Below are 50,794 nucleotides of genomic sequence, written 5' to 3' on the forward strand. Positions count from 1 at the left end.
AAAAACCTAAACACTGCGCCGGCACACAAACGTGAATGCCACGGACTGTGAGTTAGCTCCAACCTTGGCAGCCCAATTCCGCGGCCAGGTTCTTTTTTAATTAAAAACTGAAAACAGCCATCAAGTGAGAATGGTCCAAGAGCGAGGTGTGAGAATAGTAGTGTGGCAAATATCCTATATATATTATGTAAATTCATTAAGTCATTCTAGTTTTAAGCACTACACTTAATTCAATTATCGACAAAGTTAAGAGCACTTATTCCAACGCTCCTCTTCTTATACTTTCCTTTTACTTCACTTTCCTGTTTTATTTAAAAATGAATGCTTGCCAAAAAAAATTACAGAAATTAATAGAAATTTAGACAGATATATTTGCATTTAAAAACTAAAATCTGTTTAAGATACGTTTTTGAAAATCTTTTATGAATGAAAAAACACATATAAAGAAATACATATTTAGAAATAAACAACTAAGAAAACTACACTCGAATGTATTCTACAAGTATACTAAAAATATGCCCCAAAAATGCTAAAATATACCGATGACTATATAATATTTGGTATATCAATATTGTTCTACTATGCCATGCGTTTTTTGCCATACAAAAATATTTCTTAAATAACTTCTACAAAATTTGTAGGAATCATAAATTCTGTAGCTATTTTAGCATGTGCCAAAAGTCATGAAAGTAAAAAAATACATATGAAGAGAGTATATTTGGGAAAAGTTTAAAGAGATTTGGAAAAACTAAACTAACTTTAGAATTTATAATAATTACTCAATTTGGGTAAAATATCAAGAAGATATTGGAAAGATGTACTTAAAAACGAAAGTTAGCTTAAGGTACAATTTAAAAAATATACATATATTTCAAAAAAGTACAAAATACATATTTGGGAAAGTTTAATATGATTTAAAAAAACATTTTCGGTTAGCTCAGATAGCAATTTAAAAATTACTTATAAAAGAGGAAAGAAATATATCAAACATTGCTGGCATCTCTTAAATAAATTCTAATGCAGCTGACCCCAGCACCTTTCGCCAATTAGTGGGTATTGAAGCCAACCATTTAGGCTCACACTTGAAGCACCCTTGGGCAATACTTAGAACAAGCACTTATTCATATATACTCTTTACTACCATATCGTATGTATACAAAACCTATGCTCCTCCCGTCCATTTGGGTTTTTTGGGGTTCGTTCGCTGATTAACAATAATAAATTTTTCGGCGCGTTGGAATAGCAATTACTTTGGACCACAGAGTCGCCATTTTCATAAAGCTTGATGGCCGCAAGCGTGTGTGTACTATGTGGATTGTTGGATGGGTGTGTGCGAAAATATTTAACACCCACTGTGCGGAAGTACTATGTGCTATGCTATGCGCTTGTTATCAACTTTTGCACTTTAACCTCAAATAGAGAGAAGCCAAATGCAGTCCCCCCGTCACTGTTTCTGCCTCTGCCCACTTTTTGCCAACTCTCAATACAAAGCTATAGTTGTATGATGGTGATATAGGAGGCAGGAAGGGGAAAAGGAAAAAGGGGGCGTCTACCACTTGTAGCCACAGCGTGCAGTCGGTTCTATGAAATGCCGTCGAGTCAAAATTGGGCTGCTGCTGCTCATGTTTTATGGGTATATTCGTTTGGCGTTGCATGTTCGGTGGCACTGCTTTTAATTGCTTTACATTTTGTTGTTTATTTTTCTGCCATTTCGCACTATGGGCCAAAGGTCAATTTGACGCGACATTAATTAATAACTGCCATGTTTAAACATAAATATGTTGATTTTTAATTTTTTATTTAGCTTTGTCGGTCGCGTAGCCGCAAACAATTTTTTGTAAATAATGTGCAAATTAAGCTAAAAGTCATCTTAATAAAAATATAATTACAATAGAAATAAAATAAATATTCATAAATGAACAAAGTATATATTAAAAAGTAAGAAAACTACAGTATACTCGACTGTGAAATACCCGCTGCCCAGTATAAAAATATACCAAATGAATTCTGAAAAATATACTTAAATATACAAAAGGATATAATTGGTATATTGATATACATATATAGTACTACATTCAAAACATACCAAAATACCATCCCAATTTATATACTTTAGCTAGTAATTCTAGGAAGGAAACAGATAACTAATATTTAATTAAAAATAAAATATATAAATTACAACATGTATATTACATACATGCATATATCTTTTATAAACGTTTATTTATTTAGGGAACAGACTTCAATTTCTTCTATTATTAGTTATTATTATTCTATTATTAGTTAGTATTAATATTAAAAATGTATATAACATATATATAACATATAATATATAACATATATGAAGACATTTAATTTTTTTTGTATTGACTATCTTCAAATTTAAAAAGGTTTCAACATGTTCCTTAACTATAACCATGTGCCGCAAATCATAATAATGATAACTGAAGTTCGAGTAATTTATTCCATAGTGCACTGTCAACAGCTGCATGTGTGTGTTAGCTGTGTATGTGTGGTTAGTAATGAAGACCAGTCTCGGCCTGCATATTAACTGACAAACTCGCAACGCTTTTAAATGCATAGTGCGCCTCATTTCAGTTCAACTTCCCTTCCCTCGTCTCACCCCTTACATCATCCCTAAGCATATTTAGTGTTATTGTCGTACAACGAAAACAGAGCGTCAGGTTGTTGGCCAGAAGAGAGAGAGCGAGAGAAAGAGCAAGCGAGGGCTAGCGACGACAGAAGCTAGCGAAAACAAATTTTAAGCACGGCTTTCATTGTCTGTCATAAGCATAAATGGTTATTAATATTAAAGTTCATAACAAGCCATGGAACGCTGCTCATTTTGCAGGCTGTTGCCGTGCCACTTTACGAGCATTCGCTGCTGGCCTTACACATTGATGTGTTTGCCCATTAAACACACCGCCTCCATCTGCGCAGCGCATGAAACAGCTGAACAATTAATGCAATTGCACATTTGAGCCTTATTATGAGCAGTGAAAAAACTGTGCTTCTAAAATAATGCAAAAAAATAACTACAAATAAAACGTTAGCATAATTTGCTAAAACAACTAAAAAAAATATTTAGAGATTGAAGGAGAATCTCAGCTTAATGATAGTAAATATTTAAATTTAATTTAAGTACTTTTGCAAACTATATATTTTACATTATAGTAACATACATAAAATAAAAAAAAAAGAATCTAAGCTTAATTAAAATCGTTTTGTTGCTAATTTTGTTGTTAGTTTTTATTTTTTATTAGTATGATCCATTCACTTGCATAATAATATGTTTCTTTAAACGTGTTATTTCACCAATTTAATTTAAGAAAATTAACCATTAAGAAATGACTCATTATATTTGCCATCAAATTACAATATCTAAAATATTAGAAATCTCGAAACTATAGCAAATTAGAATACCATTTAAAATGAAATAACATAGTTAAAGTGAAACACAAAAAAACAAATTACAAATGACATAGAATGAAGTTTTATGTCAAGTTATTATTATTATTTAAAGTATTTTGCTGCCCCTTCTCTGCTCTTCTAGCCCACAATAAGAAAACCTTTGATGCTTTTGATAAAATTACTGAAATTCCAATTAAATAAAAGCATACCAAAAGCCCGCTACTCTTCGTCAGTAAATTTCCGCCGCACAATTGTCAAGTGGGTCAATATCATTGCATTGGCAATCAATTAAAAGGAAATTAATGCAGACCCTGCATGTCAACTGATTTCGGACTTAAGCCGCTTTATGTATAAAATATGAAGCGTTAATTAAATGGGATATGGAGAACGTGTTAAATGCGAAAAATATATATTAAATATCAATTAATCATCGCTGGCCGGCATTGTAATGCCAGTAGATTGTTTTTACCAGTGGAACATTTAACTTGAATCTGGTCAACGTTGAACAGATGAACAGCGGAAAAGCGGAAATGCCGCCATGCTGTTAATGTCTTGCGGCAACACGGTTCCGGCTGCTTGTTTTCCGGTCAACTGAAAATTAAAACACACTATGAAATGATTGTCTAAATTAAAAAATAATTGACAGTTAATCAAAATATTTTAAACATCCGTTTATAAACAAATGAATTATTTATTCAACTTATTAATTTTCTATGCTCATATAAAAATAACAATAATATTTATAAGCTTAATTCTAGTTTGTGAATTTTATGCTAATTTCAAATATTTAGACTAAAATTTCGCTGGGAAGACATTGCTAATCACTGAATGAAAATTGAATTGAGGAACGTTTTTGTGCGTCTTAGTTGCTTTAAAGTAGATGACTTAATCTTAGGGAAAACCAAAAAAATCTAATCTTACTTAATAAGTAAAATATATATACAATTGTATAGATACTATATACTCAATTCTTATTAAATAAATTGTATATCATATTGCTCGAAATTATTATCGAGCTGCTGCTGCGTTTGATTCTGAGTGTTGCACTTGGGTGTTTCATTTGTGAGCGGGGTGTCGAATGCATCCGTTAGATACTTTCGCACATATTCGAAAGATACAAACTCATTTAATTGGCATTTATTGGCAGTGGAATCGAATACGTTGACAACATTTTGCTCCTCGCGATTGCCAGCTAACAATTGTTCAAGTTCATTAAATTTATTGAAATTTTCCGTATTGCACGAGTCGCTGTTGTTGTTGGGTTTGTAATTGTTGCAGTTGCTGTTGTTGATATTGCTGTTGTTGCTGCTGCTGCAATTGCTGAGCGCGTCTGTTTCCGTTGCCATCCCGCTGCCATTGTAATAGCTGAAGCCGGCATATGTTGCCGCACTTGTTGTTGTTGTTGTTGATGCTGTTGTATTTGCTGTTGTTGCTGTTATTGTTGTGTATCGACTTGCCACACTTTCACAGCTGTTTGTCGTCGTGGACGTCGCAATCGCTGTTGTTGCCGCCACCTCATTTGGGCCGTGCTCAATGATGACAATGCAATTTGACAACTCATTAAATTTCATTGAATTGTTATTAGTTGCAACATTGTCCATACTGCAGGCATTGCGGTTGCCAATTCCCGTTAGCCTTTGCCCAAGCATCTCCTCATCCTGAACGCCACTCTGCATCAAGAGCGCCGCTTCACTGCAACTATTGCTGCGCTGCGAGCGTTGCTCACCTGCTGCCATGCTGCCACCAACACTTCCCTGCCCCTGACCCTTCTGCAACAATGCCGATTCCGAATGTCGTCGAGTCTTGGCCGTCTTTTTGCTGCACGTTGTGGTGGTGTTGCTGGTGGTTGTGGCAGCGCCACTGGCAGATTTGCGTCGCATTATTCCATGATTTTTCACATGTTTACGCAGACTCGAGGGATCCGTGTAGCGCTTGGTGCAACCGGGCAGCTGGCAGGCATAAGGTTTCTGTTGAGTAGAAGAACATAAACACAGCAATTTTAGTTTTGCGTTCCCGTGTTTTTCGCCTATTATTTGCCAACTTCAAATTGAAGCCTAGACGCAATATGAAGTTGCGCCCAAAAGTATGCAATTCATTTTGCTAGTCTACATTCTTTGTCTCTCCATCTCTCCATCTCTCTCTCACTCGCTCACTCTTTCACTGCAGGGCAGAGGTCATGGATATTTGCCTTGTGAAATCGTTGCGAAATGCCGCGTTGCATGTTGCATTTGTTTGCACTGGCAACGGGCGCAACAATAGAAAAGGCAGCGCAGCTGAAAACCACACGCATTCATGTGTATGTGTGTGTGAGCTTTGTGTGTGTGTGTGTGTGCTTGATTGGGCTACTGCTCATTGCGTTGAGAATGAAAGTAACTCGTTTAGTTTATTCGATTTGCCCGCTATTCGCTGCCCGCCACTTGATGTTGGCAATTTCAGCTCACACACACACACACACACACATTGGCAGCTGGTTTTCAACCTTTTTTCCGGCTGTCATGGCGAATGCCTCGCCTGACATTCGGCCTAACGCAAACACACGTAAAAACTATAAATCAATCAGGCAACGAAATGCGAAATGTGCACATGTCATGGCGCCAACAGCAACAGCAGCAACAGCGACAGCGACAGCAACAGCAACATTGGCAGCATTCGTAAGAGCAACATTTTTAGAAATTGTGACTCAGTCTCAGCTGGCGTTGCTCTGCTTGCTGTTTGCCTGCGACTTTGGCTTAAGCTTAAAAGCTGCAACACGGCGACCACAACGGGGCGAGCATCAACGATAGCGACATCAACTTCAGCTTAAAGCCAAAGCTGCAGTTACAGCTAAAAAGATGGAAACAACTCGCGCGTCGCCGCTGGCTCATCAATTTCCCTTTGACACGTTGCCGCAAATTGCATGCAAACCACACACAAACACAGAGAGAGAGAGAGAGAGAGATGGAGAGGGACAAAGAGAGAAAGCGTACTCTTCGTAATATCTATCGAGGCATACGCGGCGTATACTCACCGTATCGTAATGGGTTCTTTGATGCTTGGCCCGATCCGAGCTATTGCTGAAAGCTTTGAGGCAACCTTTATATTGGCAGCCATAAGGCCGTTCGCCGGTGTGCGAACGTTGATGAATTTTCAAATTTTCCAGTCGTGAAAACGCTTTATTGCATCCCGGAAACTGTAATGAAAAGTGGTAAAAAGTCGTCAATTGAATGTGAAACCATTACTCAACTCAGCTCAACTCAGCTCAACTCAACTCGACTCGAGTCTCGAGTCCTTTCTCGCACCACCACCAAAAATTGAAATTGAAATTCAAATTGCAAGCTCGCGGCATGCAGTTGGCACAAAGAGTTTGCAAAAAAAAGAAAATTATGGTGGCAAAAAAACAAAACTAGGTTGTGAATCAGTTTTAATTGGCTTGGCAGCCCTGGCAACCCTTTTTCGGTCTAATCAAAGGGAAAACCAAATCTTGCACTCAGTGCACATTATGATTATTTTTGTGTGTGTGTCACCAAAAACTCAAGTGGCAACCGCCTGTCAAAGGCCGTTGTGATGAATGGCTTTCGGATGCTCTAGCATAAACAACACGTGCAGCATTCTGTGTGTTGTTTATATACAGCATAAACAATAACAACAACAACAATAGCACAAATATAGTTGTAGTACAGTCAACTTACGGGACATTTGTTCGGCTTCTCGCCGCTGTGGACACGCATATGGATGAGCAGCTTGTAGCGAGCGTTGAAGGGCTTGTAGCGCCTGGGGCAGTCGAGCCAGAAGCACGAGAAATCCTCGCCCTTGCGCACATCCACATGACACTTCTCGATGTGCTCCACGAATATCTGTTGCTGCGGAAACTCCATGTCACAACCTGTCCAGCGGCAGATTAGCGGCAAACTCGCCTCCGTGCCCTCCACCTCGAGTTCACATCGTTCGGCAGCTGGCGGTGCAAATACCTCGTTATCAATGTCATTGTCCTCATCCTCCTCCGCACAGTCGTCGTCGCCGATACACTCTTCGTCACTGTCGCCGGTAGTTAGTTGTTCAGCTGTTGTTACGGGCAGACTGTCCACCAAATTATCCAACTCAGTCTTTTGATGGTCACCCAAATCCAGTTCATCCAATTCATCGATTGTCCAAATGAATTTGTGTTCACGATTTGGTTTCTCGATAACTTGCGAAATATTGTGCTGGAAATTGTCGCTGGCAAAATCATCCATATTGCCACCGCCGCCATAGAGGCAGCCCGCATCCTGCAACGCAGCGGCGCCACTCTGATAGAGATTCGAATAATCGTCATAGTTGTTGCCGCCACACATGGGGGCACACTTTGGTGTGCCAAATGTCGAGTTCATTGACGGCAGCTTCGTTGCTGTCTGCTGCTCAACTTTAATGCCTGTCTGTTGATGTTGCTGTTGCTGCGGCTGTGGCTGCAGTTGCAGCTGCTGCTCGTAAATGTTGCATAATTTGGGAGAGGCATCGTTGCATGGCGTTTCAGACGTTGACATTTCACCAAGATTGAAATTCAACCAGGCCTCCAAGTGAGGCGAGGAGCAAGGAGATTGATTTTTTGATTGGCAATTAACTTCGTCATAATTAAAATAATCAATGTCCTGATTGAGTAAGTCCTGCGCCATCATTTCGCCGCCACCCGAGGCCACCAATTGTGTCGGCTGTGCACTGCACGGTGTGTACGGTGTTTGAGGCATCTGCAACAAACCAGCCAGCTCATCATAGGCATTATTGCCACTGCCACTGCCACTGCCACAACCATTGCTGCCATTGCTGCCACTGCTGCTGTCAGCCGTGAGTCGTGCAATGTCCTCGGGCTCAAAGCGAAAGACATCCTCGCGATTGAGCTGTGTGTACTGACCCTGCTGATAGGGCATTCCCGTCTGCTCCTCGGCCGAGGCACACACAATATCATCGCGATCCTGTTGCTCTGGTCCCGTGTAGCTCTGGCATTCGCTGAACACCGAATTCGGCGTCTCGGTGGCAAAGCAAAGGTGCGAAAAGTCCGGAAACTGCATCTCGCCACAGCCAAAACTCGTCGCCTCCAAGCCGGCAATAGAGTTCACTGAAGAGGAGATGGAGCCAACGGCTTTGGGTGCCTGAAATGGCTCCTGTTTGACACCGTGAGTGATGCCAATGCTGGCACTCAACGGTGGCGACATGAAGGCATCGTAGCACATGTCATGCTCATCGTATGTCTTGTTGCTTAACGGCACTTTGCTTTTGCCGTGATTCGAAATGGTCAGTGGCAGTTGTTGCGGCTTCATCGTCGAAGACATTTTCACTTTTCAATTTGCAAATTTTCCCTTTCACCTATGCATGTGAGTCTGTCTGTGTGCAATATACTCGTATATCTGTATACAACTTATATATCTCAATGCTGTCACATTCGCACTTCCGGCACAAACACTAAACGACTGTCTGTCTCGGTTGCTGCTCGGCCAATTGCCAATTTAGTGTAGTGTATTTATTTATTGGAGCGACAGAACGCGGGAAATCCCATGCACACACGCACACACTCATTCACACACAGACACAAGTTCACGCGACTTTTTCTTCTATTCGTATATTTTGTGTGTTTGAGAGATTTTCTTATTTTGGCTTTTCTTTTGTAGTTCACTTGTCTTTTTTGTTGATGCTCACGCCACCGCGTTGCGTCTGTTAATAACCCGCTGCTCGGTGTCTGCACGTTATTTAAATGCCCGGAACGGGAACATTGAATCCTGCGCTCAGTCTCTGCTCCCGCCGGCTGCCGCTATTGCTGCTGCTATTGCTGCTGCTGCTGCTGTGTCTGCTGCTGCTTCTGGTGCTGCTTCTGTCACAGCGACACCCTGTCATGATCAGTTCACTTTGCTGCATGTTGTTGTTGTCTTGGATTTTTCATCTTTACACGCACATGTGCGTCACTTTGCCCTCTACCTCTCGCTCTTGCTTTAGTCTTTGCCTTCACTCTCTCTGTCGCTCCCTCATATGCTGTGCCCTGATCGACGCACTTTTCTGTCTGTCTGTCTGTTCGCCCGTTCGCTGTAGTTTTGTAGTTTTTCATTTGCATATATTGGAATAAAAAAAGGAAGGCAACAACTCACTACGAAATTAGCTGGAGACGGCTGCTATTAACTCAGCTTCAATTTGATGCGATGAGTGTAATATTTAATAACTAAAGTATTGTATTATATGGCAAATGGAAAATGGAAAGCATCGGTTAACTACAAATTATCTAATCTAAAAATTAGTTAGTTTCTTAATCACATTTATTTGTAGATATCTCTTAAACACATAGTATAGAAAAGTATGAAGTAAATAGTAGGATTTTCTCATATGATTAGATTCACGCATTTCTTGATAATTTTGTTCATAGATTTATTTTATTTGCAAACTATCCGAAGGCAATAAGAAAATGGTTTATTTTAATTTCCTTTTCATAACTTTTCTTTAAATGTATATTTTATTGAAATCTTACACAAAAATGAAAACTAGTATTCCTTCATAATTGAATTAATATTTATGCTTGTTTATAACTACAAGTTTTTCACTGGCAAAGAGCGCGCGTGACCGTGGACCTTTTTTCAGCGAACCGCTGCAATGATCTTGGCATCTTGGCACTGGCACACATGGTGCAAGTCTGTTTTAGGTTGCCCAGCCACTGCCCCTCCCCCCTCTCAGCAAGTTGGAGCGCTGCAGCTGCTAGACGGTGAACGCTTGTCGAATGTTTTAGCACTATTTTTTATTGCCGAGTGTTGCTGCTGGTGCTCCAGCCACATCCCATCCACAGTCCACAGTGCAGAGAGTGGAAAGACAGAGCATTAAAATACAGTATGGCATGACTATGAGCTAAATTTATTAACGCAACTCATTTCCCAACAACAAGCATTTCATCTGCGGCATGAGACAAATAACGCACAGCCCAAAAGGCACTTCCACACAAACCAAAGGCAGAGAGCGCAAACGAGAGAGAGAGAGAGAGATGGAGAGAGCAAAGTGTTGATGCTGATCACTTTGGCCTGTCCCTGGCCTCAAGTGCATGCGACTTTCCCTCCGCCCCAGCCCCGCTGTATAGTATACGAGTATAGTATATGCTTATGCACACACGTATGTTTTGTGTAGTACTTATAACTTCACATTGCTCGTTTTTGGCTATTTTTAGTATTTTATCCAGGCGAGGCAAGCGGCCTGACAAAATGTTTTTAATTTGCGCTGCAAAAAATGCATTTGCCGCACAACTATTTTTGCTAAGTGCAATTTTCCATTTTTGCCATTTTTATTCTTTACCATTGAAATTGGAAAATGAACTCTAACCTTTATAAAACTATTTCCGCTGCACTTACTCCAATCGTATCAGGTGGCGTTGGCCTCAACACTTTAATTTTAGTCAACAACATTTTGCTTGATTTTTTTGAGCAGGTGACACGTCTACTATTTCATTTGAAAGCCAGCCAAATGATTTGACAGTTCATCTTAAAAATTATGACATTTATAAAACATTTTATATCGTACTCAATAGGAATATAGAAATGAATTCATGTGTATAATATACTTGTCTAATCATTAGAGATGCGCAGAAGTGAATCACTATCTGGAAAATAGAAATAAATATATTTTTCTCAATTTATCGAATTAAATATTTAAGCCATTTTATAATATTAAAATAACCGATGGATAACTTTTATTAAAATTTTATATTTATTTCAATATGAACATTAATTTGAAATTGCTTAAATCGATGATTTTCAAAATTGCCCATTTTAAGTACATTATCATAAAGTTAATTGGAAATTAGAATATGAAATATTCTTTTCATTTTTACTAAAATATACAAACATATTTATATGTATGTATATACGACAGTTATGAGCACGTAAGTCGTATTTAATTGAAATTTATTTTTTGGCAAACGTCGTGGTTTGGCGCACGTTCACCCGGCTCAATGACAGCAGCTGTTTGCCCCACTGTGATGTGGGCATCAAGTCAATTCAAAAACGTTTAACACACAACATTTTACCACTTGTGCGTTTGTCATTTATCCGCAAGCACAGTGGCGTCGTAGAGTATTTAATAAAGAGGAATTTCCTTATTAAAATAGTATGTATTGATTATAAAAAACCTTGAAAAATTACTTTTATAACTCTATAATTTTGTATTGATAACAAGCACACCTTGATCATCCTTTTTAACCCCCTTTTCTACGCCACTTTTCAATTTCACTGGCGATGCCAATTCTTTGCTTTACTTCCCAGAATGATGTTTGCAAAGCGAAAAAAATGAAATTGGGCGCGTGTCCAAAAGCAAACAGTGTGAACACTTGGCCCGACGACGATGTCCGAAAAGTGCGACAAGTTACATCATTGTTAAAATTAGTAGACTTTTGGGCACACTTTGGCGTCACAGCCAACGGCTACTTGTCGATGTGGAACTGAGATAAGGACCAGTTGCTTGATCTGCGAACTAATGTGATTTCTATTTATGGACCACTGCAGCAAAGTGTGTTGCTTCTGTCGTCTACTGTGCAATACACACTTGAGAAGAGTATCAACTATTCGACGATTGTTTTGTTTTGTTCGTATTTTCAGTAAATGACGCGAGCTGTTTGTTGTCTGCGTTTCTTGGGAAAATCTTAACCATTTCCGTTTCGTACTCAATAATTTTTCCCACTCAGTTTTGAAACACACATTATTAATTTTCACAAAATAAAAGGTAATTTGTCTTTTTGCGTTGGCGGCAAAAGCGTCTTCTTCGGACGGTCTGCGATCAAATTATGAGGATCCAACGCAACTTTAATCATCAAGCTGTCATGTTGTGTGCGTCTCTGTGTAAAACATGTGAAATTTATTGATGCGATAAACTTGCACTTTAACTGAATGGCCATCAATCGGGCACAATGCGTAATATTTTCATTATTTTTTCCTTTTTTTTTTGTTCTGTTCTGTGGCAAACAGTGGCAATGTAAATGTTTCGTATTTATTTACTGAAATTTGTGGAGTTAACACAACGACGACCTGTTTGACCACCGCTGAATTGCCTGTTTGCCATGCCGCACCGAGCTTTACAACTTTAATGGAGGCGGTGTCCGGGGCTGTGGGGCACGGAGCACGGGGCAGGAGCATGCTTCGCATGGCTGCTTTAATGAAATCGTAAATAAAACACAACAACAAAAACCAACGAGAATACACAATTGCTTAAAACAATTTTATTTTTTCAACATAACGGCAATGCACAGAGTGACGATTTGTTAATGAAATTTTCAGATTTATGTTTTCCCGGCTTACAGTTTTTTTCCACCCCTCCAAATGCATTTGGAGTTAAATCGACAACTTAAATTAGTCGCTCGATACTTAAAGCACATTAAATGTGTATTAAACGAAAATCATTACGATACGATAAATTTGACTAAGCCGCAGCATGTGATGAGCAATTTTTAATCAAAATAATTTGATATAATTTAGGAGATGCAAGACAAAGAAGTTAATAATGGAAAATGCGGTTGCAATTTGTTTTTAGTCCGACAACTGCATAAATAATTAATATTAATGATTCGCCATACTAAACTGTGTATGTGTGTGTCTACCACAACATTTCTATCGTTAAGCATATTTAATTTTGTTTACCAGAAACTTGACACATCGGCGAATTTGTCATCCTTTAATGCAGCACGAAAACAAAAAACAACAGCAACTCAAATTTCATCGACAACTCCGTGGATTTGTCTGGCCCCAAAGTACTGTTCAACTATATAGAATTTGTAATCGGAGCCACGAGTTGAACTTGAACAAGGCTCATACACAAAATATATGCATTCATAGGGATGGATGTGTCTGTCAAAATGTCAAATGATTGCGCTGACATGCGTGTCATGGTCGCAGTAAAAGTTGTTTGCGTTTGCATTTGCGTTTGCCTTTTGCTTTGTGCACATTTACAAGATTGTTTTAATTTAAAACAAGCAGCTCTACATGCTGCTAGTAGTAGACTAGCATATACCCTTTAGAGTGGAAATGAAGAAGGAAGTGCATTAAGGGGAAAATGCAATAGAAAATGAATTCAATTTGTTTTATTGGCATTTTTTTCCGCTTTGCCTCAAGATGATTAAATTTATATTCAAATTAATTTATTCAAGTGAAATTAAAATGTTTATTTTCACAGCTTATTAAAAAACATTTATGACTTTTTTAAGCGCTTTTCTAAATATATTTATATTATTATTATTATTTGTTTTGTTTTTCCTTTATACTTGTACATATTTTTTTTTTTTAATTTTTTTTAATTGTTTTTTTTTTTTGTTTCATATATTTTATTTAATTCATTTTTTAATTTTTTATTTTATTGATTTCTTATTTTTTTTATTTTAATTTACATATTTTATTTATTTTCTGTATTTTGTGATTATTTAAATTATTTTATTGCTTTCAGTTAACTTATAATTACAATAGAGTACTGACCACTATGACCTCCTCTACTCTTTCAATTTACTTTATTTTATAGATTATTTACTTATTATTCTTAGTTCTTAATTAAAGTACCTACTGCACATATTATCTTTTCCTACAGGGTATAAGAGAAAGAAATTTCTATTTAGCGCTGGAAAAGTGTCACTCTGTCACTGGCGGATCACACCAAAGCAGCATGCACTATAATGCGCTGGTGCTTTGACCTCTTGATATTCTACTACATCGTACATCACACACACACACGCACACTTACACACATGTATATGCACACCAACAGACATGTGTGAGCCGAATAGGAGACGAAGTCGAACTGCAACATGTGTGCCTAGTTCAAAAGTTGACAGCAAATTGACTGTATTTATAAACATTTAAATGCCACGCTCAATACGCACACAAATGACTGTGTGTGCGTGTGTGTACGCCTCCAAATGCATTTTAATATGCAATTTTTATGATTATTGTCCCAACTACCAAAAACGAGGCAGTTGAGCAACTTTACGAGCATATCCCATATTCCCATTTGGGAGGGAGCGTGTGTAACTTCAGATTTTCGGTTGCATTTCGCTTACTCATTAAACCAGACAGTTCATCTGTCCATATGTCCGTCCGTCTGTCTGTCTGTTTGTCAGTTGACCCCCAGATCAGTATTTACTGTTCCGTTTAATTAGGTAAACATGTGATTTATGTGCTTGGCAATAGCAGTATTAGATTCGTAGCATAGATCTCGCCGTTGCACTTGACAGTGCCTGGAGTGGAATCGCTGTGGTCCTATCTGTCTGTGTTTTGCATACCAAATCAATTGGATATCAAAAGTTTGCTACATTCTGCCCATCCAGCAGCCAAAATGTCATTAACCATTTTTAATTGGTTTTCCAGCACACGAGCAGGACGGAATAAATTCTAATCTATTTGCAGATGAAAAACACGGCGACAATTTAATGACTCTTCGCATCGGACATTCGACTTAACAGGTTGCAAACTTTAATGTGCACTCAAATTTGAAGAATTTTAGATAATTTCAAAAATTCACTTCAAGTATCTAGTGTGAGTTTCTCATATTCTTTTACCACTTAATATCTTTCCAATATCCGCTGAGAATGACACTTTTCAGTTGTAGCATCCCCAGAACAAAAGTTATCATCACAAAATATATTTCAAAGGGAATCACTAGTAATCCTTTAGTCACTCAACAGGTATCCAGTTGATTTCCATATGTGCTAGGGACCTTTATTTGACAGGTAAGCGGGGAAATCATAACATACTTCTGCAGCAATCGCACAAAACTTCCCACGCACTGGGGACGCACTCATAATTCACGCCATCGTCAAAACGAGTGAAAATCGAATGTCTCCCAGCGGAGATTGGGTCGATAATCAGGCAAGGAAATGTGCCTCGTTTGTCCGCAGCCCCTAAAGATTACAAAAAAGTGCACGTTAGTGTCAAAAGACAAACAATAAACACCCAGCAAAGTTGTCGACTTAGAGAACTCTGCTGCCATCCCCTCGCCCTGCCGCTGACGCCAAGCACATTTCACTTTTCAATCAGGCTGCCATTGAGGCGTTCCATGTGACACGTCGGGGACTCAACAGTCTATGCATCATTAACGCCTTTTTAATAGGAAATCAGAAATTATGCAAAGTCTAAGCAGTCGAAGCAGCAGAGAGACGTTCTCGTGGGGACAACATAATTGTGAGAGTCTTATTAGCCAATGTTTTCCCACAATTATCGCAGAGTTGTGCTTGTGTTTTTATTGGATTAGTCAAGGGAAATGGGAAGAAGTAAGATGTGTGATTTAAATCAGATGTGATAATTAAATCTATATGGAAATGACAACATTATTTTATACACTAATAAGACATTTGATAATTATGCAACAGTACTTTGCGTATCAAAAAAATGAAATATTTGCTGGTCTGTGGAAAAACCTATGTACAGTATTATTTTTCGTAACTATCTTTCATATATTTCTACTCGCATATTCCTGACACAGGCTTAGCACTCTTGCTTTCTTTTATGGAGTAATTTAAAAAAACATACTCAAGGCGACACAATTTAAAGCAGAAGCATATGAAACACAAAGTTCATGCTGGCATCAGACTTGTTTCTTTTTATATTATTAATGCATTTTATAGTATTATTTTTTCATTTGGGTAAAGCGTTTCTTGCTTGTGTATTTTTTATTACTCTTAATTTTGCTAAAACTTATACTCGTATGCATATCCTTGCATGCTGCGACCTGCAATATGAGTAAAGGCGACCCACATACATATTCCCTCCTCGTTGCTCACATATATTTCACTGACTCAAGGAAACGCAGACGCAGCAGGAAAATAATACTATACAGGCACGTCGTCCATCCTTGTTGCCAGCATCTGTAACGATATACACATGTATACATACATATATACGAATTTCAAGTTGCATTGATAGCAAAAAATGTTTTAAATACTTATGCAACAAAAAAAAAGAGAAAAGAAAAGAAAACCGAATATAAGTAACAACATCTAGGGAAATGCAGGAAACATACAACGAAGTCGCACAGAGAGCAGATGCCGTAGCAGAAGGTGAAAATATGCAAAGAACGCATGACAGCAGCACGACTAAAAGTAAATGAATACGTATCTCTTTACGTTACGGCCAAATTAAACAATGAGCTAGAAATACTCTCACTCAATAAAAATACTAAATCAAATTTAATTGTTTGGTGCTAAATTTTTATATAGACCTCTTCTAAAATAATTGAGAAAAATATTTAGTTTTATTTACAAAAATGTTGCACATCACTTGAGAGAATTCTTAGGACTCTCCCTGTCAGTGTATGCAGGAAAAGCTTCATTTTAGCTGCAGCTCTTTAGCGACAACTAACGTTGACGGTGACGGAAGTGCTGGCAACATTTTTCTTAATGTGTTGCATTAATTCTGGAAGCATAAAGATACGAAATGCAGCAGCGGAACTGCAAGGCAGTTACATTTGCTTACGAATGCGTTGGCATTCATTTATTTATTTTTTTTTTGAGGCCAGGTAAAATCACTTTGGTATTATTACAACCAAAACAACATTTGAAAGAGTGGTTATTGTGCGTGGCCCCCGAAAGCTGTCATATCTAATGAGTAATGCACGCTAAATGGGCGCCATTGTGTATGCAACAAAATGGGGCAGCTTTACATTAGTGCAAATAAAATGCAAAATCGTGTGATGAAATGTATAAGAATCACTTTATTAAGCTTTTTAATTTATTTAAATATGTATATATATATAAATCACGGTCTCCCTTATTGACCCCATAAAAGCTGCATAATGAGCAGCAAGCTGCATCGAGCACAGGCGACAATCCACACACAAAAACAAAGAAGACCGAGAGAGGGAGGAGTGGAGTAGGTGGAGCGTTGTGTGTCTGCTGACAAGTTGATTGCATGTCGGTGCTGCTGCACAGTAACTTCAACAGCCACCAGCCAGGCTGCAGTCAATGCAACCAAGCTGCCAAGCATTCAGGCTGCCAGCTGGCAAATGCAGACAACAAGGCCATAAACGCCTGCCTGAGATACAAAGCCGAACCGAACCACAGAATGAAGCATAATTATTTGTTGAAAAACAAAAACAAACTGCGACTGCGGACCTTAAGTATCTTTAAAATGTTTTTGAAATGAAATGAAATGAAATGAAATGAAATGAATTTGCTTCTTTAGACAGAGATTCGTAGGCTATATAAAGACAATTTTGCAATCATATATACCATTTAAAATTACATATAGTATTAAATGAAAGGTATATCGCCTTTTTAACATTTTAGTTTACAGAATAGGTGAAACATTAAAGCATATCTCAAGAGGCAAATTTTAATTGCAATCAGTTAAATTTTGTGCGAAGCCATCAATAGTCTCACATACAAATCAATTTCTTAATTGTCTAAATGGCAAAAAAGCGCTATGGTTTAATTAACTTTATATATTATACTTGACATAGCATAACTTAACTTACTTAGAGTCTTCTAGATAACATATGTTCGATCTTTACTATGTATTGATCAATCTGGACTGTGAACAAGTTTAATGACTATTAGATTGCGTTCGCTGTAAATTTTCCGGTTTTTATGCTATATGCGTGTTAATTGTAAGCATTTTTTTATTGCAAAGCTCAATGCAAACCTCCAAAGACTCATAATTTTTCTTCACGTAGTTTACATAGTGCATTTATGAAAACCTAGTCGACAGACAAGCTCAACAACAAACTCAATTAGTTTATGCAGAAATGCAAACCAACTACACTAATTGTGATCAACAACAATTTTTGATTAGTTATAAATATAACACATATAGAAAAATTAATTTTTCAGTAAGTATTTTCTCTTCCGTTTTCAATAAGCTGTTACTGGACACCCAAGAGAAACAAAATGAGCGAACAACAAACAGTTTAGCAACAAGACAATGTATATTTCGATATTAATATCTCACCAATCCCAATACGTTATTAAAATGTTATACACCAAGTATCATCGACTCTTCTTGCACCTCACAGAATGATTGAAACATTTTGTATGTGACCAAAAGAAACAGTCTCTCTTGCCAGTTGAGGGGGAAGTAAGCTACAAACAATTTAAATTAATAAAGTAACCTTATTAACCATTGTCAACTTACTTCCAAATTCGATGTAATATATCCAAAATATATGGTAGTTTGATTTCCCTTTCTCCAGCGAGCATTCCCTTAACTATCCGACGAGCTGCCGTTTTTCCTTTAATCAAGGGATAAACTCGATTCGCCTTAATAGCACAGCCAAGTTTAGAGACCTCATCGTTGGTGTCCAGAAACATTGGCAATACCGTTGTGACATGGATGTCATTCTGTTTCTCCAGAGCTAATTCCAAGCGCAGCGTCTTCATATGAGCGGTTGCACCACATTTGCTGGCAGTATAAGCAGTATTGTAAGCCAAGGGAAATAGACCTGCAGAAAATGAAAGTTATCACAAAAGTCATTTAAAAACAAAGTATTGTAATATTACTGATCGCTGAGGTTATGGTTTCTATATGTCCTTTGCGCAATCTCTTCATAGTGGGCAGAAATGCAGCCTTCGTCTGTAAACGTTAATGAACATTTAGTTATAAAGCCATCACATACTCGTTACGAGTCATTTGTCTCACCCAAAAGTGCGAAGTCAAATTAACATTAATCATTCGTTGCACATCATCCGGTTCAGGATCTAAAGGATTGTGCAACAAAATTACGCCTGCATTGTTAATAAAAATTGTAACCGAACCAAGATCTCGCACAACATTTGCCTCAAGATCAGATACTTCAGCAAAACTGGTAATATTCACCTTAATTAAAAATCCCAATTAAATTTATTGATAAAAAAATAAACTTAATTATTAATAATTCACATAAAATTGGACTGCAATATTTACCTTATAAGCTTTGGCTTTTACTTTGGATATCTCGTGAATTTGTCTAACGGTTTCCTCGGCGCCTTCTATGTTAACATCTACCACGGCTATATGGCAACCGAGTTTGGCAAGTTCAAGTGCTAAAGCACGACCTAATCCACCTGCAGCCCCGGTCACCTTCATTATTTCGGATTAGAATAAAATAACTTCAAATCTTTCATATTTTTTAAAAGTAATCTTAAAAGATAAAGTGGGAAGTAACTTCAATGGTATTTAAATTATTCTTTACATTTTTAGCTGAAAATTTTTTTACATCTTTACATATCTATCTCACATTGATTGCAGCATTAATTCATATGAGCAATAAATTAAGCAATTCACTCGAAATAAACTTAAATGAAGCTTTCTTAACATTTCCGTACTTACCACAGCCACCTCACCTGCGATGCTTTTGGTGGATTTGCAAATGAAACATTCACAAATTTTGGTTAAGATTGCGACTAATAGTAGTAGCGGAGTAGACAAAACAATCAGAATTGCACATAAAGTGCTCAATAGTTTAATCAGCATATTAACTGCTTCCATTTTCTAAGCAATAGCAGCAAAAAACTCTTTTAAAAATAATTGATTATTTATCTCTGCGATTTCTTGCGAAAATGTTATGTTGACTGCGCGACAGTTTAATATCGTGTGAGGCATGCTAGATAACGATTTGAATACTCTCGGTGAACGTGTACAACAAACTTCTTTAGCAAAAACTCGTTTTAAAACTACTATTCAAATTATTTTTTTGCAGACACAAACAAAGTCGTCTATGAAGCATTTTCTGGTATTGCAAAGAAATGTGTCTAGATAAATTGCAATTGTATTTTAATTTACAATTTACAAAATTTGTACACTGAAATTAAAAAAAAATTTATGATATAAAATAAATGTTTCTAATCTATCAAATTATAAAAACTTCTTTAAATCTATTAGCAAAGAAATTAATAATTAATAAAGGCTGCCTGTTTAGCTATTTAGCCAGCACCTACCATTTCGTGTAGAACTTTGACATCTTTATGTACTTTTAAGTCATTTTTAATAAATGCATTTATCATATCACTAGGGTTAATTACAAATCTTACGAATGATTTGAGCTTGGACAACTCTTTTGGAAAAAAAACTTTCCCAAATCGATTATCAAAGAAATAAGAGTTACTACAAAAATTATATAAAATAAATCTGCTATACATGTTATATGGCTGCTTAAATGTATTAAAATAAAACTAATAGAATTCTGAGTAATTCGTTTGATTGAAAATAAATTTATTAGTATTTCTAGCAAAAAAAAAACGCAGATTTGGAAGTCAAACATTCAAATATCTTATATATTATATAAATAATTACTATGGTGTTATGTACTACACGAAGTTTTTTTTAAATTTAAGAAATAATTTTGAGGTAGTTATGAGAATCAGTCCCTCCTGCCATTTGATAGGAAGTAAGCTGTAAAAAATTTCAAATTATTCCAATGCCATTCTCAACCATTCTCGACTTACTTCAAAATGCGATGTAAGGTATCGACAAAATATGGAAGTTTTATTTCCCTCTCCTCAGCGAGCATTCCCCGAACTATGCGATTAGCTGCCGATTTCCCTTTAATCAAGGGATACACTCGATTCGCCTTAATTGCGTGAACCATCTGAGAAATCTCATCGTTGGTGTCCAGAAACGATGGCATTACCGTGGTGACGTGGATGTTATGCTGTTTTTCTAGAGCTAGTTCCATTCGCAACGCCTTCATATGGCCGGTGGAACCAAATTTCGATGCAGTATAAGCAGTATTAAAGGCCAAGGGTAATATACCTTCACATAATACAAGTCTATGTTAACTTAAAAAAAGTCTTCTCATGTTAAAAAATACTTACCTCCCACTGAACTGATGGTAACAATGTTTCCCTTTCGCAATTTCTTCATTGTGGGCAGAAAAGCAAATTTCGTCTATATATGATATGTATATTTAATTATTAGGCCAATACATACTCGTACAAACATTCAACTCACCCAAAAGTGTGATGTCAAATTGACGTCAATCATCCTTTGCACATCTTCTGGAGCGGGATCTAAAGGTTTACTGTGCAACAGAATACCCGCATTGTTGATGAGAATAGTAACCGAACCAAGATCTTGCTCAACATTTGTCTTAAGATCAGTAATTTCAGCAAAACTCGTAACATTTACCTTGAACGCAAATCAAATTAATCAATATCAACTCTCGTCAAATTGGAGCCTTCTAATTACCCTATAGGCTTTAGCTTTTACTTTGGATATTTCGTGAATTTGTCTAACCGTTTCTTCAGCGCCTTCTATGTTAACATCCACCACTGCTATGTGACAACCGCGTTTGGCAAGTTCCAGTGCTATAGCTCGACCTAATCCACCTGCAGCCCCGGTCACCTATAAAATATAAAATGAAAAAATGTGCCAAGTATTTATAATGAAAAAAAAATTACTACAGTTTCGTGCCGTGTTTTAGTTGTACAAAGTTCATACCGCACCATACAAACTTTTAAATTCATATTATTTTTCCAAATACGATTAACAACAATTCATGATAAACAATATGAACATAAGTACAATAAAGTTATGTATATAGTTTATAATTTTCCAAAGAATTGGGTACTTACCACAGCCACATCATCTGCGATGCTCTTGGTGGGTTTGCAAATGATACATTCCCAGATTTTTGATAAAATTATGAATAATAGTAGCAGCGGACTAAATAAAACTAGCATAGTTATCAGCAATGCAGTCAATAATATAATAAACTGATTTTCTCTCTCCATATTCAAAGTAACACGGCTAAAAGTTTTTTAATTCTTTCTGTAGCCGAAAGTATGTGTTAATCACGCAAGACTTAAGACTCGAATGCCGATACATTATAGCACTTACCTCTACTGCGCTTAGCACAAATTTTCATAAAATGATTCATATTAACTCAGAGCAAGCCGAAAGTAATAGTAGAGCATAACACGATAGCTGTAGATAGCTACTTTGTTTATAACACAAATGTATTCAAACATTTAATTATTTTAGAAGTCAATGGCGTTTATGGTGCAGGTCATTTTTATAATTATTGTAAAAACAAAATCGTATAATATCACGATAAACAAAAAAATTGCCATCGAATATGCTCGACTCTTAGATACATAAAAAATAATTAATCCACATTTTTATGCGATTTGCACTGAAATCCAATCCAAAATTAAATTGTCAAATCACGGTTTGGGGACATTAGCATTCAAGCCGATTTCTTTATACGACAGAAACATATTAGAGGCAGATATGAGAATCAGTCTCTCCTGCCAGCTGAGAGGAAGTAAGCTGCAAATAATTTTAAATTAATTAATTAATTCTAATATCATTATCAAACATTCACAACTTACTTCAAAATGCGATGCAAAATATCCAATATAAATGGAATCTTTATTTCCCTCTCTCCAGCAAGCATTCCATTAACTATCCGACGAGCTGCCGTTTGTCCTTTAATCAGGGGATACAGTCGATACATCTTGGTAATGTTGGCAAGGTCAGACATCTCATCGTTGGTGTCCAGAATCATTGGCATTACCGTGGTGACATGGATGTCATGTTGCTTCTCTACAGCTAATTCCAATTGCAATGCTTTCATATGCCCGGTAGCACCAAATTTGGTTGCAGTGTAAGTGGTATGATAGGCAAAGGGTAATAGACCTGGATTTATTGCAATTTAACACAGAAATAATTAAAAACAAGCAAGAAAGCTACAGTCGAGTGTGCTCGACTGTTAGATACCCGCTACGTATTTTTAATAAAAGCAAAATATTACGGTAATAATCTCAAAATATTAAAAATAAATATGCATGTATTCTCGATCGGGATTTGAACTCGAGCACCACCGACCGGGTGGTTAAAAAAAAAAAAGTTTGTACCTCGAGCGGGCTCGAACCACAACATGCTCGGCTTGCACTCTACCACCTGAGCTATCGCATTGCTTAAGAAGCCCCTATGCATACAGATACGCATACATACAATACATACATAGCAGGCGGTTTTGCCCATACAAAAGTATTTCTTTAATAAAATCCACAATTTTTATTTATAATTGTTGTAAATACAATTAAAAAAAATTTGTACCTCGAGCGGGCTCGAACCCGAGTTCCCCGAGTACCACAACACGAATATGCTTGCACTCTACCAATAGTGCTAGCGCAGTGCCTCTATGCATACAGATACAAATATAGAGGCGAGCGTGTATATACGTATACGCTTACATACAACACCTGCATAGAAGGCGTTTTTGCCCATACAAAACTATTTCTTTAATAACTTAAACAATTTTTATCTGATCGCAACCAAATTTTCAGGAATCACAAATTGTCACACCATTGTTGTTATTGTATATACCAAAATTGTCACGTCTAGCCTTAATATTACTCTTGTTATTATTGATTTGCAGGAGCGGGAGTGGGCGTGGCAAAAATTTGAAATAAACATGATCTGCGTACAAACATAACAAATACTCTCGAAAAAATATTATAGCTCTATCGCTTATAGTCTCTAAGATCTAGGTGTTCATACGGACAGACGGACAGACGGACATGGCTATATCGTCTCGGCTATTGATGCTGATCAAGAATATATATGTAGGGTCGGAGATGCCTCCTTCTACCTGTTACATACATTTCCAGCCAGCACAAAGTTATAATACCCTTCTACCCTATGGGTGGCGGGTATAAAAAGCTCTTGAAATTAAACATATACCGATTAAGCAACACTTACTCGCCGCTGAACTGATGGTAACAATGTTTCCCTTTCGCAACCTCTTCATTGTAGGCAGAAACACAGTCTTCGTCTACATGTATTAAAAAGAATCTAATTACTTGACCAAAAATACAAAACTTGTATCAATCATTTGACTTACCCAAAAGTGCGATGTCAAATTGACATCTATCATTCGTTGCACATCCTCCGGTGCAGGATCTAAGCGATTAGGTAGCAGCAGAATACCCGCATTATTAATAAGAATTGTAACCATACCAAGATCTCGTGTAACTTTAGCATTAAGATCAGTTATTTCAGTAAAACTGGTTACATTCACCTTGAATACAAATCAATTTAATTACACTTAATTTTCTTATTAAATGAAATATCTCAAATTACCTTATAAGCTTTTGCTTTTACTCTGGAAATCTGGTGAATTTTTTTCTACGGTTTCCTTGGCGCCATTTATGTCAATATCTACTACGGCTACATGGCATCCGAGTCCGGCCAGTTCCAATGCTATAGCCCGACCTTGTCCATGAGCAGCCCCGGTCACCTGTAATATATAATATAAATAATAATATAGCAACTAGATTAATGTGAATTCAAAAAACTTAATGGTGATAAATCTCAAACTAATTTCCCAATAAAGAGAATAATCTTGTCTGTGTGCCCTCGTAAGCTTCGGCCCTATCTACCTATTAAATCAATCGCTATATCAATGATTTATATATATGGGTTTTTTAATCGCTGTAGGCACTTCGCTTGCATATTTATAAATATGTATTAGCTTTAATACTTAGAACTATATTACAATTGTACACAGTTCCAAACGATACCTCGTAATAAATATATTATTAATAATCAATTCATTATTAATACCAATATTATAATTTTCAAAACAATTAAACACTTACCACAGCCACCTCGCCGATGATACTCTTGGGGGGATTTATATTTGAAAAATTCGCCGATTCTTGATAACATTACTGCTAATAGTAACACTGGAGTAGATAGAGCAAAACCAATTATCAGCAATGTAACCAATAGTTTAATCAACTGATTTTGAATCTCCATTTTCAAAAACAAAAACAGCAAAACTTTTTTATTTATTTTCCGAACTATGTGTTGATCGCGCGACAGTTAATCTTCGAATGAATCGAATCGCGCTAAACTCTGATGCGAATTACATTGATCATTGGCTTAAATCGAGATGTGTTCAAACACATTCTAGAACAATTAGAAACTTGATTTTAGTTAGTTGGCCTCATTAAACTAATTTGTTATTACTAAATTCTTTATTTAATAATTTAAATCAAGCATAAGAATAAATTTAAAAATTAGCTTCACGTATACTCGAGTATTAGATACCTGCTACATTTAATTGATGTATACAAATTAATTGTTAAGCGTATCAAAATAGAGATTGTAAAGATTTTCTTAATAAATTTGCGAATAAAAATTTGCGGAATCTTAATGAACATACAGTAGGCTATACGCTAATAGTGCAGAGGAGTGGGAATTGTAAAAATAATTGACAGTGGACAACGTAAATAGAATTATGACCAATCTTTATCTTTCAAGCATCACTAACGAAAACTTAAGACTTCTCTGATCTGCAAAAGCACAAAATCACAATTTGAGTAGTTGAAGCTATTCATAGCACCCTGTATCATTTAAGACTAGTAGAACACTAAATGCACTTGTTTATATTAAACTTAATCAATAGCGCAAATTGTCGATTACTCTCAGACATACATTTCTACTCACTTGTACATGTTTTGCCAGGCATAAACAATATACAGCACATTATTTAAATTTACACATTTCATTTAATCACGGGAATCAGTTTTTGTCCCGCATAAGCATGGATAATCTCAATCATCTCATTGTTGGTGTCCAAAAATATTGGCATTGCCGTGGTTACATTATGTTGGGCTGTTTCTCTAAAGTTAGCTCCAAGTGAAGTGTTTTCATATGACCAGTTGAACCAAATTTACTCGCAGTGTAAGCGGTATTATAGGCCATGGGGTCTGCCCCATCTACATTGATCAATTGAAAGTTAATGCAAATTTCAAAAACATTCTGATCGAAAAACACTTACATGAAGCTGAACTGATGGTAACAATGTTTCCCTTTCGCAGTTTCTTCATTTCATAAAAGAACAAGTAAGAAAGCTACAGTCGAGTGTACTCGTCTGTGAGATACCCGCTACCCATTTTGAATAAAAGAAAAATATTTTGGGTATTTTTATTAAAATATACCGAATATACTACAAAAATACTAAAAATGTACCAAATGGTATATTTGGTATATCGATTTAGTACCGCATTCAAAATATACCATAGACGGCACAATATACCAGATTTTCATCCAAAGCAACAAACTCCTAGTAAGTAGGCGTTTTTGCCCATACAAAAGTATTTCTTTAATAACTTCGACAATTTTTATCTAATCGCAACTAAATTTTCAGGAATCATAACTACTAGAGTAATTATTATCTATAAATAAATTCGCAACTCTAGCTTTAAAATTACGTTACGTTGTTATTCGATTTTTTTGATTTGCGGGGGCGGAAATGGGCGTGGCAAAAATTTGAAACAAACTTTATCTGCGTGCAAATATAACAAATGCTGTCGGACAGACACACAGACGGACATGGCTATATCGTCTCGGCTGTTGACGCTGATCAAGAATATATATACTTTATAGGGTCGGAGAAGCCTCCATCTACCTGTTACATACATTTCCTGCCGGCACAAAGTTATAATACCCTTCTACCCTATGGGTAGCGGGTATAAAAAGCAATCGTTATGTTAATAAGTTTGGATGAAGCAGGTGAAATTTCTGCAGTGATCCATATAATGATCAGTCTTTAAACTATGACACTTGTTAAAAAAATTGTGAAAACGCAAATTTGTTTTAAATGATGATAACAAATATCTCAATTTACAACAAATTGGTATTATAACAAGATTTTATTTTTTGGTTTACGGAGTAAGATTTCATCAACACTAATTTATTGATTTATTAGATTCACGACCAAAGCAATTTAAAATTCTTACCACAGCCACCTCACCAACGATGCTGTTGTTGGTTTTGTAAATTTACAAATAATAATAACAAGAATAAATAGGAATAACATGGGAATATCTTTTAGTAACAATTTGGGGGTTGCATTTTTTAGTATTCTTTTTACATGGTGCTTGTTTAGCTATTTAGCCATTATGTGAGACATCCAATTATTCTTAAGCACCTACCATTGCATGTAAAACTAATAGAATTTTGAATAATTCGTTTAACTAAATGTCAAATTAGCAGACATTTAACGAGTGTATTAGTGTTTCCAGCAAAGTCAGGGGGAAGTGGGAAGTCAAACATTTAAGTGAAATTTTTTTTAAATTTAAGAAATATTTTAGAGGTAGTTAAGAGAATCAGTCCCTCCTGCCAATTGATCGGAAGTAATCTGGAAACAATTTCAAATTATTTCAATACTATTCTTAGCCATTCAAAACTTACTTCAAAATGAGATGTAAGGTATCTACAAAATATGGAAGTTTTGTTTCCCTTTCTCCAGCGAGCAGAAACGATGGCATTACCGTGGTGACGTGGATGTTATGCTGTTTTTCTAGAGCTAATTCCATTCGCAACGCCTTCATATGTCCGGTGGCACCAAATTTTGATGTAGAATAAGCAGTATTAAATGGCAAGGGTAATATACCTTCTCATAATACAAGTCTACGTTAACTTAAAAAAGTCTTCTCAAAGCAAATTTCGTCTGTATATGATATGTACATATATTTAATTATTAGGCCAGTACATACTTGTACAAACAAAAAAGTCACCCAAAAGTATGATGTCAAATTGACGTCGATCATCCTTTGCACATCTTCTGGAGCGGGATCCAAAGGTTTACTGTGCAACAGATTACCCGCACTGTTGATGAGAATAGTGACCGAACCAAGATCTTGCTCAACATTTGTCTTAATATCAGTAATTTCAGCAAAACTCGTAACATTTACCTTGAACGCAAATCAAATTAATTAATTTCATTTTGAACAAATTGGAGTCTTCTAATTACCTTATAGGCTTTAGCTTTTACTTTGGATATTTCGTGAATTTGTCTAACAGTATCTTCAGCGCCTTCTATGTTAACATCCACCACGGCTATATGACAACCGCGTTTGGCAAGTTCCAATGCTAGCCCCGGTCACCTATAAAATATAAAATGGAAAATTTTGCCAAGTGTTTATTACACAACAAATTACTACAGTTTCGTGCGTAATATAATAAACAGATCTTCTCTCTCCATCTTCAAAGTAACACAGCTTAAAGTTTTAGAATTCTTTCTGTATCCGAAAGTATGAGTTAATCATGCGATATTTAAGACTCGAATGCCGATACATTATAGTTATGATACATACTTTTAATTTCATAGCAATATTATTTTCCCAAATATAATTAACAACAATACATGATAAACAATATCAACATAAGTACAATAAACTTATGTATATAGTTTATAATTTTCAAAACAATTGGGTACTTACCACAGCCACCTCATTTGCGATGCTCTTGGTGGGTTTGCAAATGATACATTCCCAGATTTTTGATAAAATTATGAATATTAGTAGCAGCGGACTAAATGGAACTAGCATAATTATCAGCAATGCAGTCAATAATCTAATAAACTGATCTCTCTCCATATTCAAAGTAACACGGCTAAAAGTTTTTTAATTCTTTCTGTAGCTGAAAGTATGTGTTAATCACGCAAGACTTAAGACTCGAATGCCGATACATTATAGCACTTACCTCTACTGCGCTTAGCACAAATTTTCATAAAATGATTCATATTAACTCAGAGCAAGCCGAAAGTAATAGTAGAGCATAACACGATAGCTGTAGATAGCTACTTTTTTTATAACACAAATGTATTCAAACATTTAATTATTTTAGAAGTTAATGGCGTTTATGATGCAGGTCATTTTTATAATTATTGTAAAATCGTATAATATCATAAACGATAAACAAAAAAATTACCATCGAATATGCTCGACTCTAAGATACCCGAAATTAAAAATAGTTGATCACCATTATTCTCCGATTTGCACGGAAATCTAATCCAAAGTTAAATTGTCAAATCACTGTTTGGGTACTTTAGCATTCAAGCTGTTTTCTTTATACGACAGAAACATATTAGAGGCAAATAAGAGAACCAGTCTCTCCTGCCAGCTGAGAGGAAGTAAGCTGCAAGTAATTTTAAATTAATTAATTAATTCTAATATCATATAACATTCACAACTTACTTCAAAATGCGATACACAATATCCAATATAAATGGAATCTTTATTTCCCTCCAGCGAGCATTCCCTTAACTATCCGACGAGCTGCCGTTTTTCCTTTAATCAGAGGATACAGTCGATTCACCTTGGCAATGTTGGCAAGGTCAGACACCTCATCGTTGGTGTCCAGAAACATTGGCATTACCGTGGTGACATGGATGTCATGTTGCTTCTCTACAGCTAATTCCAATTGCAATGCCTTCATATGGCCGGTAGCACCAAATTTGGTTGCAGTGTAAGTGGTATGATAGGCAAAGGGTAATAGACCTGGATTTATTGCAATTTAACACAGAAATAATTAAAAACAATTAAGAAAGCTACAGAGTGTGTTCGACTGTAAGATACCCGCTACCCATTTTTAATAAAATCGAAATATTCCGGTATTATTTTCAAAATATACCGAAAATACTATAAAAATACTAAAAATATACCGAACGGTATATTTGTTATATCGATATAGTACCATGATCAAAAAATACCATAGACGGCACAATATACCAGATTGTCGGCCAAAGCAACTAAAAGCCCTAGTAAGTAGGAGTTTTATACAAAAGTATTTCTTTAATAACTTCCACAATTTATCTGATCATAATCAAATTTTCAGAAATCATAAATATTATAGTTATTATTGTATACACCAAAATTCGCAGCTCTAGCTTTAAAATTACGCTTGTTATTTGATTTGCGGTGGCGGAAATTTGAAACATAAACATAAAAAATGCTGTCGAAAAAAATTATAGCTCTATCTCTAATAGTCTCTGAGATCAAGGTGTTCATACGGACAGACGGACAGACAGACAGACGGACAGACCCATGTTCGTCTGTCTAGATCGTCTCGGCTATTGATGCTGATCAAGAATATATATATAGGGTCGGAGATGCCTCCTTCTAACTGTTACATACATTTCCTGCCGTCACAAAGTTATAATACCCTTCTACCCTATGGGTTGCGGGTATAAAAAGCTCTTGAAATTAAACATATACCGATTAAGCAACACTTACTCGACGCTGAACTGATGGTAACAATATTTCCCTTCCGCAACCTCTTCATTGTGGGCAGAAACGCAGTCTTCGTCTACATGTAATAAAAAAGTATATAATTACTTAACCAAAAATACAAAACTTGTATCAATCATTTGACTTACCCAAAAGTGTGATGTCAAATTGACATCTATCATTCGTTGCACATCCTCCGGTGCAGGATCTAAACGATTACGCAGCAGCATAATACCCGCATTATTAATAAGAATTGTAACCATACCAAGATCTCGTGTAACTTTAGCATTAAGATCAGTTATTTCAGTAAAACTGGTTACATTCACCTTGAATACAAATCAATTTAATTATACTTAATTTTCTTATCATATTAAATATCTCTAATTACCTTATAAGCTTTTGCTTTTACTCTGGAAATCTGGTGAATTTTTTCTACGGTTTCCTTGGCGCCATTTATGTCAATATCTACTACGGCTACATGGCATCCGAGTCCGGCCAGTTCCAATGCTATAGCCCGACCTAGTCCATGAGCAGCCCCGGTCACCTGTAATATATAATATAAATAATAATATAGCAACTAGATTAATGTGAATTCAAAAAAACTTAATGGTGATAAATCTCAAACTAATTTCCCAATAAAGAGAATAATCTTGTCTGTGTGCCCTCGTAAGCATCGTCCATATCTACCTATTAAATCAATCGCTATATCAATGATTTATATATATGGGTTTTTTAATCGCTGTAGGCACTTCGCTTGCATATTTATAAATATGGGCAATTCTCAAAAAATGGTAAACCACGACCGAAAAAAAAAACCTTCACATTCATCGTATTTTTTTGTATAATGTCATAAAGAAATATCCAAATTTTCATAATACAATGGATCCGTAGCATATCTCCGTTGTTTTTATAAACAAAATTTGCCTGCAAACTTCACTTTCAGCTCCTTTTGTATGCAATTTTATGTTTTATTATTTCACAAAGAAAACATATGATATGTTTGCTCTTTTTCTACCAAATCTCTTAATAGCAATCCAATAATTAGATAAAAAATGCAAAGTGAGCGAAAAAATGTTCAATTAACTGTTTATTTTATTTTGCTTCTTATCTATGTTCAAATCGTACGTTCGCGACCGAAAACATCATTTTATTGTAATTGCTTCGCATTAAGTGCAAGCAGGTGAATGAAACTTCGCGTGTTAAGTTATTTTGGTATATATATTTTAAATATAAAAAATCGTTGGGGTTACTCAAACCAATCTTTTTTTATTGATTGTCAAAGTAGCTTACGTTCGCGACCTTACCTATAATCCTATGTCGATTTTTACTAGCGTTGCATGGATTTAAAAAAAAATTTTTTTTTTTGTTTTTGTTTTTGAAAACTATGTCGTTTGCAGTTACTTGTTAATTATTACTTATTATTTATTACATATTTTTCTTGCTATTAATAAATTTCAGTACATTTTTCATATTTAATAAAAATTTATTTTTTTTGCTTTTAAATGTTATTAGACACATTAAATTGAGTTAAATCCGTTTGTTTTTATGAAATATGAAGTTATTAATAAAAAAAAGTTGTGGTAAAAATAAAAATTTAATAAATAAAACAACATGGAAAAATCGGAACTTAATTAAATTAAAAATAAATAAATGGAGATATTTTCTTGGGAGTAGACTTTAAAAGTAAAGTTATTTCTTTAAAATATTCCGTCTCAATTCGCAGAGTTTTGCATTTTACTGTATTAAGCATGTTTTCTGACAATATTATGAAAATTAAAAATCGATAAGCCCCATAATTTACACTAACCAAAGAGCTAAACAAATGCTATCGAAGAGTAAAAAAAAAGTTTCAGGAAACGTTTGTTTTCGATTTTATTTTTTTAATTTATCTCGTACGAACGTACGTTCGCGACTTTCAGAAATGCCCATATGTATTAGCTTTTATACTTAGAACTGTATTTCAATGGTACACAGTTCTAAACGATACCTCATAATAGGTATATTTTAAATAATCAATTCATTATTAATACCAATATTATAATTTTCAAAACAATTAAACACTTACCACAGCCACCTCGCCGATGATACTCTTGGGGGATTAATATTTGAAACATTCGCCGATTTTTGATATAATTACAGCTAATAGTAACACCGGAGTAGATAGAGCAAAACCAATTACCAGCAATGTAGCCAATAGTTTAATCAACTGATTTTGAATCTCCATCTTCATGTTTTAGTTTTTTTATTTTCCGAACTATGTGTTGATCACGCGACAGTTAAACTTCGAATGAATCGAATTGCGCTAAACTGTGATGCCTATTGCTTCGTCCTTTGGCTTAAATCGAGCTGTGTTCAAACACGTTCTAGAAAAATTAGAAACTAGATTTTAATTAGTACGCCTCATTAAATTAATTTGTTATTACTAACATCTTTATTTAATCATTTAAATCAAGCATAAGAATAAATTAAAAAAATTAGCTCAAAGTATACTCGAGTATTAGATACTTGCTACATTTAATTAATCATTTAAATCATGGATAAGAATAAATTAAAAAATTAGTTCACGTATACTCCAGTATTAGATACCTGCTACATATTTAAATGATGTATACAAATTAATTGTTAAGCGTATCAAAATAGAGATTGTAAAGATTTTCTTAATGAATTTGCGAATAAAAATTTGCGGAATTTTAATGAGTGGGAATTGTAAAAAATAAATGACAGTGGACAACGTAAATAGAATTATGACCAATCTTTATCTTTCAAGCATCACTAACGAAAACTTAAGACTTCTCTGATCTGCAAAAGCACAAAACCACAATTTGAGTAGTTGAAGCTATTCATAGCACCCTGTATCATTTAAGACTAGTAGAACACTAAATGCACTTGTTTATATTAAACTTAATCAATAGCGCAAATTGTCGATTACTCTCAGACATACATTTCTACTCACTTGTTTACTACATGTTTTGCCAGGCATAAACAATATACAGCACATTATTTAAATTTACACATTTCATTTAATCACGGGAATCAGTTTTTGTCCCGCATAAGCATGGATAATCTCAATCATCTCATTGTTGGTGTCCAAAAATGTTGGCATTGCCGTGGTTACATTATGTTGGGCTGTTTCTCTAAAGTTAGCTCCAAGTGAAGTGTTTTCATATGACCGGTTGAACCAAATTTACTCGCAGTGTAAGCGGTATTATAGGCCATGGGGTCTGCCCCATCTACATTGATCAATTGAAAGTTAATGCAAATTTCAAAAACATTCTGATCGAAAAACACTTACATGAAGCTGAACAAGTAAGAAAGCTACAGTCGAGTGTACTCGTCTGTGAGATACCCGCTACCCATTTTGAAAAATAGAAAAATATTTTTCGGTACTTTTTCAAAATATACCAAATATACTGCAAAATACTAAAAAATATACCAAATGGTATATTTGGTATATCGATTTTGTACCGCATTCAAAATATACCATAGACGGCCCAATATACCAGATTGTCATCCAAAGCAACTAAGACCCCTAGTAAGTAGGCGTGTTTGCACATACAAAAGTATTTCTTTAATAACTTCGACAATTTTTATCTAATCGCAACTAAATTTTCAGGAATCATAACTACTAGAGTAATTATTATCTATAAATAAATTCGCAACTCTAGCTTTAAAATTACGTTACGTTGTTATTCGATTTTTTTGATTTGCGGGGGCGGAAATGGGCGTGGCAAAAATTTGAAACAAACTTGATCTGCGTGCAAACATAACAAATGCTGTCGAAAAAAAATTATAACTCTATCTCTTATAGTCTCTGAGATCTAGGTTTTCATACGGACGGACGGACAGACGGACAGACGGACATGGCTATATCGTCTCGGCTGTTGACGCTGATCAAGAATATATATACTTTATAGGGTCGGAGATGCCTCCTTCTACCTGTTACATACATTTCCTGCCGGCACAAAGTTATAATACCCTTCTACCCTATGGGTAGCGGGTAAAAATACTTACCTCCCACTGAACTGATGGTAACAATGTTTCCCTTCCGCAATTTCTTCATTGTGGGCAGAAAAGCAAATTTCGTCTATAATTATTAGGCCAATACATACTCGTACAAACATTCAACTCACCCAAAAGTGTGATGTCAAATTTACGTCAATCATCCTTTGCACATCTTCTGGAGCGGGATCCAAAGGTTTACTGTGCAACAGAATACCCGCATTGTTGATGAGAATAGTAACCGAACCAATTTCTTGCTCAACATTTGTCTTAAGATCAGTAATTTCAGCAAAACTCGTAACATTTACCTTGAACGCAAAACAAATTAATTAATTTAATTTCTTATCAAATTAGAGTCTTCTAATTACCTTTTAGGCTTTAGCTTTTACTTTGGATATTTCGTGAATTTGTCTAACCGTTTCTTCAGCGCCTTCTATGTTAACATCCACCACTGCTATGTGACAACCGCGGTTGGCAAGTTCCAGTGCTATAGCTCGACCTAATCCACCTGCAGCCCCGGTCACCTATAAAATATAAAATGAAAAAATTTGTCAAGTATTTATAATGAAAAAAAAATTACTACAGTTTCGTGCCGTGTTTTAGTTGTACAAAGTTCATACCGCACCATACAAACTTTTAAATTCATATTATTTTTCCAAATACGATTAACAACAATTCATGATAAACAATATGAACATAAGTACAATAAAGTTATGTATATAGTTTATAATTTTCCAAAGAATTGGGTACTTACCACAGCCACATCATCTGCGATGCTCTTGGTGGGTTTGCAAATGATACATTCCCAGATTTTTGATAAAATTATGAATATTAGTAGCAGCGGACTAAATAAAACTAGCATAGTTATCAGCAATGCAGTCAATAATATAATAAACTGATTTTGTCTCTCCATATTCAAAGTAACACGGCTAAAAGTTTTTTTAATTCTTTCTGTAGCCGAAAGTATGTGTCAGCACACAGTTTCATAAAATGATTCATATTAACTCAGAGCAAGTCTAAAGGTAAAAGTAGAGCATAACACGATAGCTGTAGATAGCTACTTTGCTTATAACACAAATGTATTCTAACACTTTTTATTATTTTAGAAGTCAATGGCGTTTATGATGCAGGTCATTTTTATAATTATTGTAAAAAAAATATTATGATAACCAAAAAAAAAACAAAAAAATTACCATCGAATATGCTCGACTCTGAGATACACGGAATTAAAAATAATTGATAAACATTATTATGCACTGAAATCCGATCCAAAGTTAAATTGTCAAATCACTGTTTGGGGACTTTAGCACTCGAGCTCATTGCTTTATACGTCAGATACATATTAGAGGCAAATAAAAGAACCAGTCTCTCCTGCCAGCTGAGTGGAAGTAAGCTGCAAATAATTTAAATTAATTCCAATATCATTATCAAACATTCACAACTTACGTCAAAATGCGATACAAAATATCCACTATGAATGGAATCTTTATTTCTCTCTCTCCAGCGAGCATTCCCTTAACTATCCGACGAGCTGCCGTTTTTCCTTTAATCAGGGGATACAGTCGGTTCAGCTTGCTAATGTTGGCAAGGTCAGACACCTCATCGTTGGTGTCCAGAAACATTGGCATTACCGTGGTGACATGGATGTCATGTTGCTTCTCTACAGCTAATTCCAATTGTAATGCCTTCATATGACCGGTAGCACCAAATTTGGTTGCAGTGTAAGTGGTATGATAGGGATAGGGTAAGAGACCTGGATTTATTGCAATTTAACACAGAAATAATTAAAAACAAGAAAGAAAGCTATAGTCGAGTGTGCTCGACTGTGAGATACCCGCTACCCATTTTGAATAAAAGCAAAATATTGCGGTATTTTTTTAAATATAGCAATAATACATATACACTAAAATATACCAAATGGTATATTTGTTATATCGATATAGTACCACATTCAAAATATACCATAGACCCCTAGTAAGTAGGCGTTTTTGCCCATACAAAAGTATTTCTTTAATAACTTCCACAATTTTTATCTGATCGCAATCAAATTTTCAGAAATCATAAATACTAGAGTTATTATTATATACAATTCGCAGCTCTAGTTTTAAAACAAGTAAGAAAGTTACAGTCGAGTGTGCTCGACTGTGAGATACCTACACTACCCATTTTTAATAAAGGCAAAATATTGCGGTATCATTTTGAAAATATACCGAAAATACTTAAAAATACTAAAAATATACCAAATGGTATGTTTGGTATATCAATAAAGTACCACATTCAAAATATACCATAGACGGCTCAATATACCAGATTGTCAGCCAAAGTAACTAAGACCCTTATAAGTAGGCGTTTTTGCCCATACAAAAGTATTTCTTTTATAACTTCCACAATTTTTATCTGATCGCAACCAAATTTTCAGGAATCATAACTACTATAGTTATTATTATATATACCAAAATTCGCACCTCTAGCTTTAAAATTACGCTTGTTATTCGATTTTTTTATTAGCGGGGGCGGAAGTGGGCGTGGCAAAAATTTGAAACAAACTTGATCTGCGTGCAAACATAACAAATGCTGTCGAAAAAAAATTATAGCTCTATCTCTCGTAGTCTCTGAGATCTAGGTGTTCATACGGACAGACGGACGGACACACAGACACACAGACACACAGACGGACAGACGGACATGGCTATATCGTCTCGGCTGTTGACGCTGATCAAGAATATATATACTTTATAGGGTCGGAGATGCCTCCTTCTACCTGTTACATACATTTCCTGCCGGCACAAAGTTATAATACCCTTCTACCCTATGGGTAGCGGGTATAATTACGGAAGTGGGCGTGGCAAAAATTTGAAACAAGTTGTTCTGTGTGCAAACATAACAAATGCTGTCGAAAAAATTATAGCTCTATCTCTTATAGTCTCTGAGATCTAGGTGTTCATACGGACAGACGGACAGACAGACAGACGGACATGGCTAGATCGTCTCGACTATTGATGCTGATCAAGAATATATATACTTCATAGGGTCGAAGATGCCTCCTTCTACCTGATACATACATTTCCTTCTCTCCTATGGGTAGCGGGTATAAAAAGCTCTTCAAATTAGACATATGGGCAATTCCATGACGAAATTTGTCCCGTGCGAGACTATTTACAGTGTACTGCAGTGAAAATAACATAAACTGAAACAATTTTAAAGCTCTAGATGAGCACTATATTTAGAGCTAAGATTGATTTTAGGAACTTATTCTGTTTTACGATAAAATATAAATTTTCGTTCATTTTTTGGTTTTGTGTACGAATTGGTTAATTTTTGCAATTATCACAACAGGAAATAAAACAGAAAGAAAATTCCAAAACCATTCTTAGCTCTAACTAAATTACTTATCTAGAGCTATAAAAATAAACTTTTCTTATTTTCAAAATTGTTTCAGTTTATATTATTTTCAATGTAAAGAGTCTCGCACGGAACAAATTCTGTCATGGAATTACCCATATACCGATTAAGCAACACTTACTCGCCGCTGAACTGATGGTAACAATGTTTCCCTTTCGCAACCTCTTCATTGTAGGCAGAAACACAGTCTTCGTCTACATGTATTAAAAAGTATCTAATTACTTGACCAAAAATACAAAACTTGTATCAATCCTTTGACTCACCCAAAAGTGCGAAGTCAAATTAACATCAATCATTCGTTGCACATCCTCCGGTGCAGGATCTAAAGGATTACGCAGCAGCAGAACACCCGCATTATTGATTAGAATTGTAACCATACCAAGATCTCGTGTAACTTTAGCATTAAGATCAGTTATTTCAGTAAAACTGGTTACATTCACCTTGAATACAAATCAATTTAATTATACTTAATTTTCTTATCATATTAAATATCTCTAACCTTATAAGCTTTTGCCTTAACTCTGGAAATCTGGTGAATTTTTTCTACGGTTTCCTTGGCGCCATTTATGTCAATATCTATCACGGCTACATGGCATCCGAGTTTGGCCAGTTCCAATGCTATATCCCGACCTAGTCCATGAGCAGCCCCGGTAACCTGTAATATATAAATAATGATATAACAACTAGATTAATATGAATTCATAAAAATTTCCCTATAAAGAAAATAATCTTGTCTGTGTACCCTCGTAAGCTTCGTCCATACCTATATATTAAATCAATCGCTATATCAATGATTTATATATATGGATTTTTTAATCGCACTTCGATTGCATATTTATAAATATGCGTTAGCTTTAGTATATAGAACTGTATTTCAATGCTGCACAGTTCCAAGCGATACCTCATAATAAATAGATTTTTAATAATCAATTCATTTTTAATACCAATATTATAATTTTCAAAACAATTAAGCACTTACCACAGCCACCTCGCCGATGATACTCTTGGGGGATTTATATTTGAAACATTCTACGATTTTTGATAACATTACGGCTAATAGTAACAGCGGAGTAGATAGAGCTAACACAATTACCAGCAATGTACTCATTAGTTTAATCAACTGATTTAGAATCTCCATCTTCAAAAAAAACAGCAATACTTTGTATATGATTTATTTGAGTTTCTTTCTGTTTTCCAAAATATGTGTTGATCGCGCGACAGTTAAACTTCGAATGAATCGAATTGCGCTAAACTATGATGCGAATTACTTCGATCTTTGTCTTAAATCGAGCTTTGAACACAGCTCACAACACACGTTCTAGAACAATTAGAAACTGGATTTGAATTAGTAGGTCACATTAAATTGATTTGTTATTACTAACAAAAAAATTAGCTTCCAGTATACTAGAGTATTAGATACCTGCTAGATTTAATTAATGTATACAAATTAATTGTTAATGTTGAACCGAGTTGGTTCGGCAAGAAAGTCTTGGCTGAAGCGTAAAATAAAACACGTCGTTCTGTTTTAAGTATTTATTCGCAACTGTGTATATTAAATGTTAGTTAACATAATTATGTGCAGTGCAGATGTTAATGTTAATGCACTGCTAATTTTATTTATCGATATTCATATGCGTACATTGATATTTTTAACACTCTTCCTCAATGTAAGCATATTTACAAATATTACTTCAATTTTAACAAATTTATGAAATGTATATGTTTCTGCTTTGACAAATTCTTCGTTAATATGTCTGCGACCATATCATTCGTTGAAACATACTTCAAAACTATTTGTCCTCACTTACTACTTCTCGCGCAAAATGATATCTTATATCAATATGTTTTGCCCTCGAGTGATGCACTGGATTCTTTGCCAGTTGTTGCGCACTTAAATTGTCAGTGTGAACTACTGTTGGGGTGTCCTCTACGCCGCAACCAATTTCGACTATAAGTCTGCGCATAACAATCGCCTCTTTGCATGCTGTTGATAACGCCATGTACTCAGCTTCTGTGCTGCTAAGCGCTACGCTCCGTTGCTTCTCCGATTTCCAGGATATCGGACCACCTCCAAGAAAATATACATAGCCCGTATATGACTTCCGGTCACTCTGGTCGCCGCCCCAATCCGAATCGACATAGCCTTCAAACGCATTTCCACACTTGCTGTAGTGTAGCTGAAACTCCGACGTTGAAGCTAAATATCATAACACATGCTTCACTCCTGTTAGATGCTCCACATGCGGATCCTTATTCCGCTGAGCCAATTTTGCAACTGAATGCAAAATATCAGGTCTGGTCGTAAGAGCTAACCACATTAACTCTCAATTGTTGACTGATATGACCTCAAATCAACTTGCTGACATTGGTCATTACCGCATGCCATTTGATGTCCGCTTCTAACGGCGTCGCAGCCGTTCTGCAGTTCTCCATACCATGTCTTCGTAGTAGATCCTTGATGTACTGTGTATGACCCAAAGTTATCTCGCCGAGCTCGCCATCACGTTTGATTTCCATACCAAGAAAAGCTCCAATGGGCCCTTATCAACACACTCAAATGCGTTAGATATGGCTGCCTTAATGTTGTTCAAATCCTCCTTTGACTTGCAGGCTATAAGAATATCATCGACATATACTAGTATTAGTGAAAGATTACCTCCTGTCTCTTGTTTGTACAAGCGGGGCTCATTGTCGCATGGAACGAAATTAAGTTTACGCAAAACTCCATCTAGCATCGAGTTCCATTCTCTTCCTGATTGCTTCAATCCATATAGCGCCTTCTTGAGCAATAAAACCTTTCCAGCCTGGTTGTCGTCTTCAAACCCTTGCGGTTGCTTCATATAGACCGTGTCTCTCAAATCGCTGTTCAAATATGCCGTGCATACATCCATTTGATGCAAATACAATTGCAACTCTGCTGCCAACGCTAAGACCAAACGCATACTCTCTAGTCTGCATACCGGTGAAAACGTTTCACTGTAGTTGACACCATATTGCTGCGAACATCCTTTCGCTACCAATCTTGCCTTAAATCGTTGAATCTGGCCGCACGCATCTCGCTTTAGACTAAAAACCCATTTGCAGCCAATTGCGCGCTGGTTCTTTGGCAATTCTGCAAGCTGCCATGTTTCATTTGTCATCAAAGCCTTGTGCTCCTTCTGCATTGCTTCACGCCAATGCGCTGCGTGTTTACTGTTGATCGCCTCGTCGTACGATGACGGAATAGTTACCTCGTCTGTAACCATCGCTCCCAGTATATTGTAGATCTTCTTTGGGCGTCCAGGCTTGCCCGTTCTCATGATCTTTGGTCTGCCAGGACCAATTCGTACTGTCGGATTAGCTTCCACTATCTCCATGTCTTTTGCACTTTCAAAAGATTCATTGCTGCTACTTTCGTTTGTAGCTTCAAGTTCTGGGTCGCTTTCGTCGTGGTCATCACCCGATCCCAGCTGGTTATCATCTTCATCGTCTGAATTTGAAGATTGCCATTGACTTGCCGGTTGCATGTCAAGTACTACGTCGCTGTCACTTGCCTGCTGTAGGCCACTGAGCTCATCGAATACGACATCTCGTTTCTCGATCACCAGGTTTGACTCCGCATCATATAATCTATAGCCCTTCGCCTGCATAGAATATCCGACCATGCGATACTCTTTGCCCTTTGCTGCGAACTTGCTCTTATGATGCCCCTTGTCAAGTGCAACTGCAACGGAACCAAAAACTTTTAAGTGACTTATACTTGGCACCTTACCAGTCCACGCTTCCATAGGCGTCATATTGGGCAACGCTCGTGTAGCCGCACGATTACGTAAATACACAGCCGTATTTACTGCTTCTGCCCATAATGTCTGACTTAGTCCTGACTGCACCAATAGACATCTTGCCATTTCCACCAACGTGCGATTTGCCCTTTCGGCAACTCCATTCTGTTGTGGGGTATATGGCACTGTCAGCTGCCGATCAATACCATTGCTCTTCAAATAGTTATTGAACTTGTTGTTAACATATTCCCGACCGTTGTCGCTCCGAATACATTTAAGCTTCTTTCCGGTTTGCCGTTCTACCAAATTCTTGAATTCCACGAACTTGTCAAAGACCTCGTCTTTTGCCCTTCAGGAAATACACGAAGATACGCCGCGAGCAGTCATCAATAAACGTCAAGAAATATCTGGATCCTGCAAGAGACTTCGCTTCAAATGGTCCACATACGTCTGTATGAACTAGTTCCAGCAACAATTGTGCACGACTTTCACTGGCCTTTGAAAAGGTTCCACATGAACTTTGCCCATCATGCACGTCTTGCATGAGGCAACTGATGGCATATCAATTTCTCCATCCCACGTACCAATCCTTTCTTTGACATCTCCAGCAAACTTGTGTAATTAACATGTCCGTATCTGTTGTGCCACAGTTTTGCATCAGCCTTAACGGCAGCGTAACATCTGTTAGGCTCGGACTCAACCGTATACAGACTTCCAGTTCTGTTAACTTCCAGAATTATTTCACCACGTTGTGAAATCTTTGCATTTTGGCCCGAAATGTACGACGCAATTATTTGCCACTGCTGTGCTCACGGATATAAAATTACTCGTCAGCTTTGGCACATACAATACATTCAGCAATGTTAATGTATACTTTTGCTTTTAGCAAAACTTCACCTTTGCCCTTGGCTTCCAAGGAACCTGCGTCTGCCAATCTAATCATTTCGCTATGTTCTGCGAACTTCGTGAACATCTGCCGATCGCAACACATGTGGCTCGTTGCGCCACTGTCCAAACACCAGTTTGATTTGGAAAAACTGCTTGCATCAATGCATTTAACAAACTGCACTGCTTGTTTTCATCTTTCGCTTTTGCGTCCTGCTTTACCGATCTCTTTTGACAATTCGCTTTAAAGTGCCCTTTTACGCCGCAATTGAAACAGACAACGTTTGTGTGCTTCTTCTTCTTGGCGTCTGTCTGGCGCCTTTGGTTGTGCATCGCAGAAAAAGCGACCGCCGTGTTGCTTTGCGTCTCTACACTTTTTCTTCGTTCTCCTTCTTCCTTCAGCTTGATACACAGAATTTCAATAGAAGGCAGAATGTCGCGCGTCTCTATGGCGACTACAAAATTGTCAAACTCTTCTGGTAAACTTGAAAGCAATATAATGGCCTGTAGCTCATTATTTAACTGTATATCAACCGCAGCGAGTTGATCGACAATTTCACAAAACACATTTATGAAACTTGTCATGCTTTGACCCTCCGTCATGCGTAAGTTGAGCAACCTTTTGTAAAGCGCAACCTTACGTACAGGTCCACTGGCTGATGGATCTCTTTCAGCTTATTCCATGCTTCACGTGCTGCTATACAACTTTTGATAGCACTCAATTGTGATGTCTTCACACTCAACATGATCATGGCCAATGCTTTCTTATCCATTGCCGTCCTATTGGCGCCTTCGCTTGCGCCTTCTTGTGGATCCTCGGACACAACATCCCATAGCTCTGCATGTATCAGCACACTCTTCATTTGGATGCTCCAAGCATCATAATTGTTGTCCTCAACTTTTCTATTTGATACATCGCACTCATTTTGCTATTTGCGTCACACCACAATTCCTTGCGAATGTCTTTATAATTTCACCACAGTTCGTAACCGCGCACTTCACTACCAAGCCGTGCCTGGGCCCATAACCTGTTGAACCGAGTTGGTTCGGCAAGAAAGTCTTGGCTGAAGCGTAAAATAAAACACGTCGTTCTGTTTTAAGTATTTATTCGCAACTGTGTATATTAAATGTTAGTTAACATAATTATGTGCAGTGCAGATGTTAATGTTAATGCACTGCTAATTTTATTTATCGATATTCATATGCGTACATTGATATTTTTAACAGTTAAGCGTACCAAAATAGAGATAGTAAAGATTTTCTTGATGAATTTGCGAATACAAATTTTGCGGAATTTTAATTACCATAGTAGTATATACGACAATAGTGCAGAGGGTAGAAATTGTAATAATAATTGACAGCGGACAACGTAAATATAATTATGACCAATCTCTATCTTTCAAGCATCACTAACGAAAACTTAATATAACATACTTGTACTTTGACTTCTCTGATCTGCAAAAGCACAAAACCACAATTTTTATACCCGCTACCCATAGGGTAGAAGGGTATTATAACTTTGTGCCGGCAGGAAATGTATGTAACAGGTAGAAGGAGGCATCTCCGACCCTATAAAGTATATATATTCTTGATCAGCGTCAACAGCCGAGACGATCTAGCCATGTCCGTCTGTCTGTCTGTCCGTCTGTCCGTCTGTGTGTCTGTCCGTCTGTCCGTATGAACACCTAGATCTCAGAGACTATAAGAGATAGAGCTATAATTTTTTCGACAGCATTTGTTATGTTTGCACGCAGATCAAGTTTGTTTCAAATTTTTGCCACGCCCACTTCCGCCCCCGCAAATCAAAAAAATCGAATAACAAGCGTAGTTTTAAAGCTAGAGTTGCGAATTTTAGCATATATAATAATAACTATAGTAGTTATGATTCCTGAAAATTTGGTTGCGATCAGATAAAAATTGTCGAAGTTATTAAAGAAATACTTTTGTATGGGCAAAAACGCCTACTTACTAGGGGTCTTAGTTGCTTTGGCCGACAATCTGGTATATTGAGCCGTCTATGGTATATTTTGAATGCGGTACTTTATCGATATACCACATATACCATTTGGTATATTTTTAGTATTTTTGCAGTATATTTGGTATATTTTGAGAATAATACCGCAAAATATATTGCTTTCATTCAAAATGGGTAGCGGGTATCTCACAGTCGAGTACACTCGACTGTAGCTTTCTTACTTGTTAGTAGTTGAAGCTATTCATATCACCCTGTAGCATTTAAGACTAGGAGAAATACAATATGCATCTGCTTAGATTAAACTTAATCAATAACGCAAATTGTCAATTACTCTCAGACATAGATTTCTACTCACTTGTTTACTACACGTTTTGCCAGGCATACACAATATATATATTTGAATTTACATGATGTTGATGAGAATCGTAACCGAACCCAGATCTCGCACAACATTCGCTTTGACCTTGTATCAAAATCAATTTCAAATTGTTAAATTCAATTATATTTGATTTTCATTAAATTGAACTGCATTATTTACCTTATCAGCTTTTACTTTTACATCGGAAATCTGTTGAATTTGTCTAACGGTTTTCTCGGCGCCTTCTATGTCAATATCCACCCAGTATCGTTAAGCAATCGTTATGTTAATAAGTTTAGATGAAGCAGGTGAAATCTCTGCAGTGATTCATATAATGATCAGTCTTTAAAGTGTCATAGCCTTGTTAAAAAAATTATGAGAACTCAAATTGGTTTTAAATGATGATAACAAATATCACAATTTTTTTTTGTTTTTTTTTATTATTTTTTATTTATTTACAATCTATCTATCTAAAGATAATTAGTAAATTGCATGACGAAGACTTCTTCAGGACAATTTAAAACAAATTTGTATTATAACAAGTTTTTATTTTTTGGTTTAGTGAGTACGATTTCATCAACACTAATTTAATGATTTATTAGATTCACGATCAAAGCAATTTAGTATTCTTACCACAGCCACCTCACCAACGCAAATCAAATTAATTAATTTAATTTCTTATCAAATTGGAGTCTTCTAATTACCTTATAGGCTTTAACTTTTATTTTGGATATTTCGTGAATTCGTCTAACAGTTTCTTCAGCGCCTTCTATGCTAACATCCACCACGGCTATGTGACAACCGCGTTTGGCAAGTTTCAGTGCTATAGCCCGACCTAATCCACCTGGAAAATTTTGCCAAGTGTTTATTATAAAAAAAATTACTACAGTTTCGTGCCGTATTTTAGTTGTACTTGCATAATTATCAGCAATGCAGTCAACAGTCTTTCTATATTCAAAGCAAGACAGCTAATCTTCTCTCTCCATATTCAAAGTAACACATCTAAAAGTTTTTTAGGTCCTTCTGTAGCCGAAAGTATGTGTTAATCACATACCGATACATTATAGCACTTACCTCTACTGCGCTTAAGTGCAGTAATTCATATTAACTCAGAGCAAGTCTAAAGGTAATACTCGTACTCGTAGTAGAGCATAACACGATAGCTGTAGCTAGCTACTTTGGTTATAACACAAATGTATTCTAACACTTTTTATTATTTTAGAAATCAATGGCGTTTATGATGCAGGTCATTTTTATAATTATTGTAAAAAAAATATTATGATAACCAAAAAAAAAACAAAAAAATTACCATCGAATATGCTCGACTCTGAGATACCCGGAATTAAAAATAATTGATAAACATTATTATGCACTGAAATCCGATCCAAAGTTAAATTGTCAAATCACTGTTTGGGGACTTTAGCACTCAAGCTGTTTTCTTTATACGTCAGATACATATTAGAGGCAAATAAAAGAACCACTCTCTCCTGCCAGCTGAGAGGAAGTAAGCTGCAAATAATTTAAATTAATTCCAATATCATTATCAAACATTCACAACTTACTTAAAAATGCGATACAAAATATCCACTATGAATGGAATCTTTATTTCCCTCTCTCCAGCGAGCATTCCCTTAACTATCCGACGAGCTGCCGTTTTTCCTTTAATCAGGGGATACAGTCGATTCACCTTGCTAACGTTGACAAGGTCAGCCACCTCATCATTGGTGTCCAAAAACATTGGCATTACCGTGGTGACATGGATGTCATGTTGCTTCTCTACAGCTAATTCCCAATTGTAATGCCTTCATATGGCCGGTAGCACCAAATTTGGTTGCAGTGTAAGTGCTAATATAGGCCACGGGGAATAGACCTGAATATATAGAAATTTAACACAGAAGTAATTCAAAAAAAGCTGTTGAAATTAAGCAAATACCGAACAAACAACACTTACCCGCAACTGAACTGATGGTAACAATGTGCCCTTTTCGCAACCTCTTCATTGCGGGCAGAAACACATTCTTCGTCTACATGTATAAAAAAGTATCTAATTACTTAACCAAAAATACAAAACTTTTATCAATCATTTGACTCACCCAAAAGTGCGATGTCAAATTGACATCTATCATTCGTTGCACATCCTCCGGTGCAGGATCTAAAGGATTACGCATCACCATAACACCCGCATTATTGATTAGAATTGTAACGATACCAAGATCTCGTGTAACTTTAGCATTAAGATCAGTTATTTCAGTAAAACTGGTTACATTCACCTTGAATACAAATCAATTTAATTATACTTAATTTTCTTATCATATTAAATATCTCTAATTACCTTATAAGCTTTTGCCTTAACTCTGGAAATCTGGTGAATTTTTTCTACGGTTTCCTTGGCGCCATTTATGTCAATATCTACCACGGCTACATGGCATCCGAGTTTGGCCAGTTCCAATGCTATATCCCGACCTAGTCCATGAGCAGCCCCGGTAACCTGTAATATATAAATAATGATATAACAACTAGATTAATATGAATTCATAAAAAATTTCCCTATAAAGAAAATAATCTTGTCTGTGTACCATCGTAAGCTTCGTCCATACCTATCTATTAAATCAATCGCTATATCAATGATTGACATATATGGATTTTTTAGAACTGTATTTCAATGCTACACAGTTCTAGTAATAAATAGATTTTTAATAATCAATTCATTATTAATACCAATATTATAATTTTCAAAACAATTAAGCACTTACCACAGCCACCTCGCCGATGATACTCTTGGGGGATTTATATTTAAAACATTCTACGATTTTTGATAACATTGCGGCTAATAGTAACAGCGGAGTAGATAGAGCTAACACAATTACCAGCAATGTACTCATTAGTTTAATCAACTGATTTAGAATCTCCATCTTCAAAAAAAAACAGCAACACTTTGTATATGATTTATTTGAGTTTTCCAATATTATTTTCCAATGTGTGTTGATCGCGCGATAGTTAATCGTCGAATGAATCGAATTGCGCTAAACTGTGATGCGAATTACTTGGACCTTTGGCATAAAATGAGCTGTGTTCACACGTTCTAACACAATTAGAAACTGGACTTTAATTATTGACAGCATTTAATTGCCTAATAGTAGGTCACATTAAATTGATTATATATATTGATAATAATATAATATAGTATAGTATAGTGTAGTGTAGTATAGTAATAATATAAAATAGTAATAATATTTAATCATTTAATTACCTTAGAAGGAATGTCTGTGAAGTGTACAAGGTCATGCATAAGAATAAATTAAAAAATTTGCTTCAAGTATACTCGAGTATTAGATACCTTCTACATTTAATTGTTGTATATAAATTAATTGATAAGAGTACCAAAATGGAGATTGTAAAGATATTCTTGATGAATTTTCGAATAAAAATTTGCGGAATTTTAATCAACATACAGTAGGCTATGCGCTATTTGTGCAGAGGAGTGGAAATTGCAAAAGCACAAAACCACAATTTCATTAGTTGAAGCTATTTATATCACCCTGTAGCATTTAAGACTAGAAGAAATAATATGCATATGTTTATATTAAACTTAATCAATAACGCAAATTGTCAATTACTCTCAGACAAAGTTCAAATATTGTCTACAGTGTCAGACAGAGTATAAGGTGCTCTATAGATATTTTGCCATAAATTACATCATTAGCATTAAAAGATAGTACTTCTCTTTTTCTTAAGTGCATGGCTATATGTTCTTTATATCTAGGTTTTCCAGTCACCATTGAGCACTTGAATTTTCAAGTACCTAATTCAAATGTAATCGTAGCAGCTGGATATTCCTTTTGTGTTCTATTCACTTTTGAATGGATAACATATCTTTTTGTCTTAGTATTTGTGCAAGTATTTATAAAATGACGAATCCTTGAATTTATTCTAAAGTATTTTGCCTCAGTTTTATACATTTTTCCTACTCATTTACATTCCGTATTCATTGCTGCCGTGAAGAATTTCCTGTGAGTCGAGCACGTGATGCAATTAATAATTCTTTGCAAAAACTGTCGCCTTTTGGTTCAATTTGGTAGCCCAAAAATCGGGTCACATTTCTTTTGGTGCAACTGGTGCTGGGCGCAGCTTATATTTTTTTGTGCCGCTATTGGAGGCTTATGATTTATGGGCAGACATACATATCTGTGCCGAGAGTAATGCAACCAAAGCTGCAGCCAAAATAAGCACATGGCAACGAAAAGGCAACCGTAAACATATGGCTTCATAGAGCCAACACTTTTTGTGTTGTCAGCAACCACTGTTTGACACGCTTAATGTCGCATGCCACCAACGAACCAGGCAACCTTGGAGTTCGCCAACTTTCTGCACAATGTGGACACAACAGAGTCAACAATGTATCCGGGATTCGGACACACTACAATAGAGATGAGCGCGTGATAAGCATGAAGTGAACTGCGGTGTTCATATGATATATATATATAGGATTATAAATATCAGAGGAGTGTAAGGTACCCTTGATTACTATTGCAACAGTCGGTCCAATTCTGCATTCCTCTGCAGAAATCACAGTTTATCGACAGTTGACTAGCTTTAAGAAGAAAATGTCGCGACATGAAGAAAGTCAGCCGTCACATAAAATCGAGAGAGTTAAGTCGTTACTTAGAGCAAAGTCGTTACTTAGAGTCGTAAAAGTAAACTCACCATTGAGTTTTATAATGAAATCTATGCCGTTCGCCAAAAAGATTTAATTTAATGAATATTTAAATCAATTACTTATTATGAATTTAAAACCTCACGAGCTCAAAATCTAAATGTAGAACTTTGCATAAATATAAACTTTCTATTAAACGCATGATTTTAAAAGCAGATAAGAAATAAATGCATAGAAACAAATGTCGAAGCATACGAGAAAAAATCTGTATATTCGAAAGATTAATACAGTTATTCGAATAACCATTATATCAAAAATAAGTTTAGCACAAATATCAATTTTACTAATGTAAAATGAAAAAGTTCTTACTTTAAATAATACATATGGAAGTATAATAATTTATAGGCAAAAAAAAGATGCAAATTCCTTAAACCTTATAAACATTGAAAATCTTTTTATTTTTGCATTCTGTATTCTTGCATATATAGTATATGCATATAATTTGTCGTGACACATCACGCGCCGCACACTCTGCTCTAATAATATTCAACCGATTCTTGAACAAGTGCTGCAAAGTGCTTAAGGTGAAAGATTAGAGCTGGTTAAACCTGTGCGCCAAAGTTTCTCAGTTTTTCCCAGTTTCCCACGCAACACGCAACAAAGCGACGCCGCAGCAGATGTCGCAGCTGAGACAAGGAATGTGCATAAAGTGAAGAGTGTTGAGTTTGGAGTTTTAGAGTTAAGAGTTTTGAGTTTGGAGTTTTTGGAGTGTTGAGCAACCGCGCTTAGAAACGTTAATGTTAATTACTTTTTTTCATATTTTACATAAGCATTCACAAGCACTCAGCAACCAAATTATGTAACAGACGAAAGAACCAAAAAAATCGAAAAAAAAGGAAACAAAAGTGATGGGTAAAAGGCGAGGCAATTTCTCAGCAAGGCTGTCAACACCAATTTTTGAAGTGCCCGCATCAGGTTAGGCTGGGGAAGCTGCTCCCATACCGCATCAAAAGTCACAAAGGATCTAATAACGCAGCGCGAAATGAATGTCCTGTTTGACACAAGACAGCAGATTACGAGTTTATCCATGTGGTTTTTTCTTAGTTGGAGTTGGAGTGGGAGTGGGAGTTCGGGAAGAAAAGCCGTAAAAGAAAGTCGAAAGGAAATAAATTAGCTGGGTGTAAGAGTGTGTAATAGTGTATGGGGGCAAAATAAGAAAACGAACAACAACAATAACTACTTAGCAACCTGATACCGTGGTGAGGACAAACAGGCAGTCAGCACAAAACGGCAGCCGCAAAAGGATATGCTACTGCAGCGCACTTGCAGCACAGCAGCAGCAAACAGCAGGCAACAAGGAGTCCCCAGGGAAATGCAAATGTGTTTGTTTAGGTACAAGGAT

General features: G+C 36.0%; 7 protein-coding genes across 11 annotated transcripts; all 7 read right to left on the reverse strand.

The window, feature by feature from the left end:
* Positions 1 to 4,382: 4,382 nt before the first annotated feature.
* Positions 4,383 to 9,446, reverse strand: LOC133838308 (uncharacterized). Its single transcript, XM_062269374.1, has 3 exons — positions 7,080 to 9,446; positions 6,419 to 6,580; positions 4,383 to 5,378 (listed from the first exon to the last, which is right to left on the reverse strand). Exons 1-3 carry the CDS (start codon positions 8,691 to 8,693, stop codon positions 4,386 to 4,388), a joined length of 2,769 nt encoding a protein of 922 aa, XP_062125358.1. The 5' UTR covers positions 8,694 to 9,446; the 3' UTR covers positions 4,383 to 4,385.
* A 9,036-nt stretch (positions 9,447 to 18,482) lies between these two features.
* Positions 18,483 to 19,418, reverse strand: LOC133836695 (short-chain dehydrogenase/reductase family 16C member 6-like). Its single transcript, XM_062267284.1, has 4 exons — positions 19,257 to 19,418; positions 18,993 to 19,169; positions 18,854 to 18,926; positions 18,483 to 18,795 (listed from the first exon to the last, which is right to left on the reverse strand). Exons 1-4 carry the CDS (start codon positions 19,416 to 19,418, stop codon positions 18,485 to 18,487), a joined length of 723 nt encoding a protein of 240 aa, XP_062123268.1. The 3' UTR covers positions 18,483 to 18,484.
* Positions 19,419 to 20,585: 1,167 nt separating this feature from the next.
* On the reverse strand, positions 20,586 to 28,974 carry LOC133837555 (short-chain dehydrogenase/reductase family 16C member 6-like). 3 transcript variants are annotated; one of them, XM_062268357.1, is made up of 6 exons: positions 28,571 to 28,974; positions 21,519 to 21,674; positions 21,282 to 21,458; positions 21,146 to 21,218; positions 20,777 to 21,083; positions 20,586 to 20,723 (listed from the first exon to the last, which is right to left on the reverse strand). In XM_062268357.1, the coding sequence occupies exons 1-6, from the start codon at positions 28,724 to 28,726 to the stop codon at positions 20,639 to 20,641; spliced, it is 954 nt and encodes a 317-aa protein (XP_062124341.1). In that variant the 5' UTR covers positions 28,727 to 28,974; the 3' UTR covers positions 20,586 to 20,638. The 3 variants fall into 3 exon arrangements, with proteins under 3 accessions (XP_062124341.1, XP_062124340.1, XP_062124342.1); XM_062268356.1 differs by lacking the exon at positions 28,571 to 28,974 and adding an exon at positions 21,905 to 22,063; XM_062268358.1 differs by lacking the exons at positions 20,586 to 20,723; positions 28,571 to 28,974 and adding an exon at positions 21,905 to 22,178 and having other exon boundaries at positions 20,907 to 21,100.
* On the reverse strand, positions 22,496 to 24,569 carry LOC133837558 (retinol dehydrogenase 10-B-like). The gene is made up of 5 exons (XM_062268360.1): positions 24,420 to 24,569; positions 24,181 to 24,357; positions 24,039 to 24,111; positions 22,664 to 22,970; positions 22,496 to 22,601 (listed from the first exon to the last, which is right to left on the reverse strand). The coding sequence occupies exons 2-5, from the start codon at positions 24,292 to 24,294 to the stop codon at positions 22,496 to 22,498; spliced, it is 600 nt and encodes a 199-aa protein (XP_062124344.1). The 5' UTR covers positions 24,295 to 24,357; positions 24,420 to 24,569.
* LOC133839489 (17-beta-hydroxysteroid dehydrogenase 13-like) lies at positions 24,421 to 28,426 on the reverse strand. The gene is made up of 4 exons (XM_062271079.1): positions 28,411 to 28,426; positions 28,102 to 28,220; positions 27,845 to 28,042; positions 24,421 to 24,576 (listed from the first exon to the last, which is right to left on the reverse strand). Exons 1-4 carry the CDS (start codon positions 28,424 to 28,426, stop codon positions 24,421 to 24,423), a joined length of 489 nt encoding a protein of 162 aa, XP_062127063.1.
* Positions 28,975 to 29,080: 106 nt separating the features above from the next.
* On the reverse strand, positions 29,081 to 38,936 carry LOC133837554 (estradiol 17-beta-dehydrogenase 11-like). Of its 3 annotated transcripts, none has more exons than XM_062268353.1 (6): positions 38,739 to 38,936; positions 38,259 to 38,414; positions 38,023 to 38,199; positions 37,881 to 37,953; positions 35,804 to 36,110; positions 29,081 to 29,267 (listed from the first exon to the last, which is right to left on the reverse strand). In XM_062268353.1, exons 1-6 carry the CDS (start codon positions 38,895 to 38,897, stop codon positions 29,162 to 29,164), a joined length of 978 nt encoding a protein of 325 aa, XP_062124337.1. In that variant the 5' UTR covers positions 38,898 to 38,936; the 3' UTR covers positions 29,081 to 29,161. The 3 variants fall into 3 exon arrangements, with proteins under 3 accessions (XP_062124337.1, XP_062124339.1, XP_062124338.1); XM_062268355.1 differs by lacking the exon at positions 35,804 to 36,110 and adding an exon at positions 29,327 to 29,629 and having other exon boundaries at positions 29,112 to 29,267; positions 38,739 to 38,933; XM_062268354.1 differs by lacking the exons at positions 35,804 to 36,110; positions 37,881 to 37,953; positions 38,023 to 38,199; positions 38,259 to 38,414 and adding exons at positions 29,327 to 29,629; positions 30,365 to 30,437; positions 30,508 to 30,684; positions 30,747 to 30,902 and having other exon boundaries at positions 29,116 to 29,267; positions 38,739 to 38,907.
* Positions 38,937 to 45,994: 7,058 nt separating this feature from the next.
* Positions 45,995 to 47,714, reverse strand: LOC133837557 (estradiol 17-beta-dehydrogenase 11-like). Its single transcript, XM_062268359.1, has 6 exons — positions 47,492 to 47,714; positions 47,071 to 47,226; positions 46,832 to 47,008; positions 46,690 to 46,762; positions 46,301 to 46,608; positions 45,995 to 46,247 (listed from the first exon to the last, which is right to left on the reverse strand). Exons 1-5 carry the CDS (start codon positions 47,648 to 47,650, stop codon positions 46,502 to 46,504), a joined length of 672 nt encoding a protein of 223 aa, XP_062124343.1. The 5' UTR covers positions 47,651 to 47,714; the 3' UTR covers positions 45,995 to 46,247; positions 46,301 to 46,501.
* Between the last annotated feature and the right edge of the window lie 3,080 nt (positions 47,715 to 50,794).

This window comes from Drosophila sulfurigaster, chromosome 2R, assembly GCF_023558435.1.
Source record: "Drosophila sulfurigaster albostrigata strain 15112-1811.04 chromosome 2R, ASM2355843v2, whole genome shotgun sequence".
Lineage (NCBI taxonomy): Eukaryota > Metazoa > Arthropoda > Insecta > Diptera > Drosophilidae > Drosophila > Drosophila sulfurigaster.

Coding starts and splice junctions, on each gene's coding strand:
- LOC133837557 (XM_062268359.1), bottom strand. CDS start 47,650: ATGGAGATTCTAAATCAGTTGATTAAACTAATGAGTACATTGCTGGTA. Junction 46,763..46,831: donor ATTTGACATCGCACTTTTGG/GTGAGTCAAATG, acceptor TTATACATGTAG/ACGAAGAATGTGTTTCTGCC. Junction 46,609..46,689: donor TACCATCAGTTCAGTTGCGG/GTAAGTGTTGTT, acceptor CTATATATTCAG/GTCTATTCCCCGTGGCCTAT.
- LOC133839489 (XM_062271079.1), bottom strand. Junction 28,043..28,101: donor TAAAAGCTAAAGCCTATAAG/GTAATTAGAAGA, acceptor TTTGCGTTCAAG/GTAAATGTTACGAGTTTTGC. Junction 24,577..27,844: donor TGACTTTTTTGTTTGTACAA/GTATGTACTGGC, acceptor TATATATTACAG/GTGACCGGGGCTGCTCATGG.
- LOC133837554 (XM_062268353.1), bottom strand. CDS start 38,897: ATGGAGATTCTAAATCAGTTGATTAAACTAATGAGTACATTGCTGGTA. Junction 38,200..38,258: donor TTAAGGCAAAAGCTTATAAG/GTTAGAGATATT, acceptor TTTGTATTCAAG/GTGAATGTAACCAGTTTTAC. Junction 36,111..37,880: donor TACCATCAGTTCAGCGGCGA/GTAAGTGTTGCT, acceptor CAATAAATCCAG/GTCTCTTACCCTATCCCTAT.
- LOC133838308 (XM_062269374.1), bottom strand. CDS start 8,693: ATGTCTTCGACGATGAAGCCGCAACAACTGCCACTGACCATTTCGAAT. Junction 6,581..7,079: donor AGAAGCCGAACAAATGTCCC/GTAAGTTGACTG, acceptor TTTTCATTACAG/TTTCCGGGATGCAATAAAGC. Junction 5,379..6,418: donor AAAGAACCCATTACGATACG/GTGAGTATACGC, acceptor TCTACTCAACAG/AAACCTTATGCCTGCCAGCT.
- LOC133837558 (XM_062268360.1), bottom strand. CDS start 24,294: ATGGTTACAATTCTTATTAATAATGCGGGTATTCTGCTGCTACCTAAT. Junction 24,112..24,180: donor ATTTGACATCGCACTTTTGG/GTAAGTCAAATG, acceptor TAATACATGTAG/ACGAAGACTGTGTTTCTGCC. Junction 22,971..24,038: donor TACCATCAGTTCAGCGGCGA/GTAAGTGTTGCT, acceptor CAATAAATCCAG/GTCTATTACCCTTTGCCTAT.
- LOC133837555 (XM_062268356.1), bottom strand. CDS start 22,063: ATGGAGAGAGAAAATCAGTTTATTATATTATTGACTGCATTGCTGATA. Junction 21,675..21,904: donor TCGCAGATGATGTGGCTGTG/GTAAGTACCCAA, acceptor TATATTTTATAG/GTGACCGGGGCTGCAGGTGG. Junction 20,724..20,776: donor ACCTTACATCGCATTTTGAA/GTAAGTCGAGAA, acceptor AATTTTTTACAG/CTTACTTCCTATCAAATGGC.
- LOC133836695 (XM_062267284.1), bottom strand. CDS start 19,418: ATGAAGGTGACCGGGGCTGCAGGTGGATTAGGTCGTGCTTTAGCACTT. Junction 19,170..19,256: donor TAAAAGCCAAAGCTTATAAG/GTAAATATTGCA, acceptor TTTTTAATTAAG/GTGAATATTACCAGTTTTGC. Junction 18,927..18,992: donor ATTTGACTTCGCACTTTTGG/GTGAGACAAATG, acceptor TAACGTTTACAG/ACGAAGGCTGCATTTCTGCC.